The sequence below is a fragment of the Cryptotermes secundus genome, unplaced genomic scaffold, assembly GCF_002891405.2.
Source record: "Cryptotermes secundus unplaced genomic scaffold, Csec_1.0 scaffold633, whole genome shotgun sequence".
Taxonomy (NCBI): Eukaryota; Metazoa; Arthropoda; class Insecta; order Blattodea; family Kalotermitidae; genus Cryptotermes; species Cryptotermes secundus.
This window is the reverse complement of record NW_019739220.1, coordinates 907,171-979,259: the sequence shown is the minus strand read 5'-3', so window position 1 is coordinate 979,259 and position 72,089 is coordinate 907,171.

Below are 72,089 nucleotides of genomic sequence, written 5' to 3'. Positions count from 1 at the left end.
ATGGATTTCACCATACATTTCGTTTAAACACATTTAATCAGCCTGACTAGTTTCATGGGTTCCCAAATCTCTATCAGAATATTGTACAAACTCCCCTTGTAACTTCTCCAGTATGTGACGAATGTCAAAGGTCTGATCAGTAGTTGATCTGTTACGTCGAAACCCACACTGATGAGCCCCAATAATTTCATTTATATGCGTTCTCTAATAGATAACGTATTTTTTGGCTTGCTTGGCCAGTTTTGGCTTCTCAAAACGGCTGTGTTTCATGGACTTATGTCAGGGGTACTGTAAAAGATCTTTTGAATCATTGGTCATGTCAGTAGGTCAGAGAGATCAGTTTGTATGACCAGGTTTAATTCATTCAGCAGAAAAATGCAAATGACGTTAAGTCCAGAAACTTCATATCTGGAGTTAACTGCACAAAGAACAGGGTCCACAAAGGTTTTTGAGCAACATCGTGTTTGTTTGGAGTAGCAAAGGCGGAGTGCTCTATACGCGTGAACCAATCAAGCTTAAGACCGGTGAGGGCGCCTCGCATAACTGTCTCGTGCAGCCTATTAAACCTCTTGAAACGAAGTCTGTATGATTGCACGGCAGGAGCCGGTGAGCCCTGGAATCGCCAGGCATGAAGAACTCTCTGTATGTACCGACACGAACTGCAAGCACGGTTATGTATAAACTCTGACATGCCCTTAATTTCTGTGATCTACCCCATACTACTCGTACTTTATATTATAGAACAAGATTCGCGTATTTTCTTTAGAGCGTCCCTATGCTTATTACTGTTCGTCCATGACAGATTTCATAATGCACTTCTCCCAGCAGTAACATGTGAATAGCTCAGTCAGTAAAAGGTGGAAATGTGCAGGAGTACCAAGGTTTGATTCAGGACATGTTCAGGGCTTTATCTCTCTGCCATCGCGTCCAGACAGACCCAGCCCCCTATCCAATGGCAAACGAGGGCTTTTTCACCAAGCATAAAGAGGCCGAACGGTGCAGCTGACCACTCTCTCACCCAGTGACGTAGTTAGGAATGGGTCGAGATACGCTTCTGCTCACCCAAGTGTTGTAATGAGTTAAGGACAGCCGATTGTACCTTTTGCCTTTACCTCCGGGACCCGGTATAGCTCAGTCGGTATAGCGAGTGGCTGCGGGCTGGACGACGGAAGGGTCGGAGTTCGAGTCCCGGTAGGTTCTAGAATTCTCTCTTCTCCAAATCGTCCAGACCGGCTCTCGGGTCCACCCAACCTCCTATCCAATGGCTACCAGGAGCTCTTTCCCGGGGATAAAGCGGCCGGGGCGTGAAGTTCACCACTCACCTCCAACTACTGCCGAGATCAAGAAAATATGGATCTATACATCCACTCCAACATACGCCTTTATGCCGTAATGCCTAATTCGTTGAGCACAGGGGCAACTTTACTTTTACCTTTTATTTACCATCTCCCCCCCAAAACTGTCATTTCACTTTGGGGTCCACATAATTTTTATGCATTTCTTTCTTATCCATCCTCTTCTGCGTATCTCGTTTTTCAGTTCAGGTTGGTTTATTTTTTCTAACAATGTTTTGCAGTTCCTTAATATATACAACTTTTCTCCTGTTTGGAAGCCACTTAAGTTAGGTCAGGTATTCTTCATCACTTTGTTCTTAGATAGCTATATCGCATTTATGTAGGCTTACTTCATCAAAATCTTAATTACAATGTTCAGTTTGCCTTAGTATCCCACAGGTACTCATGGTTCCAGTATACTGCATAATTTTAGGAATTGTATCATAATAACATGCATTTTCATAGCTCCAAGTTAATGGAAGTTCCGCTAATTGCAGAAATTCAGAGAATTTATTGCAAAATAACAGTAACAACAGCCATCAGCCATCAGGTTATGCAATGTTGTCTCTTCCGGAATCGTTTCACAAGGCCGTCACGAATGCGTGCTGCAAGGTTAAACCAAACAATACAACGAAAACAAATTTCGCTGGTTACTTGACGCGTGATCTGATACAACTCTTTTATGCCTGCAGTTCACGGTTCCGAAAAATAATGCTTTACTTTAAGCATTATTATAATTTATTTGTATTTTGTGCCTATATTTAAGATTCTTAGTCCGAAATGTGCATTCTGATAACGTACGCTGCAGGGCATGAGAGTTAAAACGTGTTCAGCGCGGTTTCTTTGTTCTTGTAAGTTTGTAGGCCATGCACCAACCCCTGAACAATAACCAGTAGTAAGGACCAACATTGTTATTTAATTTACCAAATCCTTAGCCGATAAATTCATTATAGTTGGGAATCTACCTGTTAATTAGTGAAACAGTTATTACTTATGACAATGACTTAATGTTTTAATTTAGTTTAGCTAGTGAATTTATCAATTAGTTAATGCAGTTAGTTAATTAGTTTTAGGAGAGTTCACTAAAATTGACGTAGATGGTAAAGCTATCCCTGTAGCAGGCCGTGGAGATCCATAGGGTTGTGAGAAGTCGAGGCTACCACATTTTTCTCTAGACAATCGGCTCACAGATGGCGGCGAGATTGGCAGCCTTACATTCCGTCCACCCTATTCCCCCACGAATATTCGTGGCACTCATTTACATCAGAGGATGAGTCGACACCAGGGCCATAATTAGGCTAGAAGGATTAGGTCAATTGAAAAATCCAGTGGCTTAGATGTTAGTTTAGAATTAAAATGAATCTTGGGCATTTGTTAATTGAGGGTGTGGACTAGATTAATTTGGCTTAAGTTAGTGTCCGGTGACAGCATTTTGACTAGACAGCAATGAAATTTCGTGTTCCAAAAAAAAAAGTCCCGGAATTTGTTGGCGAGCTTTGGAAGGAGATAGATGGTTCTGTCCACTCTGCATACTTACGTTGGGCAGTTGATGAGGGATGTAGTACGTACCGCTGACATATGTTCCTATACTGTGTGCCAGTGTTGACAGAGGTGATGACATGTGTGACTGAGAAGCTGACAGATTTCCGAACTCACACTTACCAGCAGGACCGCAGAAGAACTACCAAATCATGTAACGAAGTGTCAGCAACGTAGGCCGCGCCATTAGCTTCTTATTCAAATCGACACATAACTGAGGACGCGTATGAAATTAGCGTTTAGATGGAAATCACTCGGTCTACATTATAAAAATCAATTTATCAAAAATAATTCATGACTGGATTTAATTTGCGCTTCTCACGAAATTCATAAACCGAGATCATAGTAAAATTGGGTCCTTCCGTCTGCATGTCTACATATTCATCTCTGAAATTGCCCGAAATATTTGAGTCGCGTTTGTAAGGTCAATATGAAATGATAGAGGACAAATTTAGTTTTAAGGAAACCCCTTTGATCAAGAAATACATATGGGTGCCTGTCATGAGGTATTAACGTCATTGATACCTGCATATTGCACGTGAAATATTCCTCACATCGGACGAATATTTCACAACTACTTAGAGAACTGTTTTGATCCGAATGCAGTGTTATAGGCTTATAACAATAACAATGTACCTACAATAAACGAACAGCAAGGTGAGTGATAGATGCAAAATACCAACAAAAGAAATGCACAAGTGTGCTCCATAGGGCAGTTTGACCCTCTACCCCTTTCTTCCGACTAATGCTGTGGGTAGCTTAGATTACATATTTTAGTAATTGGAAGGCATGCGGAAGGATGCGCTCATCGTTCATTTTGAGGTACTATCCCAGCATTCTCCTGGATGGATTCGGGCTAACCATGAAAACCTCAGTAAGGTTAACCGGTATGCCGGCCGATATTCGAACCGAAAACATTCCGAATGCAAGTCACGATCATTATTACTCTAGCTAGCTCCTTTACACACTGCTTGCCCTACACGTTTCTGTGTCGTGTGTGTTCTATCGTCCTGTAACAGATGTTTGTTCTGGGCTTGCAGAGCGGTGATGTTGTGTGATACACACTCTTTCTGGTCTCAGTTGAGACGCTGACTGTAGTGACTCAGGATTTATCATTTTCTCTCACTCACTCAGAGCGAAGGTTGAGGAAGATTATTGAGGAAACCTATAGCGTATCGAGTTTTATCTCCAAGTACAGTCATTTCTCTTGTTTTTCTGTCTAGTTCTGTATACACTTTTATGCTCCCTATGTTAGTGTACTTCTATGGTTCTCTGTACACACCACTTTCATAAAACTTCGTACTGTATCCGTGTTGCTTCTCCATCTTGCTTAGGCCATTTCTGATATCCTCCACGAATTAACCAAATTCCAAAAAATTTTAATTTTAATTCAGTTGCTTTAGTTGACGTCAGCTTATCATATCTAAGTTCGAAGTCAGTGCTTTAGGTCAACCGGTAACAATGTGAATTTTATTCTGGAAGTTCCTGATTCGAAGCTCCTCCATTCTACCTGCTCGTCTGAAGTGCAACATGTTTCCCTGTTCCCATCAAAAACAAGGCCAAGAACGCTTCCTTCCATATCCTTACCAACACGCTTATGATTATCTTCCACTCTGTTGAACAGAATATGAACTCTGGAACTGAAACATGTTGAGAAACGAACCCTATAAATAGACGAACAGATTCTGTTTTGCAGAACAGTAGCATTATAACTTGCCGGCCACGGTAGCTGAGCGATCTAAAGCTTGCACTGTCTTCGCTCGCACGGAAACCTGGATCGTGGGTTCGAATCCCACTCAGGGCATGGATGCTTAGTTTGTGTACAGGTAGAGGCCTCGCGACGAGTTGATCACCCGCCAAAGGAGTCCTACCGAATGTCTAAGATCTAGTAAATCGCAGTGAAACGGAGAGTTTCATGGAGGTAGGCCAAGGCCCACAGTGGGTTATAGCGCCAAAAGGAAAAATAGCATGCTAACTTGGCTTGGTACTAATTGAATGGCACAGAATCTGTGTCGAAAAGTTGATAGCCGCTCGGCTGGTGAAGACGGGTTTCCGAGTTTTGCGGAAACCACATCTCTTTACAGTCTTCACAGAAACCTACCATTGGACCTCATTCAATTCAGACACTCATGCCCTAGTTTTCTCCCATCTATATCCGGCCCTTCGAAGTGGACCTTACCATTTATGATTCCGACCAATATTTCTTGTGTTCCTCATCTCTTGTATGCACAGATCCATAACATGCCCTACCCTTTATCTTTATTTTATTATTTTATCACGGCAGTAAAATTTGGTCAAGAGTACAAATTATTAAGCTCATTTTGAAGATTCACAAATCCTTCTTCTACTTACGCTTTTTAGATTCTGACACTCCTGGCATTACTCTCTTGAACATCCTCAGGTTTATTCTTCTCACGTATTTCTGCTAAAAGTAATTTTGATGGCGATGAAAACCATTTAAGCATTAAAATCCAACGGTGGTCATTGGTGAATGTGAACTGAGTTACAGACCTCGTTATGCTGCGCCGGCCCTTCATGCTTCGCTTAACGTTGCTTCGTTTGAATCAAGTGAATGACAAAGTTGGGTGTTTGCTGGACCGGTACTGACTCTTGTGTTAAATGAGATTACCAAGTTCCTCTATTGACTGAATGGAAGGGAATCTTAGTCTTTAATGAACAACATATGAGACAGTATACAGTATTTGCCCTATTGAAAGAGCGACAGCCTGGCAAAGGCTTACACAGTGTCCTCGATTCAATGCTGAAGTTGGTTTCCATGACCAACACAGAATAAACAGTGGTCTGAGCCACAGTACCGTAGCCCCCATTCATCCGGTATGAGGCCCAGTACTTCAGTGGCTACCAGAAACGTACACACTTTGCCTTTCTGCAGAACCTCAGACCACTGTTACTCAGCCTTTCCTGCACGGCAGCACAATGAAACGCTCTTCAATATTTTACTTCACCATACCAAATTACATGCTATTGTGGGTATTGTAGATATTGTGACAGATTGGGTCGTTTCTAGGAAACGGGTAGGTAAACATCTTCCCAAGCGTTCAAGAATGGACGTCGATCTCTACACAACGGTTCTAGTTACTATGGTTCACTATTTAACACGTGAAAGCCGATAACCAAAGCCATGAATTTTAGGTTGCATAACGACATACGTAAAGTGACACCCTTCGAGGCGGTGTCTGCTATCACGGCCGCCTAGCAGTTATAAACAGAAGTCAGAGGAAGAAGACAGGAAAAAGAAGTTAGAAGAAGTCACAAGTGAAATCTTTATTTTATTTGATGTAGTTACAATAACCTTTAGAGTGTTATCATTGTCAATAGTTACGAAGTGTTATAGTTACAGTACGATTGTAAAGGTAAAGCTATCCCTGTAGCAGGCCGCGGAGGCCCATAAGGTTGTGAGACGTCGAGGCTTCCGCATTTTCTAGACAATCGGTTCATAAGTGGCGGCGAGGTTGTCAGCCTTACTCGCCGGCCGCCCTTTACCTCCCAGGAAGATTCGTGGTACTCATTTCTCTTATAAGCTGAATTAACCCCAGGGCCATAGTGCGGATGGAAGGATTAGGTCAATCGAAAAATTCAGTGATCTCGTTGGGTTTCGATCCCGCAACCTTCTGCCTTATAGCGTAGTGCCTCAATCAACTACGCTACCGCGTGCCCCCATAGTAAGATTGAAAGTGTTATAATTGATTGTAGTTCCGACCGGCGGCTATCCAATATATTGACACCCTCCAAACCCGCTTCTAAGTCACTCAGACATGTGGCAATATGTATGTTTGTGTATTGACTGCTTTTTGTGTTCTGTGACAACGCTTTTCCAGCTGTCCTATATTGTCGTCCGGTAGGATGATACGAGCACAAAGGGAAAACACATGAAAGTGTGTGTTTCATGTCTCTATAAACCCTCTCACACTACTCTCTTCCTTCTCACCTGCCCTGAAAATATATTGAGCAATTTCTCCGAAACGTCCATAATTTTTAACACTTCTTCAAGGTACGATAACAAGAACATTTTGCTATCAATCACTTCTCAGAGCTTTTTGACGTAATGTTGAACAAAAGAATTTTATCTCTTGAATACACAAGGGGATGAAGCGGGCTGAAAGGCTCTCTGTAGTTCAAATGTAAGTAAGAAGATGGGGTGAGTGAGGATAGAGGATGGAGTAATCTCCTATGACGTAACATCCTGGACAACCAGGTGGATTACGTAGGATTATACGCCGTCCATTTAGAAGCTGGAGGCAGATGGGCAAGAGGTATTTCTACTGGATAAGAATTCCTTACGCCATGTGTCTGTAGGAAGGGGCGAGTTAGGGTCAAAGATATGAAATGTAGATCAGCGAAGACCTGCTTTCCCTGGAGGACGTGTAATTCTAAGAGAAAAAGAGAACATTAGAGAAACAGACACACAAAAAAAAAAATGTGAAATCTAGAAAGGCAGTTTATGCGCATAAAATGAGGAATAAAGCAATTACTGTACAGAAGTTCATGGAAATATTATGAAACTACATGAATAAATTGGATTTTGAGCCGTCATTATAAACAGGCCGTGTTGTGAGAATGCTGAAAAGTTGAACGTTTTTATATATTGTTCCTTTCTTTTGGCCTTCTGTTTTTCGTGTTGTAAGGGTCATCAAAGGGCGTGCCATAACTTAGGAAGATAGTCACTGGCTTCACACCGCTGCATCCCGGGTTCGAGCCCAGGTCAAATCATGTGGGATTTATGGTGGATAAAGTAGCACTGGGGCAGGTTTTCTCAGAGTACTTCGGTTTCCCCTGCCAGTCCTCATTCCACCGAATGCTCCACATTAATCACCTATCATCCGTGGCTGGTACAATAGGCCGGTTAGTGGCTGACGTTCAAAGTGGACTCAGCCTCACCCCTCCCACAGAAACTAATAAACAAGAAGGGCTGATCAAATATCAGTTGATATATTTAAAATATGAAATTTAAATATATTTTGAAACCACAGACAGCATGGCATATATTGCTCGCAAATTATACAGGGTTGCTTTACTCCCATCAGATTGCCAAATTTAAAAAAAAAGAGCGCTTAAGTGGTGCTTAAGCACTCTTTAGGTGCACTACTTGTGACCATTTATTCGCATCTGTAGTCCTGTTTGTTTACTGGTTTATTTATTGATGACGTTGAATTGGGAAATACTGTTACAGAGTTCGCTTGAAGCAGAAGAGTGGAACCACGGATGCCTTAATCATGATCCTCTGTTCGAGACCAGGCAGATTCTCAGCGATGCACAGTTTATGAGCGTCAAATACTAGGATAATTTTATTGGATATGAATTGGTAAGGACTCAGAAGGAAGGGACCGTGGGTCTATTTGTCATGCGTGACAGAGAAATCTAACGAAAACCTTCAGTCACAATATCCGGGCCATATTACATCCGTTATTCTGTTACATAACGTTGTTCTTCATCTGTTTGAATAATTTTAAGATTGTGATTTGAGATAGTGGGTGTGGAGGGACGCAGTCGTGACCTCATTCATGTCATTATACCGGCATTTCCTGAGAGGCACATATGCCACATTGAGATGCCAGATTCAGAAAAGGGACGATATTCCGATCCAGAACTTCAGATCGCTAGGTAGGATGCTAGTAGTTACACCTCAGTATTCTGCACAGGTGGAAAATCCCATCGTTAGTTGTTCTCCATAACTTCCACTGTACACTTAGTAATGGACCTTATGAACAAGTATAAACAGACACCTACAAAATAAACCAGGCGGACGACGAATTAGTTTCCTTCTAATTATGTAAAAGGATTCGGGATAGCCGGGATCGTGGGTTCGAATCCCACTCAGGGCATGGATGTTTGTGTGCGTTTTTCTGTGTTTGTCTACAGGTAGAGGCCTTGCGAGGAGCTGATCACCCGCCCAAGGAGTCCTACCGTATGTGTAAGATCTAGAAAAACCGAAGTGAACGGAGAAGTTCATGGAGTAGGCCTAGGCCCACTGGGGCTGTAGTGCCAGGGGGGGGGGTATTCGGGATAGCTCAGTCGGTAAAGCGACGGCTATGATTTGAACTGCGGGGATTATGGGCAAAAATGTTTCTCTGCTCTCCCTCATTCAGACCGGCTGTAGTAACCACCCAGCGTCCTGTGGAATGGATGTCGAAGACTCTTTCCCTGGGGGTAAAGCTTCCATGGCGTGAACCTGACCACTGTCCTCCGTCCAGTGTCAGGATCAACAGTTATGGCCCTATACCTCCACTGCCCCATAGGTTTGCATGATGTGGTGCCTAATTAATTAAACACAGGAGTAAATTTACCTTACCTAGCAACAGAACACAGTGCCCGCGCGGTCTAAGGTATGAAATGTCTTCGTATGCTCGAATACTGAGATGATGGGTTCGAATCCCACTCAGGCACGAAAGTCTGTCTGCGTTTATTCTGTGTTTATGTTGTCCCGTGTAGGTAGCTGCCCTGCGACGAGCTGATCCCTCGTCCAATGAGTCGTACCCACTGTCTAAGATTAAGAAACTGACGTGAAACGAAGCTCCCACGTGGGAGCAGCAGGAATAAATAAACATGGACGGATGGATGGATGGATGGCAATTTATAAAACCACAGAAATGAAGCTTCTTATTTTCTTGCGGCGTGTTGCATGTGAACCAGAATAATTTGCTTCGTCCGTTTAAAACAGTGTTGTTAACGATAGGTTCTGTGAAGTAATTTTGTTAATGAAATATATGTAATCAACAAGCAGCCCATTGAAATTTGGACTGTAAATTGCTGAAAACAAACCAAGAGAGATGCTTTATTTCTCCTTTTCTTCAGCTGGCAACAGAGCATCATAATAGGAATTATCTAGTTCGGTAGAAATGACTGCATACTGCTTGTTGTAGAAGATGGAGCCTTATAAAATGAAAGAATAATTAAAGGTTTTATATTTCTGCTACGCTTTATGAAAGTAGCTAGCGGTCGAAAGTTGTAACTAAGTACTATAAAGGGATGAGTGTACTGTTCTCTGCGATACCACGGCGATGCTGCTCTATTTTGTGGCATTCGGACATTTATTTCATTTGTTGTAGCCCTAAGCCGATAAAAAATTCCATTTCCTTAGTTGAACCGACGTTATCTGTAGTTTTACTTGTTGTTTCTGCTTCACTAGAGGATGGGAAAGATTAAATAACTCGCCTTATTCCGATGTTCATAACAGGCTGAATGTGAAAATGTTTTCCTGAAAGGTACAAGTCGTAGTGAAAACATTTGCGGGTACGTTTATATGAACCCGGGCTTGTCAGCTAGTAAAATGAATGGCTAGAGACTGGACGACCGGATTGGTTCTGATATGAGGACTTTTCCTTCTCCTCATTAACACAAGCTCGGAGGCTCACCCAACCTCCTCTCCAAGGAGTGTTATGATGTTCTTCAGCGGGGGTAAAGCGATTGTAGTCACTCATGTTTAAGAAAGTGCAGGGATTTTGTTCTCTGTTCTTCAAAGACATTCATGTCGTCATCCTTGGACATAAGGTCACGTTTCTGAGAGGACAGCACAATGAAGAATTTCATGATTTGTGTGCCTACAGTTCACTTAATACTTTAAGGCGATCAGTTAAAGAGGTATGAGCTATGTAACATCTGATGGACACATGAAGAATGGGTACAAGATTCTGGCAGGAGACCAGTTCGGAGACCTAGAGAGGATAATATTAAAATGAATCTTAAGTAAATATAATTTGAAAATTTATCTGGTCCTTGACAAGAGTCCAGTGGCTGGTATTATGAGCATTATAATGAATCTTCTTAAAAGACGGAAATGTTTTTGACTAGTTGAGTAACCCCTGATTACTGTGGAGGTAGTAATTTATGTGTATGTGTATGTATGTAGAGGAAGGCAGAGAATGTCTGAGAAATTCAGGATAACTCAAAACACTGCCTAAGAGGACAAAATTTCATTCTGTAGAGTGCCGTCTTCTGGGATGTGGTGCCATGTGGATCTTGTGTGAACCGACGTTTCGGAGGAACGTATCTCAATCTTCCGGGTAGAAGAATCGCGAGTGAGGAACCAGTGTGAGCAGGTGGCTGCAGACCCGAGAAAGACCGCGATGGCAAGGGCCAGCAGCATATACAAAAGACAGACCCGTCCTCTCCTCAGAGAGGGCACCCCACAAAAACAACACCATAACTGTCAAACAGTAATGAATATGACACCAAGACTGACAGACTGTCGTTCATAACATAAATTTGACTTTGACTCTTGCAGTCAACAGTTGAGATCTGCGAAGATGATTGAGAAGAGGTGACAACGAGACAGTTGACAGTTGCTGCAGAGGATTGGATTGAGAGTTCCGGGATTGGCAGTTTGTAGTTGATGGAGGAATTGAGGGAGCCCATTTGAGAGCTGGAAGTTTGGCTGTGAAGAGAAGACGACTTTATGTGTGCTGTAGTACAGTGATAGTTGGAGTGTATGATTCAGTGAGACTTATAGTTTCTGTGTTCAAATCCGTCGCCAGGATCCGACTAGTGAAGACTGTACCTAACCGTCAACTGTGTGGAAATCAGCGATAGCGCTGTATTACTTTTAGTCACGAATTATATTATACGGTGGTCCATAAATACGATCATCGAATCCAAATCCAGTCCAATAGTCACGCGCCCTAACACGAGACAATATTAACTTAAATAAATGTTTAAATTAGTACAAGTAAAATTATGAAAACTGAGAGCCCTAATACTCCCCGCCAAAAATTATCAGATAATTTAAATATAAAGAAGGAACTCAGGTGTAGCATTCTGACACGCCCACCGTGAAGTGGTGCCGGCGCAATTGCGCTGTGTATGAATCTCATTGTAGACATAGAGGCGTACTCTAGTAATGTCAGTCGAGCGGTACAAGAACTAACATTTCTTGCATTAAGATCCATACAGTGAGGTTTTCATTTCGTATGTCTGTCGCGGTTAAATTGTAGCAACCTTCCATTCTGGGGGTACGAGTGAGTAAATCTTGGCCCTGACACAAAATGCCCTTTCTAAGGTTTTTTTCCTAATTTATACCCATAAATCGAATGCACGTAGCCTACTACGAATATTTATGGTTCACTTTAATCTTTCCTAGCAAATAGCTGGCTGCTGGCCTTCTATAGGCAGGCCACGATGTCCTTCTCCAGGCCTTTCCCAATTCTTGTCTACACATCAGTCTAAACTGTGTGCTCGAAACAGCGTCTTATAATGATGACGCCAATGTGCAGGGAAGGTTTCTGCTCACTTTCTCCCCATTCTGAATGATGAACTTTGACGTGTCTGAAGTTCAACTTTAAATCGTGGCCTTCCCTGCTGGTGCCTTACGAAGTGTTGAAAAGTAAACAGATTTACGTCCAAGCTGTTGACTGGCGAAGGATAAGCATTGTACCCCCAGGCCTACCGCGGGAGGGCTCCTTTCTTGGTTGCTAATTAAACGGTAGCGTTGGATAGATGAGGAGCAGTAGCAGCGAGGGGCTGGAAGAAACTCTTTCTTCTTACAAGACTAAGTACAGTTAGTGTCAAAATTATTTGCAACATTTTAGGTAAGCCTCTTTTGGAGGTTTCAACCCCACAACCTAATAAAACCGAACGGATTATTGTAGTGGGAACGACTCAGACTTGAGCTCCTCAGGTATCCAAATGAATTTTTACCTGACTACAAGTGATTGATTGTGATTTTCACCAGTATCTAAAAACATCTGCTGCAGTAAAGGTAAAGTTGTCCCTGTGCTCAACTAATTAAGCACTACGCTATGAAGGCTTATGGGGGAGTAATTCTCTTAGTGGGATGTGGAGTCCAACTGGGTTCACTCGGCACGGCGGCCACTGATTGGCCTATTGTAGCCTACCCCGGGTGATTATGATGATGGAGAATTTGGTGGAATGAAGATTGGCAGGGGAAACCGAAGTACTCGGAGAAAAAACACCCCAGCGACACTTTGTCCATCACAAATCCTACTTGACCAGACCCAGGATCGAACCCGGGCCGCCGCGGTGGGAAACCAGCAACTAACCGCTTGAGCTATGGCGCGACCTATGGGGGAGTAGCTACACGTATTTTGACCTCGGCGCTAGTTGGAGCTGAGTGGTCAGCTTCACGCCCCTGCCGCTTTACCCTCGGAGAAAGAATCCCCGGTTCCCTATGGATAGGAGGCTGGGCAGGAACCAGAAGCGGTCTGGAAGACGTGGAGTGGGCTCGAAATCCGACCCCTGGGCATTCAGGCACGTAGATGGTTAGCACATTCAAGTACGAACGATTGTCTCATTCCAAACCCTAACCACACCACGGTCATCTCACCTTTCCCGTAGTCCAAATAGCGTCATAATAACTAAAGAATCCATCAACCTATATATCATACATACAGTCCGTAAATGCATAAGAAAGTATTGCCCCAATCTGAAGAGACGGGTCTCCTTGGGAAACCTACGCATACATTGGAGTATAAGGTTAAAATGGATTCTTAAAAGAATAGCATGTGAATGTGTAGACTGGATTCAACTGAGTCGGTAATGAGCTTCGTGTTGCGTGAAATGTTAATTTCTTGGCTATATGAGTGATTATCTACTTCTTGTGAAAGTCTGTCTCATATAGTTAATTATGAATCAGTTAGTTCCGTATTACACAACCATATTTGATCCATTTTTCGGAATCTATAGTCGCTGTTAAGTTAATCAGAATTCTACAGACAAATTCAAGTTTCTCTTGGAAGACAATTTTTTCAGTGTTGTATGGTCTGCAGTGATTACGTGATGTCAAGATAAGTGAAGGTCTGGTTATTCGTAGACTATGAGTTTAGAAGGTAAGAAGGAAGCGATCATGTTCTCGTAGAATTAGATTTGAGAGACCGAGGAAGGAAGAAAGATACTTAATTCAAGTACTAGTTTCCTTTGATGTCTCGGTCGAAGTTCCAACTATAAACTTCCAGATGTTAATTAACTACTTTGCGGTGGCGCTGATATAACGTAGCATAGTTAATCTTCTGTTAATTTTGTCCGTAATCTCATTTATGTTTTTTAATTATGTTCAGATGCATGTCAGTTTTAAACTTACTTATTGGTTGATACATCCCTAGACGCTTATGCGTCAAATATTTGCACCGAAAATTTAGACGCATCGTTTTTAAAACTATACTGCCGGGAAAAGTATTGGTCCCATGTGAGGGGAAAATTAAAATTATTATGCTCTTCATTTTAACATAATTCTTCCCTCACGTCATTATCAATTCCCAAGGAGACCAATTTATTTTAATTATAGTCTTTTATAGCTCCACAATTTTGCCTTTCTTCTTTACTTGATGATCTTCTTCCTTCTTTTTTCCTCCGTTTGTTGTTTTATTCTTTATTTCTATTTCTTCCTTCCTTCTTTCCTTTCTTTCTCTCTGCTATTTTTATATTTCTTCCCGCTATTCAAATCAGTGAGATTCGAAACTGGGCTTACAATCTTCAAGCCTGAGTAGCAGTCATTGCTCATTTGGTCTGCTTGTAGAATTTGGATAAAAGTTCTTCGCTCTAAATAATTAACATATTAAAGTATTTAGTTAAGCTTGTATAGCATAGGCATACAAATGGGGTATCCGGTATACAGGGGTGAACAGTAATTGCGAGAAATTTACCGCGAACCATGTGGAAATGAACAAGTCTAGAAGCCGCGATCTAAGTGAAAGGCCAATATTGCAATAAATTAAAAAGAACGAATCTGAAAATAATTGAAATTACCAAAAATGTAGTCCAAGTATCGAGCATTCACAGTGAATCAATGTACCTTTATTTTCCGTGACAACACGGAGTTACCTTCATGCAATTACGTCGTCCTCGTGTTTTCGTCGTCATATTTTATACCGTATCATCTACAACTGGATGGCACTCTCTGGTCATATTTGGAAAGTCCCGGTTTCATTTCTCGATTAAGATTTCAGCTACTCAAGGTACGCGGGTTCAAACCCGGCGGAGGTCGTGGAATTTTTAAAGGCGGAAAAATTCATGGAACAAGTTCTCCGGGAGGGACTTTAAGCCGTGGGTCACGTGTCGTAGATTTACGGCACGTGAAAAATCCTCATGTCTCTAGGAGATCTCTGAGCAAAATTAGGTAAAGGCATCCCGCCCAAGTTGTTTCCAATGCCTCCGGTAGATGGGGAAGTATCAGGTACCACTGCCAGTAGAGGGGCCGAACTCGCTGGCTGAACGGGGCTGATAGCGAACACCAGTACCGGAAGAGTATGGAGACTGGTAGAATATCAAAGGGGGAACTACAATAGATCAACAACTGGTCGCGGTGCATGGGGAAACCCACCCCCTCTAATAATGAGTGAAGGAATGAATGATGATTGGAGTTTTTACGAACTTTCAAAGTCTCTTCAAGCACATATTGGGACAGTAACATAAAATTGCTCACTTCCCTGCATAATATTCAGTTGAAAATGCATTTTAAGGAAATTACCACATATAATGCGATACTGATGACATTTTGATAGAAAGTAATAGGCTGTATAGAACCAATATATTCCAAAGCAAGTGTAGTTTCATGGTCGTATAGCGGAGGTTGATATTCGTGCGGTTTGTATGGTGCGTACCAGCCCTCCCAGGGCTCACAATCGCACAGTTGCTAAACAGTAACTGGCATCACTCGAAATTACGTTCCAACTCGGTCAATTTCAGAGAGCGACTCACAACACCGAATAATTTCCCGTCTGTCCCATTATAACCTCAGGCATTATTTCTGGTCACACAATATTCGATACCATTTTGATTGCCAATTTAGATATTTTATTTTATTTTATTTTTAGTGCCTTCAGCGAACTTTACTATTCTAATGAAGAGTTACACAAAGAAATTGTTATTGGATTAGTTTTAGAAAATATGCAAAAATTTGGGGCGCTACTATGGCTCAGGCTGTTAGTCGTTGGCTTCCCATCCCAGCGTCCCGGTTTCAATTCCAGGCCATTGCATATGGGATTTATGACAGTGCGGTATGCTTTTCTCTGAGTGCCCTTTATTCATTAATCATTTTGTCACCGGCGATATATGATCGTTAAATAACAACTACAAACTCCGTGGACTGTAGTCCGCAAGCGAACTATACCGAACGAGCGACCCCCGCTTGTCGGCGAAGTTAATGCCAACTTTAGCTGATAGAGCGTGTCGCATGGTCAGCGCAACGAATCCCCACGGCAGTTAATTTCGGTTTTCTAGACCAAGGCCACTATTTGATTTAAATGACTCCTCATTTATCCTCATGAGGTTGAGTGGACACCGTTACAGACCCACTACTTCTCAGAAGAACTGGTAGTCCCTAGAATCGAACCCGGGACCTCTGGATCTCTAGCTAGGAACTCTGACAACTAGACCACAGAGGCAGTAGATCGTTTAAATAATAACTAAACAAAAATATATCAATGTTCCATATTTTGGCTTAGCTAAATCAATGTAAGTAGAAAATCTGGAATGCCACTTCTGTGAAAAGAGAAGCATTAAGTTTTAGAAGTAGAGGGCAAGAACATACTAACACTCTGCATTCTACCCACAGAGTGCACTCGTGTGTTCGTGTTGTTCTTACAATAAACAGCGATTGTTTACTAAACAGTATTAACCGGTTGTTTTTCGTAGCAGAGGAGTAATGTGTTTGCTGTGAGGTACGAACTGAATCGTTATATAATATTTAGAAGAAATTCAGTGTTTAACGGGTTAATTTGTTTCGTGTGGTTTACTGGCCATTCTTTGCCCTGTAAGAATCTCAAACGAAAATCTTTCAAGATAACGGATAATGATAGGCGACGGAATAATGAGCAACTGGAAAATGGAAGTTCTACTGTAACTGTTTTAAATAATCAACAGTACACAATACAACAAACGTGCCTTAACTAACTAACTAAACTTCATGGAACTGAGCCCTTCATGAGGAGCAGCCAGTTCTGTAGCTACTAAAGAACTTCCCAAAGTATTATGGAACCAGAAGGTTCATTACCGTGTTTACAAGAGACCTTCGCCTGTCCCTATCCTGAGCCACATCAATCCGGTGCATATCACTCAATCCTGTCCCTCTAAGATCCATATCATTAATATCCACCCACCTACGCCATCGTCTTCCTAATGATCTCTTTCCTTCTGACTTTCTTACGAAAATCCAATACACTTTCATCTTCTCCCAGTTGGTACTACATGGCCTGCCCATCCCATCCTCCTAGATTTTATCGTTCTAATTATACTAGGCTAAGTATAATTTGAGGTGTTCACGGCGGTGACTATAAAGAATGCCGTCTTCTTTGATGTGGTGCCGTGTAGATATTGTGTCAACGGACGTTTCGGAGGATCGTATCGCCTATATCTTCAGGGGATAAAAGAATCCGTGAGCGAGGAGCCAGCGTGAGAAGCCACCCACACAACACCAGAGTGCTATCAGAATAGAGTCAATACTAGACAGATAGATTCTGTACATGGTACCAACATAGAGAGCACTGTTTCAACTTAATCTACACTGGACGGAGGTGTAGTTTTATGACTGCTGCTGCGATAATGGCAGTCCACATGGAAGAGATATCCAACCTGAATTGACTACCAGATGCCCGACCAGAGACAGGTTGGGCGGATTCCTTGTATTTCCTGTAGGTGATATTTGGTACAATCTGCAAGACCTTCGCTTCTTTCCAACATATTTTTTGTCTTTCTTCGTAACCACGTTGGGCTAATTTTGATTTTTCAAATAGACCATGTGTCATGTTATATTTTTGCTTATTGATGCTTGCTTCTGAAGGTCTGCCTGTTTCGCCGATGTAATATCTGCCACATTCGCATGGGATATTGTACACACACTGCTTCGTCTGCCGGGCATCTGTAGCCAGTCAATGTCCCACTAAGTGTATGTTTAGTATTCAAAACGGTCTGATATCGAAACTCTTTCAAATGCGTGTCAATTTATCGGAGGTGCCCTTAACATTTGAGATATTGACTGTGCCCGTGTATATTGTATCTGAAGAAGGACACTTGAATCTCGATGGCTTTATTATGAAGTCAACGAATTGTTAAGAGTTTTCATTAAGCATCAGACCATGTCTTAATGTTTTTTATTCGTTGTTGAACTCAATCTGATTTTGACATATGACATTCGCTTGGTTAACCAAACTATGAACGACTCCCCTTCTCATGAGATGTGGGTTGTTGGGCTTACAGCACACATAACGTGTAGTATGAGTAGGTTTCCGCTACACTTTCATGGCCTGTTTAGTACTTCTCTTCATGACTGAACATCCAAGAACCGATGGACACCATTTGTTTAACTTGCATTGTGAATGTGACGGTAGACCTAACACTGTTGAGATGATAAAGAAATTCCTGGTCCATGTGACTAAACCACGAAATTTTCTTTCACGTATCTTTGCAGTTTATCTGGTTCGTGTTCTGCTGAATCCAATGCTGTTTCCTGAATGTTCTCCATAAATATGTTACTGGCCACCGGAGATAGTGAGTTTTCCATTGTCATGACCACTTTTTTCTGATAGAATTTATCCTCACTCTGGAAATACGTAGTTGTCAAACAGTTGTCCAGTCATTCCATTACTTCTGCAACTTGCAAAGGTAAGCGTCTTTGGAAAGAAAGATTCATATTTCTCATGACCTGTAAGACTTCTTCCACTGGTACGTTGCTGAATAGACTGACACTGAAATTCGCAAGGTAGTCTTCATTTCGAAAATGGATATCCTGTATTAATTTTATTAAGTATTCTGAGTCCTTCGCGAATGAGTGTGCACTGCCAACTAGAGACCTCAGGACCTTATGGAGAAACTCTGCTAGGGCATTACGGAGAGTCAGAGGAGCTAACTCTTGGTCTAAAGAGAATTCCAGGTTTGTGTTTCTCTGGAAGTCCGCAGAGGTGATGTGGATTGCTGTGATAAGGAGTCACATTATGTTTCAAGGAAGCGGGAAAGACGGTTTTGTGCTGGGTAAGAAGCTCCCATATCTTCCTCTCAATCTGAGACGTGGGATCCTTGCGTAGAATTTCATAAAACCCTGATAATAGTAGACTGAGTATCTTCTCCTTGTAAGTGGACTCGTTCAACACTACTGTGCACTTTCCTTAGTCAGCCTGTAGATTTCCTATTTCCTTATTATCTTTCAGAGATTGGAATGCCATGGATTCCATCTTAGTTATGTTACATGTCAACGGTTTAGATTTGTCCAATATACATCGAAAACTCCGAAAGAACTCCGTAACCAAGGAGGAGGGAAGTTTGGACCTTGCAGATACAGCCTCATGTGCCATGTCATAGTTGGACACACTCTATGTTACTGCAAAATAAACTCTCTCTTAAGCACCAGTTCTGATTCTACGAGAACATATCCTGATAAACTGAGGACAGATTTCTCAGACTTTATATCTTATCGTTAAATGTGGTGAAACTTATTCGGACAGAGGTGTGGAAGTGGCATTTTGACTAGTGTTTTTCCTGTCAAGTAATAAGTGGAGAAAGAACTGATCTCAAATGCATAAATTATTGCGGATGGTAAGAGAACAGTTGCTTAATAAATTGATGATAATTGCAACTTATTTATTAAGGAATGCTTTCCGTAGAAATAAGAAGAAAGAAGCTCGTGCGNACATAAATGTAGGTGGCACAATGATGGATATAATAGAATACACTTATATTTTTTATAATTCTGACAAAGTGACATGAGGGTGAAGAATATGCATAATGAGGCACTTGACATATTTCACAGAGCGCCTTTCTAATATTGGTACGACGATTATATTGAGAAAAATTAGAGAACAGGTCCTATGACGTTCATGTGGAAATAAGAAATGCATTCAAAATTTTGGTCAGAAAGCTCAAGGGAAAGAGAAGTATGTAAAGTTTCGTGTACTAATTTCAACTGTTTCAGCTTAGAGCCCGGTGACGGGTAGCTGAGGCGAGTAACTTTTGAATTGCATATAAACAAGAAGTTTAATGATCAGCTAATTAACCAATGAGTACTAAACGAATAAATAACAGAATTACTCGGCATATTGAGTTGGTTGGCTAAAATGCCACATGTTTCTGACAATATTTGAAAAAGCAGATTAATATTTTGCTTGTGCATCTACATCACCATGTACTTTGTAAAATCATGTCCTTAAAGCCTGTTATTATGAATCACAAAATGATCTTCGTTTTGCATTATGTATCCCAAATTTATTCTCATTAGGTTCACCGAGATTTATATTCTCTTCTCGTAGTAGTTGAGGCCTGGCAGTAGTTTGCTTTGATGCAGCTATCTCGCCAAACGTAGAACTAACGGTTTCTAACGGCGGTAGTGGTCCATATGAATTAATCATGTACAAGTATTACAGCCACAGCAGAGTATCTCTGAGTGTGGAAACATTGCTTTTTAAATATTCGGAATGCTTTTAAGCGATAAATATTTAACTACTCTCAACCGGGGAACGACCATAGTTAAATTAGTCGTTACTAATGTAAAGAAAATGTCATTCGAGACACGCAATAGACTGTACACTCAGAGTCAAGAGAGGATAAAGAAGAAGTGGATCTGGTTCACTTGTCTCCCTTCTTTCGTAACGTGTCTGAATCAACACTTACGTTACTCTGAATGTAAAAGTTTAATGTTCTAAAGATTATGCTTATATTTTGTAATATATATTGTCAAGAGTTTGTGGATACATGACTAATAATAACTGGTTTGGGGTTGGATGATTGGATTCATTAATGCCTTTTTTAGAATCACTCTTAATCACAATTAACGGCGGCCTAAGACTCGCTCCATTCTGGCCTGACTACGACTGCCTTCTCTTCTAGTCTTCCTTCTACTGTGACTGACTTGGTTATGATCTGCGAGTCACTCACGAGAACATATCCATGACGAAGGACGAAGGACGAAGGACGAAGGACGGATGCTCTCTTTTCTACATAGCCGCTTATATAGTCTAGCGTTAATGATGAGAAGTGCATGATTGCTTGTGCGTATCCACGGAAACCTTTGTTCAATGTTCGTTTACATGGAAACCACTGTTGTACCTGAGTTGGTCTCCAGGAATCAATCTCAATGGAAACGCGTTTTGTACTGAGTCGTTTCCCATAAACGGCCTACATGTCACGATATTAATATATTATTAAGTTTTCATGAAAGTAGTTCTTCTTGTATTTCAAACAGCAACAAGGTGGCCTCTTGAAAGGTAGGCTTTAGGTGTGATAGTAATAGCCAATGCAACTTTTAAGCTATTCATGTAATCATTTGTATGGATAGACATCATAAACGCACGCATAAACATTGCATGAAACTCTTTGTGTGCTAGTGTGTGTTACCAGATGCAAATACGGAGACAATGCGCAATTTACCCAGTACTCATGGCCCACCACGTAAATTTCAAGTCTCCCACAGCTGTAATTGCTACAAAGTCAGCTTAAAAATTAACCGCTCAAACTCGCGTGACAAGAAACAATAAACATGGTCTCTGTGCCAGATGACCGGCTGTTTGCAGCACATGATACTAATGTAGCCTATAATATACAGAGCTATAGCTTGGAGTTCGTGTTTCCTGAAGAGATAACACCTATTCACGTCATCATCGTGCGTGAAACCCAACCAAATATGAAACTACTCCCTTACTTTTATTGTACGTTTCTTGGGAAATGATAGAATAATAAATTAGTCTTTTCTCTACTAACGTTTTGGGCACAATCTTATTTCTTTGTAATTGAATTAATAAGTTAACCTATATATCAACGAAGGACAACAATGTATTCTTCACTTTGTTGCACCCTCAATTTCAACGTTTTGTGTCATGCTGTAAATAAGCAACTGCCTATGCAGTTTATGAACCATAACGTGTTTAATTGAAAGCTTCTTAAAGGACAACTACGCCAAATGTGCAGTACAGATATTCATCCACTAAGAAATTGTAACCTATTAGATGGAAAACCCGAACACAAAAAGGCCACTTCGAAGACCTAACCGAAAATGGAAAGACAATATTAAACGGATGGTGCTGAAATTAGGTGGAAGGTGAATGACTTCAACTGACTTGGGGTGAGATCCAGTGGCAGATCTTTTCATACGGTAGTTGACATCCGGTAGACTGAGGGTGTTTGAGAACAGGGTGTTGAGGAGAATATTTGGACCGAAGAGAGATGAAGTGACAGGAGGTTGGAGAAAACTGCATAATGAGGAGCTTCATAACTTGTACTCTTCTCCAACTATCTTTAGAATGATCAAGTCAAGGAGGATGAGGTAGGCAGGTCATGTGGCACGAATGGGGGAGACGAGGAATGCGTATAGGATATTGGTGAGAAAGCCAGAAGAAAAGAGACAACAGGGAAGACCAAGGCGTAGGTGGGTGGACAATATTAGAATGGATCTTAGAGAGACAGGATGTGATGGTATGGATTGGATAGATCTGGCTCAGGAGAGGGACCAACGGAGGGCACTTGTGAACACGGTAATGAACCTTCGGGTTCCATAAAATGCTGGGAATTTCTTGTGTAGCTGCAGAATTGGCGGCTTCTCCAGAAGGGCTCAGCTCCATGAGTAAGTAAGAAAGTTGATATCCGGTGTCCATCAAAAGCATTTTTGGCCACCAAGAAACGAGCATAGATCAGGCAGAAGGCTTTCTACCTGCTTCATGCTGATTTCTTGTTGGCTTATTATATGCCCCTTAAGATGGGGGTTACATGTTGCTCAGAAACCTCGGGTCAGTTTGAACACACTACAGCGCTTTATTTCCCGGAATATAAAACTCTTCACAAATGCAGACTATTTCACGTACTCTGAGGGACAGATCTAGAGCTCGTGTAGACACAAAGAAACAAAGTTCCAGTAGAGTGTAGAGTCTGGAGAGAAGAGAGCAGCTTCATTATAGTGGATAAAGTGAATCAATCACTCGCGACGACGAGCCATAACTTTCCCTGGAGCCAGAATTGTGGAATTCTACGGAACAAAAAGATACACAATCGTCGATCTCATCAAAGTACAGCGTTTATCGTCAGAAGGCTGTCAGCGTTAGCGAAAGAAAGAATAACTTCCAATGAAGCATATATTGCATAAGAAAGAAACCAGCGCCGTGTGAATTAAAGTAAAGCTTACAATAAATATGCATACCTGATACCGTCGGTTCGTAATATAGGGCGATTACAAAGCGTCTACTGATAAAATATACTGTTCGTTTTCTCTGACAAGAGAAATGATCCTCCTTTTACTAAGGATGATTTTCATATAATTAGCCAAATATTCGCATTCAGAGTCAACGTGAGATTGCAAAGCAGAAGATCACTGAAAACATGATGGCACAAAAGAACAATTTCTGGCAACAAACAGAAGAAAGTACATCATATTGCTAATAAAACATTAAATAGAAAATATTCCATATTTGACCCCTGGAGAATACCAGAAAACATGAAAGGAAGTTACGAAAGCACACCATAAAATGTACATATGATAGTCTGTTAGTTAAAAACGCGGTAACTTAGTTGGTTGAGGGTCTACGCTACAAGCCGGAAGGTCGCGGGTCCCGATGTGGTCATTGGATTTTTTCAATTGACCTAATCTTTCCAGCCGCACTATGGCGCTATGCTTCCTATGAAACGAACCACTTTCATTGCTCAGCAGGTAATTAAAATTAATAGGCCTTATTGAAGCTCTGAATGGAAACAAGGTGAAAAATCATCGCCGAGCTCGAACCAAATTGACGGAAAATGGGGTTGCAAAATTATGGAAGGCGAATAAATTTTAAATTGTAGATTTGGATTTTAACTTTGAGAAATGAAAAGGTTTTCATGTATAATGCGATCAACATATTTAAAATATGGTCTATATTTGCTAACAGAAGAAAGAGGTTTTGCCTTTCTGAAACAGAAGGCTAAGAGCTGCTTGCTTTCATCAGTTTGGAAAAATCTGCTGAGATAGATTCAGATTAAAAGCAAACATGAGATTCTAATATTTCGGAATGAACTTTCATAAGAAACTTGAGAATATAAGTAAGTCCTACAGATTTCGACATTCGCAAACTTTTCGTAGTATTTCGATGCATTTACAAGTATACAATATAGGCCTGTACTATAATGAGTAATGTGAAATTTATTATGAAAATTAAATGAATTTACTGAAGTTCTTGATAACAGCTGACAGACATTTTGTTGTTGTTGTTGATGATGATGATGATGATGATGATAATAATAATAATAATAATAATAATAATAATAATAATAATAATATCCAAGTGTAATGTCCATCTCAGCCTCAGTTGTTAGTCCAGTTAACCAGCTAACTCCATGAAGCAGCTTCATCCCTCAAAAGCTGATAGTCACTGAGCTAATCAATAACTTCCCTGTGTTTTATGGAGCTGAGAGTTGCTTTATAATGTTGACAAGAGCCCAGGTCAGATTTAGGTGCATTTGCACCCGTGCGGCGTCCCTGTTGAAGTCGCCCTTGCCATCCCTCCTTCTGTACACATGAATAACTGCAGCATTGATAAACCGAATTTGATTAGATTTGATCTTTGCAAAAAAATACTTCTGAATTATTTTAGTATTTACATCGGACACGTTGCACGAAGACCTATGTGTGTTTGTAGGGGTACGTCGAGTGTGACTCGTTACATATTTATTAGAGCTAAAACTGATCTGGACAGACTTTGTAGGGAGAAGTATAACAAATATTTCATGTTCAATACACGTTACCTTTTCGAATTCTACATACTGCAATCAACAGTGGTCTTCCGAACACAGCCGAATATTAAATACATTTCGTTTGATTCCAGCCGTGATTAGCATGTTGTGTAAAATATGCATTAAAACGTATTTGTCTGTGTTTTCTCTTTACAATATCAGCCGTGCTTTATCTGTAAAAGAGCATCGAAAATTTATATTCACGAATGTAACATCTAGCTGCAATAAGAGAACGAATGTACAGGCTTGTTATGGTGTGTATATATTTCCTAACTTGCAGAAGACAGATACTCGTGGTGGTTTTCCCACGTAATAGAGTTCTGACAGAAGAATTTCAATTCTACATTTAAGCCATTAATCTATATAAATAAAACAAGAAGTTATAGGTAGAACTAATGGCCTACTTTCCTTGATACGACACGGATCACATAAAAAACGACATGTGCAACAATTTTATTGCTGCGTATATATTCGTTATCGCAGTAACCTTATACCCACCCTTTGCCTAGCAATAATAGGAGGATTTTTACCGAGCAACAGTAGGCGATGCGCATACAGACGCAAAGACTAATGGGAGGATTTATGAACTACACCATTCAGTTGGCTGAAGTGCCATGAGATATATGCCAATTTTCATAAAGACTGGTTCGGGCATTAAATCGCTAATAGTCGGGCTACACAGACACACAGGCAGCTTGGAAATCGCATAAGCGTGCTTTAATTTTCTCAGAATAACAAAAGTAGAATACAAATCCCGGGAATTGAATGTGTAACACAGCTCGCTGAATATTTGTCATAAGCGGACGGTGTATTAAAACTCTGGATTTTAACACGCGATACACCACACCCTATGCTACTCTTTCATTTAGCTTGAAGTCAGTATTGAAGTAATCTCTAAGAAGCTTTCTTGTGTTATGCAGACACTTAAATATGCTTATAACATTTGAAGAAAAGAGTGTCCGTTACACCATGGCGGAGCGAATACTCACTCGTTCACTCATTTCTGTCTCTAATGCAACACAAAGTGCTCGTAGTCTCTCCTTTGTTTTAAATTGTCATTAAAATCAAATTCAATTGCAGCATGTTTGGGCCATACAAGGCCGTCTTCAGGCAATTGTACATCAATTGAAACTGCCGCACTGCACCAGTTCCTATGTCAAACCATCCCGTTCTATCGCATGTGGTTGTTCGCACTGAAACGTGTTTGTTTGAGACATAACGCTCTCTCTTCGCTCCGCGTTATTTTCGTTTTGCGGCGTCCATGTTGTGTTCACGTCGTGTGTAGTTCTAACCAGTCGGCCGTGTATTCCGGTATTTGAACGATAAGTGTTGCATTAGAGAGGGAAATGAGTTAACGAGTGAAGGTTTGGCCACACAGAGCGCTACGTACGCTGTGTTAGCTATACGAACAGAAAAATATCTCCCTTTATTGCCAATGTGACTGGCCACACAGACTTCCGTACGCTACGTACGCTATGTTCCCTATGTTAGCTGCGTCACCGAGTGTACACAGCGTACGTAGCGAACATAGCGTAGCGCTCTGTGTGGCCGAACCTTGATAGACACATCAATGCAACAGGATGCCGAAATATAATAATAAGAGCTAGGAATATATTTTACTGGTAAAAGCAAATTCAAATAATCAAAGAAATAAAGTTGAAATTAAAAAAAAATCAAATTTCTCTCCATCTTTCCAGCGACTGAGAACTTGCAAGAAGCGTGCAACGAAAAAAAAATTCCCTACGCAATAAGCAAGCAAACAAACAAACAAACATGCTTAGAAAGTGGGGTCCAAATGGTATTTTTGATACTGCCGAAAACAGCGATAATACAACAAACTTCCACCAGGAACTAAATATTTTGGCCGGTAGACATGTGTATGGGAGGGGGGGGGGCGCAATTGCATAGTTGGTTGAGGCACTATGCTACAAGAGGGAAGGTCGGGGGTTAGAGTCCCAATGAGGTGGATTTTATTCAATCGACCTAATCCTTCCAGCCGCACTATAGCCATTGGGTAGACTCAGCCTCAAACAGAAATGAGCACCAGGAATATTCCTGGGGCTAAAGGGCGGTCGGCGGGTAGTGTTGACAACCTTACTGCGATCTGTGAACAGATTGTCTTGATAATGTGGGAGCCTCGACGTCTCACAACCTTATGGGCCTCCATGGCCTGTTACAGGGATAGCTTTACCTTACCTATGAGTGTGCAACTACAGAACGCTATCTCAGCTAAAGCACTAATATTCTGAGAGTGCTGGGAAGTGTTAGTTAATAATTTAAACCCCAGCAACAAAGAAACTTTAATAATAGCAACATAAACAGCGCTCTGCTAATGCAAAGCCCAGCGTGGCCTCCCAGGTATCATTGTCCTAACAGAACTTTCCACCGGTACACTGCGAATGACGAAGTTCCATCTTATGTACGTAATATTTAAAATTTCTCACTTAAGCTTCTTTAGCCTGAATACGTTACTTTATTTTCAGAAACTTTTATTGTATATTTTTCCTCAACGTATGAGATAGTGTTTCTCACACAACCAAAATTTATACAGCTCAAATGTAACTGCATTATGCAGATTTTTTGCAGTCAGCGCCACCGTAAACCGAACTCGGGACGCCCCGACTTCACGAGAGGAACACATCAGACTCTTTTGAATTTTCCGGTATTCGCGTAAAAAAGGTATGACTTTACAACTTTCCAAATTATTGACTAACTACTTAACTTTATGGAATTGAGTCCTTCTTGAGAAGTCACCAATTGTGCAGCTACTCAAGAACTTCCCACAATTTTATTTCATCCGAAGGTTCATTACCGTGTTGACAAAAGCCCTCCACTGGTCTCTTGTGGACCATACGCGTAGAAGATGAATGTAGTATTCGCAAGTTCCTCCTGCTGGACTCTGTTCTGTTCTAGGCGAATCAAATGCTTAACATCCCAAACTATTCCTTTGAGTTCCGCAATGATTTTATCCTATCCATCTGCGTCCTAGATCCTTCAAGTGGTGTCTGTTTTAAACGTGAATCAGTCTAAGCCAAAATCCAAATGACGCAATAAAACTTAGTGTATTTCTTCAATACCGATTTTCACTGAAATCACTCGCGTATTCTGCCGGGTCTTACGTTATTGAGGAGAGACGGACATGAAATTAATATTGTTGTTTCAAATTCAAATAATAAAGTATTCCTGTTTATATGTATAGAACCTCCTTTTCTATCTCGCGGTTCATGCGAATCACTGGAACTGTGTGAACATACCATGGAGGACTGATTGATTTTGTTGCCTGGATGTTTGCTATGGTTTGTGTGAGCATTGGCTCTCCCTCTATCTCTATCTCTCTCTCTGGCCGTCGGCATTTCAATTTTGATTGAAAAAGGTTGATTTGACGAAACTTTCGTAATAATATTTCTCATGGGAGTGAGAGATACGATATGAGTAAAGCTAGCAAATTGTTTAAAATTCGAATTATTATTTCCCTGAATAAACAGCTTGAAGTGAGTGTGGTTAATTCCTCTTAATCTAGATGTACACATAGAAAATTTCGTAGAATAGAAATTCGCTTCATTTCTTATTCAGATGTTAATATGAAACCCGTTCTTATTTGGAACAGAGAGTTCAGTTTATGTTTCACCAGTAACACAGATTTGTAGCTGAAAGTCCTATACAAAACAAACCATGCCGAATTTCCCAGTCGATAGAGCATTTGTGTTGTATTATGACATTTTGAAACTTACCTGCGCTTTATCGGATTTATTCTTGTTTGAAATTCTTACTAACAATTGAGAAACACGTAATTTTATTACTGAGTTTAGGACATGTGTCTTAATATTTGAACAAAGGAAATATGTTACAAAAACAAGAGCTGAGGTTTGAGATTTTCCGTAGCCAGCAACCTGCGACTTTTACAGATATTGCCAGCAGATTTTCTTCCAATGACCATAGCCACGCTCGTCAGCTGCAGCTCGGGAATTGTCGCCGTGCGTGAAATGACTGAAGGTCTTGTTGTTATGTGGCTGGCTTATGTAGATCACATGATGATTTTTTCTCCTTTAAGCTAGCCAGTACGGAGGTGTCGAAGAATTTAAGGGTTCCGGAGATGAGTTTTTCTTGAAACAATGTGACTCAACTCTGTCGAATCGAGAAGTAATTTTGTTGCGTTCAGCAAAAAGTATAAATGAGCAGCCAGATTGATCCTCTCAGTAACATAAGTAGAAATGTCTTCGACGAGTTCAGAATGTTAGCAAATTATTACTAAAGCGTTAACACATACGCGTACATGTTTTGAATATGTACATTGTCGTAATATATATGAAGCCATCTTGCTTTGTACTGATACGGGTCATACGGTAGAGTAGTTGGTTGAGGCACTGTACTACAAGCCGAGAGTTCGCGGGTTCAATTCCCGATCAGGTCATTAGATTTTTCATTGACCTAACCCTTCCATCCGCACTATTGTCCTGGGGTCGACTCAGCCTCTTAATTTAAATGAGTACCAGAAATTTTCTTTGGGGGTTAAGGGCGGTCAGCGCATAAGGCTGACAACCTTACCGCCATCTGTGAGCCGTTTTTCCAGAAAATGTGGGAGCCTCGACGTCTAACAAATCTATGGGACTTCACGGCCTGTTACAGGGATTGGTTTACCTTTTTCACCGTTCATACATACGTACTGTGTAATTTGTGGACATTTCGCTACAACCGAAATGTGTGTGTGTATATGTTGCATGAAGAGGAGTGTCATTAACTTTTCTACCGCGAATTAAATTTATTGGAGTGCAACTGATTTATCCGTTTCACGATTCGAATCTTACTGCAGTTAGATATGTTACGCCCTTTCAGCAGATCTTGAAGTCAAACTTGCCATCACCTAATTATGGAACGCAAATATTAATGATCGGCTGTGATATCTACCGGGAATGTAAGTGTAGTCCATTTCACACTGCAAGACGACTTATGTCAATTTTCCAAATCAATACGGTATTTAGGTTACAGCGCATTAGTTACAGACAAGAGCAGCTGAGATTATGATGCACAGGAATCCGTGACATGTCTCATTTTCGAAACAATATTCAGGTAATGTCTCACTACTTTAAGATAACTGGAGCTGAATGTATCATTCAGTACAACCCGTGTCAAGTTTTCCAATCGATAGAACAGGGAGGTTATGTTCCGCCAGTAACAATATTATACTTGGACTTCTACTTAACAAACCATGCGAACTTTCCCAGTTCATAGCCCTCTGAGACTATACCCCTTTGGCAGCTCACAGGAGTAGCTGAATTCAGCATTCAGCAAAAGCCGTTCCAAGTTTCTAAATACACGTAGATATAAATTTATTTAACGAACATTTCGACTACGTATGTTATATACTGCCATATATATGTGACTGAGGAATAGGGATGAATTGAATATGAAGTGGGCATTATCTACCTAATGCTCTTCAGTAATGTAATGGGGGGGGGTGGAATTTGGGAGAAAACGAACAGTATTGACACATACTACAAGAGGTTGTTGTGTGTGACTTACAAGATGAGTTTTGGATTGGATGATTGGATTTATTGCATCTTACACATTCACAACTCGGGACTACAGGTAATACAGCGCTAACAGGGATGTTCACCCTTCACAGCTCGCCGTTGCATACGCACTAGGGTTCTCATTCTTCACTAGACGTATCCTGGCAACGGATTTCATAACAGTCTCACGGTTACTTCAAATCACACCTTAAGTTTTTTTACAGCCTAATTCTTTCTTGGCATTATTCTGCAGGTGCCAATTCCAAAAACTCAACTAAATTCAGTTCTTCTGCTCCCAAGCTCATATCCCTGCAGGGTAGTGTCCCGACACTCGACTCTTCACTTCAAGTCAAAGTCAAAGCCACATTGCGACTGACGGTCAGTCATTCTGTCTGTCTTGGTGTCAAGTCCCAACTGGGGCTCATGACCAGATTTTTTTTTTCTTTATATGAAAGTTACTGTCCTGTTCATCTGGGGCGCTCTCTCTGATGAGAGGTCGGGTCTGTCATTTGTCAGTCATAGTCTGTGTTAGTAAGTCCATTGTCAGTATTTACATATATTCACAATTTAATCTTAATTCCTATTTCTATGTACAATATGTACAAGGCCTCTGTCAATCCAGGCTCGGCACAGCAGATTATGCCCTATATCTAGTAGTATTCGCTACCACAGCAGTCTAGTCACTTGAACGGTCGTATGCCTGACGGCCGCCAAGTTTATCTTCACTTCAGTATATGCTGCCAATTAAATTCTGCTTTACAACTTTGCACGGACTCCACGAAAAATACCGTACTCTATTGTCCCATATTGTTTTAGGCGTATTTACCGCACCGTTGCATAGCAACAGTCGAGGAGCGGACCATATAGATACAACATCCCTGTTGTTGAGGCATGTTTACCGAGGGCACATTTTAACCGAGTCGTTGCCTAGGAATGGGTATATACAGCACAGTGTCTATCTGAGAGCACTGTTCTAGCATTTGTTCGGAAATGTACCAAATGCCGAGCCGACTGAAATTGCGGTAACGCTCTGTACTTTTTAATCTGGAGGTAATGTGATCGAATCTCAGCCGGACATCGGCTATTATGACAGGTTCTTCGTGATTTTCCTGATGCAGATGTCGGAGTCGTATATCAGTGAGGCCAAAACTGTTACCTCTGCAAAATGCTTTGCAGTTATTCATCAACCATCGACTCTTTACACTGCAGATACTAACAGCGCAGTAGAATAAACCACATCATCGAGGGAAACTTGAAACATTTCAGCCATTCTAGCTGGTTTCTTGACTGATGTTCCAAAGCGGAACTTTTCAAGAGCGATTCCATGAAAACCAAAAAGAAAATAAGTTTATGGGCTGGAGCCTTCTTGATAAGTCACAGTCACTCCGTATGCAACCCCAAATTTCATTTGCGTGCTCACAGCAGCTCTCCATTGGGTCACTGAACCACTTGTGTCCTGGCACCCTCTTTCCTTAACATTCGCTTCAACACCTTCTGATCTAGGCGCCGCGAGTGCTTTGTTCACTTCAAATTTAACTTGCCAAATTTCTTTGATACGAAATTTTAGTCTTTTGAAGCGGACTGTACAATATTCAAAGCACGTCTTTTGTGTTAACTGCAGACTTCACTGTCTTATCTTGTGTACGTGACACGAACAGTTTTCTAGAAAGTTAGAAGATTGGTAACATTCGAAATTCTAATAGTGTGCGACTTGGCACTGAAATAGGCCGAGGCTGATTTGTAAATATAATGGTATTGATCAAGGATGGACTAAACAGCCCAGAAGTAACAGAGTGTGGGTGTTGTGGACGAGATTGCGAAATTCCAATATCTGTATTTTCCACTCTGGCCTTTTAAGTTCCCTATCCCACGCAATTCAAATAGGCGTGTTATGAAGGAAAGGGCGTTCAAAGGCTTTTTCAAATGCTCTGTTACTAGATACAGTTTATACTGAAACGTATCACATGAAAATTGTACGCGCCCTCGAAACAGTAGAATGTTTTTATTTAATTTAACGACACAAACACAGAATTAAAGCATGCACATAACCGTGCCATAGCTCAAGCGGATAGTCGCTGAGTTCCTACAGCGGCGGCCTGGGTTAGATCCCGGGTGTGGTCAAGTGGGATTTGTGGTGGATAAAGTGGCGCTGGGACAGGTTTTCTCCGAGTACTTGGGTTTCCCCTGCCAATCTTCATTCTACCAATTGCCCCACAATCACCCTCACCTATCATCTGGAGCTGGTACAATAGGCCAGAAGTGGCCGCAGTACAAGGGACTTAGTCCCACCCCACTAGCAATAAAAGAAAACGCATACAATCACCAAACATCTATGCCTTGAGTGGGATTCGAACTCACAGCGTCCAAGCGAGCGAAGACATTTCATGATACCATACCTACACGGAAATTCAATTTTCCTTGCTATATTACAGCATATTTGCCTAAACAAAATAATGCATTTTTTCTATAAATCCAATCATTTCGTTAATCGAAAACACGCGTATCATAATAATAAAACGAAACGAATTACTATAATTAATGATATCACTCAAACCCTGTCAAGTTCAATCAATAAAAGAAGATTAATTTGGACTATAATTCTGCACAGTTACACCATGTTTCAGTTGACATTGCAATCTTCAGGTCTACAAATCTCCACTGGTGATAGCATATATATTGAAGGAGGTCGTGGTTAGATGTATAAACGTGAATCAATGGTTTTGCTATACGCGGATGATATAGCTGAAGATGCAAATTGTTTATTTTGATGTTTCACACCCATAATTTCGCCGTTTCGAAACAATGTGCGACTGCGTTTAAAGCAGATAAAAATCAGAAAATGCGGATGTGAAATTAATATAATAATTGTCACGTATCGGGTATGTAACGCAACAAATAACTTCACGCCGTCTTGAATATAGCGAATCCAAATCAATCAACGCCGACTCTTTCGGTTTGTCAGTTTGTAGCCGAAAGAAGCGTATCTCTGTTGAAGAACACGATAAGTTGAGCGTTTTTAACTAGATCTTTCTATTTAGAAAATAGTATTTTTCGAGAAAATTTCCCCTAGATAGGAGCAACTATATTACATATTGTGCGTGGTCAGCTCCTAGACCGGAGCCGCTACTTTTCCATTCAGGTAGCTCCTCTGTTTTCCTCACGAGGCTGAGTGGACCCCGTTCCAGACCCACTACTTCTCAGAAAATCTAGTAACACCAGGAATTGAACCCGGACCTCAGGATCTGTAGCCAGGAACTCTGACCACTAGACCACAGAGGCGGTCCAAGCTACAAGGAGATTGCTTTGAGAAACTGAATTCTCTTGGAAGATCCTTCTGGTTGGAGCTAGACTTGACTTTACTTTACTGTAGTGATGCCCATACTGCATGAATGGTTCCGGCATGTAGTTAATAGAACATGTACCTTATTTCCAATGTTAAAAATGAAGTTTCCATGACAACAAGACTCACATTTTTGAGGCTGTCACTTTCAGCTCACAAACACAGAAAAGGAAAGTTTGTGGTTCGATGTATACAGCTCCCATCAGTTCAAACTTTATCGTTCCGTTCGTAGGTCATGTTACTTCACACTAACCCGTTTAGATGTCTCCACTGGGTATAAATTTGACCTATGAATTTATGAATCTCTATCGAGGATTCAGAACAGCATTCAGAGTCTACAAGAGTTAGTCACGTGTTGGATTTCTACCTGGATAAACCTGATTTATAAACTCACGGTGTAACTATTAAGAGAAGTTAAGAGATCTAAAATTTAAGCATGTGTAACAATATCTAGATCCAAGAAAGCGGAAGAAAACTGCTAAATGAAAATTTTCCTCTGTGAGATTTGAGGATTTCACGGCGGTAACACTGAAGAATGCCGTCTTATGGGATGTGGCGCCGTGTAGATATTGTATAAACCGACGTTTCGGATTAACGTATCGTCTTCGTCTTCAGGATATAAGAATCCTCGAGGGAGGAAGCAGAGTGAGCAGGTGGCTGTAGTCTGAATATTAGAATCAAATGTCTTCGGTTGCAGTTTTCTCCTTAGAATGACGTTAACAGCATTTTAAAAATAACGAAAATCATTATCCACATTTAATCTACGCAGAGGAATAAGTCGTTACAGAACCACTGGGTACAGGGACTACTAACAATATTAAATGAAAAATGAACAATACGAAGCCTAGATTTTCCAATTTTCTCCAGTCTTGCTGATAAACCTGCATGCATAAAAGCCGCGACAAGTTTATGCCTTACTTATCTGCGTATTTCACATTTAAGTGTTAACTAATTTATTGAATAAGTGAAATATGGCTCCAGTTTGTGATGCTCCCTTAACAAAAGATGGAATCTGAGATTACAAGGCTTCAATCCCAATTCCTTTACAGCATAACAGACATTACTTGGCACGGTAATCATTGTTTAATTAGTTGCCCTCACTTTTGTCAGAAGTCAGGTTAGACTAGTAGCTGTCTGGATGTAATATCCATCGTGTAGTGTAATCATTAAACCACATTCCTCATTCCACCCCTCTACCTCCTCTGCAGCATCCCTTCTGCCGCAAGCATTAGAGGCGATAGGGCATGATGAAATATGTTTGATATCTGAACAAATATGCAGGAAGGGAATTAAAATGACGATAAATTTATATTAAAATTATATTTATTTACAATTTTGCGCCCAGAGACTGGCCATATCGGAAATATAAATTTATATTACTTTTTTTTTCAGAGAACTGTTGGGAATGAGCTCTATTTTGTAATTAGGTGCATGAGTAACTGCGGTGTAATTCAAATATTAATATGATTTATAAGATACAGTGGATGTCTCCCCTACTTCATATTCGCAAAGCTATGATTCCAGTCTCGACCAGTTCAGTGTGATAACTCTTGGGCCTTTCCGATTCAGAATTCTTTTAGGTTGGTCATTTAACGACGCTGTGAGTATCAAGACTACATAGCGTCGATGACAGGACGATTAATGAATGTGAAAGCTTCGGAATTAATGATGAAATAAGAAGTTCTGTAGGATTGCTTCGACGAGAAACTGGATTATCTCAAGTTATCAGTCTACACAGGACGACAAATCAGAGAAAACTACGAACTTGAATTCATGCTTAGAAAGGCAATTTGATATCCTGAAGGACAAAGTTTCTTCTTTTAGTTTCTGGGAACGAATGCCGGAAATAGTCCACAATTTTGTTCCATAAAATCCTTCCAAATTGTCCGTTACTAAAATACCCGAGCTTATTCAATTCAATAATTTCTGTAGCTGATAATTGTTTATTAAGAAACGTGATATTTAAAAACGACGTTTGTCGTATTTGAATAATGGGATTTGCAATGATTATTCGCTGTTGAATTTGATTTATATTAGACTGTATATAAAATCAATGGCTGATGCCGTGGCATTGTATAATATTGTAACTTGTATAGCTAGGCAACGGCTCGATAAACACATTTTCGCGTAAGCACCCGCAGCAATAAGACGAATGTTTATAGCTCGTTACTAGGCAACAATCAGTGAAAAAATGGACTCGCGAGATAGCTATCACTTTACTCGTTTTCAAAGTGATGCGCGCCAAGCCCAGTGCTAGGCAACAAAACTGTAAAAGAATCCGATTATATGCTCTACCTATACCAGAAGAACAAGCGGCACTGCCTGGGAACCTTCAAATCGGAGATATAGTTTCTTACCCTCCCACCAATGTAGTGTCTCTCACTACCATCCCCACTTCTTCTTATTCTTCTTCTATCCACACAGAGTAAATATGTCTACAATAGTAGATATTTTCTGTGGGGACGGTGTCGAAAGTTTATAGGGTACAACGAAAGTCGTTTGCAGTTAGTAACCCGTGTGAAGGCGTAGTCGAATACCTGTACCTTGACCCTGCGAGTGGTAGAAGGCGACGAAAAGAGAAATCTCAAATCTGAGAGAGTAAACTATGGTCGTGAGTCCCAAGGGACTCGGACCCGAGAAAGACTGCACTGGCAAGGGCCAGCAGCATTTACAAAAGACAGGCCCGTCCTCTCGTCATAGAGGGCGCCTCATAGAAACAAGACCGTAACTGTCGAACTAATAAATATCTTGTCATGAGCCCTAAATGGGGCTTGACACCAAGACTTACTGACTGACCCTCAGCCGCAATGTGACTTTGAATTTAACTTTTGCAGTTAGTCATAGCTGAGAAGTCGTGAGTCAAGAACACGAAGTCGTCACGGATTCAGCTGTGAACCATTAACAGACCTTGAAGACTTTATGTGCTATAGTTACAGTAATCTTGAGAGTGTAGAAACTAATTGTGGTTACGACTAATGAAGATCCAATAAATCGATTTACCAATCCAAACCCCCCCCCCGCGTCTTAGTCACGGATACACATGACAATATAAATCAAGAAATTCTCCAGGTAAAAATCCAGATATTAACTTCAATTACGCAAGACTGATACCTTCCATAGCCGCTGTTTATAATTACCAAGCCTATGTATTTTATTCTGTTGTACATAAGCATTTCAGGTAATACAGTGCTGTTAAACAAACCCTATAAAAAATCAAATTCCGTGGTTTCAGTCCGCAAGCGAACTATACTGACCGAGCGACCGTCGCTTGTCGGCGAAGTTAGTGCCAACTTTTTATCATTTACTTGAAAAATGTATTTCTCCCATTCATCTTCATATTTCATTCCACTCTTCACAATATTCAGGATAAAACAGCGTTATTAAATACAAGACGGAAACGAGTCTTCTAGCTACACGGTAAGATGGTACCGGCCGTCACCTCCTCTTCAGAACGCTGTCGTATTTCGGGATTACTGGAATTTTGGACTGAGTCCATCTTCCGGTATTCTGAAGAATATAACGTTTCGGAAATTGGATCTGTTTTCGAAACGTTTTATTTTTTAGAATACCGGACAACGGACAAAGCTCAAAAACCGGGTAATTCCGGTACTATCGCCAGAACCTTTGAGAACCTACCGTCTTGTTTCTTGTGACGTTGTGTAAAACCTTCAGTTGATGCAGCTTCCTTAAATAACCGTTATATCTTCAGTTTGCATTATTTGACAGTTATGTAAAGCCCTGAGACTAATACAAAATTTAGACCTGTGCACTGCTTACACATACTGGAGTGTTATTTCTGCTGGTCAATTGTTTTGTACCGGTGAGGACTGGCTTCGCACAGTGAGTAGTCTCCAGGGATCAGATCACGTTCTGTACAGGTTTTATGGGGTCCTCGTTCCCCTGGTACTTGTTACTATAAGCCCGTCATCCTGCCTCATTCCGTGCATCAACAGAATATGTCCTGCGTATCATAGCGCAACAAGTAGGAAAGGAAAAGTCGTATTTCCCAAACTGGCGTCTTCCTTTTACAAACTCCGTGACTCATGCCGGCCGAGCGGCCGCCGCTTAGCGGCCAAGTTTAGTGCCAACGTTTGCGAATATAAGGTGTCGCGTGGTCAGCGCAATTGCGGTTTTCTTGACCGGAGCCGCTATTTCCTTGAAATAGTTCCTCAGTTATCATCACGAGGCTGAGTGTATCCCGTTTCAGACCCACTACTTCTCAGAAAAAAAATCTAGTAGCGCCGGGAATCGAACCCGGACCTCGGGATCTGTAGACAGGAACGCTGACCACCAGACCACATAGGCGTGTTTCTTTCACACGTCTTATAATTATGAGAAGTAGATGGGTTGGTGCTGATCACGGTGGTTGCACGGTCTAAGGCATGAACTCTCTTCGCTCGTTAAAACGCTGGGATCGTGGGTTCGAATCCCACTTAAGGCATGGATGTTTGTGTATGCGTTTATTCTTTGTTTGTGTTGTCTTATGTGTAGTAGCGGCCTTGCGACGGACTGATCACTCGTCCAACGAGTCCTACCGTGTGTGTAAAGAAAGATTACGAAACTGAAGACAAGGCCATAGCCCAACAAATGGCCGTACAGCCAGTGAATATAAATGAGATGGTAATATTAATTAGTTAGTTTGTCATTAGGTGATACTCTTACAACTATTACAAATATTATTAATTTTAACTGAAATGGGATGGGGAAGACATATAGTACGCATGAGAAAGATGAGAAACGCTTACAAAATAGATATCCTGGAGGGAGGACGGTAATTGGGAGAAGTAGACGTAAATGTGAGAACAATATTAAAATTGTTCTTCAAGATACAGTTTGTGGGCTGGATTGAAGTGGAACAGGATAGCTCCCAGTGGCGGATTCCCTGAATGCAGCAAAGAAATTTATATTATCATAAAAATATGGATTTTTTCCCACAAATCAAACGTCTGCAAACTCTTTAAGGAACCCTCATTCTGATGAATTTTTAAATTATTCTGTTTACTATAAACATTTTTATTTCCATTAGCTACGCTGAAATTTTACGTAAAGGACAATTTGTTTGTACAGTCTGATGGAATCTTATACCGTCTGGCTTGATCAGATAGATTCCATTGTGCTCATTTATAATTAAACAGTGAATCAATAAAAGGAAAATCAACGTTAATTAAAGTCAAAATCACTGACTATCCCATGATGGTTCTTGTGCGCCCTCTAAGCTATTTTATGAATATAAAAAGTTCAAAACGATTTCATTTGCTTGATATGAAATTCCATTTCCATAACGTTATTAGTCCACGCAATTTCCACTGCATGGCTTTATCCCAGCGAATGAGAAGATGATTTCAAATAATGTATTAAAAAAAAAGCGATAGAGCGTACTGTACGATACTGCTCCAGCATGATCTTCATGACTGAGAAATCTTTGAAACCCACGCAGAAATGTTCGGCCTATGGACTGAAAATCGAAACACAAGCTTCCTGAACACGGAGCAGAAATGAAATGAATACACAGCAGCATATAAGAATCTTAAATACGGGAAAATTATTGCAGTGAAAATCTGTAGTTTCCTTCCACGTTTTCTTTGAAAATAAATTCTTTAAAACATAAGCCTTCTTCCCAATGACATAACTGATGTGTTTATTTCTTTTTTTAAGAAGCCAGGGGCAGCTCCAACTGACGCACACACATGAATGTTGTAGGAGATTTTGCGTGTAGCGATAAAGCTGTAGGCAACAGCAAGTGGAGGCTTATAATGAAACTGACACATCTATAGCTTTATAGATACCATTTGGATAAGAGGTTCCGTGGACCCATAAGCCAGTCTCAGATTGATGTCGCAGGAGAAAGCTTCAGGTCCTTCCAAGAATTGAGTCCTGCATGTCCTGCATATCCAGCTGAGAGTCACTCTTTCTTTTTTTGAGCTCCTGCCATTATGTATACCTTATAAACAAGTTTACATTCAAACATATGTGGTAACTGCTTTTATTCGTTATTCTCATTGAAATGAACACGTAATAGAAAGGTCGTATCATTTTCCTTCCCGTATCTCCGAAATTACCGAATGTGTTTCTGTTAAATGTGATATTAGAGACCTTCATTTAAAGCCATCTAGTGGATCTGATTCTTCACTCCAGTATCATATCGCCCCATCTAACTTGAAACTAAAGCTGAACTTCACTGAGTCTTTGATAAGGGAAAAGGTACGACTGACCGTAGGAAAAGTTTGTTCATTACGTCACCCTCACCCTCGTAAGAGAGAAATCTCATTTAGATCTTCACTTTTATTTGAAATGTTTCTCGAAAAGGGTGAATATTTAACTTTTTTTATTTGCCAGTGGGGTGGGACTAAGTCCCTTTTACTGCGGCAACTTCTGGCCTATTGTACCAGCCTCAGATGATAGGTGAGGATGATTGGTGGAATGAAGATTGGCAGGGGAAACCGAAGTACTCGGAGAAAACCTGCCCCAGCGCCACTTTATCCACCACAAATCCCACTTGACCAGACCTGGGATCGAACCCGGGCCGCGGCCATGGGAAGCCGGCGACTAACCGCTTGAGCTATGGCGCGGCCAAATATTTAACTAAATACTTTCAATACTGAAGAGCTCTTGAACTGCAACGTCGTGTAGTTCCGTAAAATTCCACCGGTATTTCGGAGGATTGTATGTCTTCCATCTTCAGAGCCGATGCCAAGCAAGAAACCAACAGTAACAAGTGACTCACATAGTCACTTTAAACCATTCACGGAGCAGTCATCTGCGGCCCTTCGAAGTGTGACATATTGTAGTGCTGTTAACTTTGACAACAGATATGTGTCTGCAGTTAATGATCACCGGGAACAATTAAATATGCACAGTCGAACAGAATATATTTGGAAAGTAAATGTATTCTATCGAATTCCTTCTTGTATGCTATACTTGCTGTTACTGCTCCTCGTCACACAAGTATGTTGGCTAAAAACAAGTCTCATGCTGTTCAGCAAACATAATAAGCTGCTCCCAAACCGACAAAGTACAGTAGAGTGAACTGCAGAAATGTCAGAGGAACTTAATTAATTACAAGATTTCATCTTCTGCTACCGCAGTGTCTTTATTTTACAAGAATTTTCTAATTTCCATCCCATTGTCAGTTTACTTACTCCCCTTAATTATTCTTTGTTTCTATAGTTGCTACATTCCATTTTGTGAATTTTAGAATCGCTTCCTGATTTGGTGAAAGCGGGTTGAGTATATACAGCTTCTTGGGTTTCACAGCTGTCGAGGAATATTTGTACCGCCAGAGGATAGAACTCCTTGAAAGATCAGACATCACAATTCGAAGGCTGAATGTCCTGAAGAAGAATTTCCATCTCCTATCACGCTGGCTTCTTATTCGACCTTGAATATGGAAACGATACGTTCTGCTGAAATGTCGGTTGACTTTCATCGGACTACACAGCGTTATATCTCTTCATAATCACATGTAGGGATGATTATGGACAGGGTTTAAATTGGATATTGGATTTATTGACCATTTACAGGTCATGACTACAAATAACTATAACACTATCACAGATTTCCACACTTTAAAAATTACTACAGGCTAAGAATTTTTCAGCCTGTCATGTCTTCACTAGACGTTTCCAGGTAACGGATTTTAACAGTTGAGATTCTTCAGCTTCACGCGCTCAAATCCTCTCTTCACGGACTCCCACGCAGAACTGACTGGATCACCCCAATTGTCTTGTGTGTAACTCCTCCACGCAGACCACGTAAACAACACTACTCTTCTATTGTTATAGAAGTCTGTTTACCGCGCCGTTGCTTAGGAACAATCGCGGCGCGGACCACAGAAAGCACCGCTTCCAACAATTCCTCTATTGTTGCGTGGTGATTCGTTGCCGTGAGAACTTATTTGTTTGCAATCGTTACCTAGTAACACGTCTACACACTACAATATTTTACGTACATAAAAAGAAATATAGCTGATTTATTTTGTAAGAGAAATCTGATAAGATTTTTTTAGTAAGTAATTATATTTTTGTCCACCGTCTAGGCCTGTAATGAAATATACTGAAACTTACAGTAGACTCCTTGCATTTCGCATTCGAAGTACGTTTCTCTTTAGCGATTTCACCTTCCTGATTGGCGTCTAACTTACTGCGTACATAAGTTTATTGTAGCAAAAGCAACCGCAATACAAACCACAATGAATACAATTAAACTTGCTTTCTAATGTGTTGCATCAATGTTAACCATACCAGAAATGTTTCAAATTATATACAATTCTTAATTAGAATTTTGTGGAAATTTTCTTGAATAGGAACGTTATATTTTTAATTCGCTTAATGGGGGTGGAGTCCAACTGGGTCCACTCAACACGGCGGCCACTGATTGGCCTATTGTAGCCTGCCCCGGGTGATTATGATGATGGAGAATTTGGTGGAATGAAAATTGGCAGGAGACACAGAAGTACTCGGAGAAAACCCACCCGAACGCCACTTTGTCCACCACAAATCTCACTTGACCAGACCCGGAATCGAACCCGGGCCGCAGCGGTGGGGCGCCAGCGACTAACCGCTTGAGCTATGGCGCGGATCCATGATCTGGAACTTACAGAACTTATATCGTTCACCAAATATGTGCTGGATAAGAAAGTGATACATAAGGCAGCTGACAAATACACCGGAAGCCGCAGCCCGGAAAGAAGAAGGAAAGGGACCACAAGAGGCTGTGTAGGAGTATAATAATACAACTTATCTTAAAAATTTGGTGAAATAGTGTGCACAGGATTCATGTGACTCGGAATTTGGTCCCATTGGTGGGCTGTTATGAACGTGGTACCTATTCATCTGTTTCTCTAAAACGCAAGAAATTCCTTGACTAACTGACTGGCTGTTAGTTTCTCGAAAAGTATTCTGATCCAGGAAATGAGTGAGTTAGATCATCATGAGGTTAATCTTTAGAGTCAGATTTTTGACGGTAGGTCATATGATGGCTTTACTACATCTCTCTGCTGCTGCCCAGAGTAATCGTTTAACTGGTCACATTTGCAGGAGTTCTTGATGGCATCTGGTGACACTACTTTATCTGGCTTAGATCTCTGTTTATCCTAGATAACTCCCTGTCCAGAAATGAGTAGCTACATTCTATTGTAGCCTATTTAGTTGAACCTGCAGTATAATAAACGCCTGTTCCCATCAGCAATGTAGGATGACATAGTTCACTAAGACTTCCAGATCTGCTCTGCTACTTACGGACATAAATTTATAAGAAATATATATATATATATATATACGAGTATGTACATATTACTCAAAATCTGTAATTTACGTAACTACATCATCATCATCATCATCGTCACTGGGAGCTGTATTAGTGCAGTGGTATAGCCACTGGATATGGGCTGAACGACCGAGGGGTCGGAGTTCGTTTCCCGATGGGGGCAAGAATTTTCTCTCCTACAAGTCGCCCAGGCCGGCTCTGGGATCCACCCAACCTCCTATCCGATTGAAATCCGAGGGCTCTTTCCCCGGGGGTAAAGCAGCAGAAGCGTGAAGCTAACCACTCACTTCCAACTAGTGCAGAAGTCAAGAAAATATGGATCTATACATCCACTCTCCATACGCCTTCATGGCGTAATGCTTAATTAGTTAAGCACAGGGACAACATTAACTTGTACATCATCATCACTGGAAAAACAGCCTTATTTGAGCCATAGTCTTCCTTAGAAGATTCTGCCAGATTGTATCAGCTTTCACTTCTTCGGATTTCTGACAGTGATTTATTTGCAGAGCAAGGTCTTCAGCCTTGCGTTCAGCCTCCAACCTGGAGGACATGGTCCTTGTATTTATGTTCCCCAGTGACAGAGTGCCCCAGTTATAGCCCCAGGGACCGGCTTCCCTTTTCCTCGCCTTCGGCTACTCGCAGAGCTACGGTGAAGTTATTCCAACCCGCCTCCACACGAGGACATAACTCACGGTTCGAGTGTACTCCTGCCTTAAGCTCCCAGTATATAGGTACGAACTTTATCTCCGGCCACGTCTTTCAGTCTGTGATTATTTCATGAACCCGCTCGTTCAGATACACCTAAAGTAAATGCCTATTTCTAACGTGGGATTTAAACCGAAGCCATAAGCAACAGGTGCCTAGTAACTACTGGTACTTACCGCTTTTGGGAATATAGTGTATTTCACTCGCAACCATTCCCTCTGAAACGTCCGCGATTTCGCAGTTGTCCCGAAACGATGTACGGCGTAGATCGTAAGCAGTATATTTGTTCTATATTGTAGCGAATTTTGTTGCCTCTTGCTCGTGGATGCTGCTGTGAGAATGTCGTGCTCTCAGCGTTGTCTTAACTAACCACCGTGCAAGGCTGCCCACGTTACTGAGTTCGTGCAAATTATAGAAAAGTATCGAAGTTTCAACGACCATTCCCTTCCGCGTTACTCAAAAGGGGGGGTTCTGAAAATCTTGGAACAAAAATGTTGATTTTATTTATTAGTTTAAAACGAGAACGACCAAGGTTTTTTTATCTCTATTTTTGCGATTTCGTATATCCCTCAGAGTCCCACATGAAGTGCCTACATCTGTCAACATCATATCCACAGTCTGTTAAATGTTCTGGTTTCCTTGGTGTGAATGTATGGGCCATGCAGTATCGCATATTGTGGGCTACTTATCGTCTGTTTCTTAGTCGTTGTTTTGTCATGATTCATTCCTAACAGTGCAGCAATATGCAGATGAAACCTTAATATACTCGATAGTGCTTTTCCTACTCAGTTAACTTGTTGTAACCCCTCCCTCAGTGTGGGGGGTACGGGGTGGCGTAGTTGGTTAAACATTACGCTACAAGCCGGAAGGTCGTGGGTTCAAGTCCCGATAAGGTGCATTTTTCAATTGACCTAATCTTTCCAGCCGTACTATGGCCCTGTGGTCGACTCAGCCTTTAACAGAAATCAGTATGTGGAATCTTCCTGGGGAGGGGGGGGGAAAGGGCGGCCGGCGCGTAAGGCTGACAACTGTACCGCCATCTGTGAACCGATTCTCTAGAAAATATGGGACCCTCAACGTCTCACAAACTTATGGGCCTCCATGACCTGTTGTAGGGATAGTTTTACCTTCCTCAGTGTAAAAGCATCAGTTTTAATGCTCAGGTCCAGCACTGTAAATATATACTTAATGCACTGAAAGCAATATGCCTGTTCCATAACCATTCAGCCCACGGTCTAACAAGTGTTTTACAACTCAGCACACGGAGGTACGAAAGCCTGATGAAAGAGTTCACACGCACACTTGTTGCGGTGTTCTCCCTTCTCCTGTGCTTGTAACCGGTGCTCGAACCCCGGCTGACATGGATAAAATTACAAGTCTCTTTTCTTGTCTAAAAAAACCTCAAGTTTCCAGCTTAATCCGCGTGTCATAGTCTGACCGTACTTATAAGCCTACCAAGAATTTCTTTACTCCCCGGAACAGTTATGTGCTGTAAGACTTGTACGCCGGCCACGGTAGCCGAGCGGTCTAAGGCATGCACTGTCTTCGCTCGCTCGGAAGCCGGGATCGTGGGTTCGAATCCCACTCAGGTCATGGATGTTTGTGTGCGTTTTTCTGTGTTTGTCTACAGGTAGAGGCCTTGCGACGAGCTGATCACTCTCCCAAGGAGTCCTACCGTATGTGTAAGAACTAGTAAACCGAAGGGAAACGGAGAGTTTCATGGAGGTAGACCTAGGCCCAAATGAGGGCTGTAGCGCCAATGAAAAAAAAAGACTTGTACAGTCCCAGTGGTCTGGACTGAACATTTACAGAATGTTCCGTGTGATGTAAGAATTACACACTCCCTGACACCTGGACTGGACGTTCAAATAATATTTAAACAATGTTTCGGTGGTGTAAATGTTACACAATTCCCGTGACCTTAATTGAATATTTATATATTGTTTCAAGAATATTCGGGCTTCTGTAAGAATTACTCATGTCTGTTATCTGGACGAAATGTGTGAAGTGTGATATTCCGAGAAATATAGAACCTACACAATGTCTATTACCTGGGTTAAATGTTTAAATATTTTTCTGGGCGGTGTAAAAATTACATAGTACCTCTCATATGAATTGAATATTTATGCAAAAAAATTTAAAAATTCCGGTAGAAAAAGAATAACATAGCGCCTGTTACCTTGATCTCAAAAACAAAAACTCCATGGCCTGTAGTCCGCAAGCGAACTGTACCTACCGAGCGATCGCAGCTTGTCGGAGAAGTTAGTGCCAACTTCAACGGATAGAGGGTGTCGCGAGGTGAGCGCATCGAATGCCCACGGCCGTTAATTTCGGTTTCCTAGACCGGATGTTACCTGGATCTCATGTTCCAAAAATAGAAAAATATTCAGTACATAATACTTGGGCTGGGTGTCTGAATATTGTTTTATATATATTCCACGTGGATTAGGAATTGTACAGTACTTGTTACCTGGAACGATGGTTTTAACAGTTTTAACGGAATGTTGCAATAATCTACATGTACATAATCACTAAGATGGAGCTATGGAGAACAGTATATGACAAGCAGTGTTCGATGTTTGAGGCAGATCTGTAATAAGGGTCTGTAGTGTGCCGTTGGGAAACACGTTTAGATTTATTCGTCAACTTTAAATATAAAATTCCACTCAGCTTATGGACATCTCTTCACTGGAGCAAGTATGAGTTCTGAGGGTTTCATGGTGGCTACTATGAAAAGTATTATCGTATGGTATGTGACTCCATGTAGCCTGGTAGAAATTGTCGCAGGAAGCTAATGCCTGAATTTTCAAAGTAATTGTATAAGACCAGCAATCATTTATCAAACTACCTCCCAGATATGTGTTAGATTTACACACTACATATAAGGAACCAGTGAGAAGCAATGTGGATGTGTAGGAGCATAATGCTTGACACATCTGGTCACTGATATGTTTGTCCATCAATTTTCGCATATAAAGATTAATGCAACTATTTTTGTAAATTTATTTTAATAAATTCATTTATATCGAAATAGTTTTGGAGTTGAATTTGAGCGGAATTTCGATTTCTTCCCATGATAAAAATGATATATCCATATGCATGAAAATAAAATGTGTTTGACCACTTTTAATACAAATATATTCTACGAAATACATTAAAATTGCACCTTTGTGGATCGTTTCATGTGTATAGAAAGGCACATGACAATTCTGAAGGAATATAATGATCAACATATTGTAAATAGACATAAAAAAAAACATTTTTCGCATCTCTCACTTGACATTCGTCAAACGTTACAGATAAGTTAACCTACAATGTACTTTAAATCTCAGTGTTGGGCTAAAAGACGATATTGCAACATTGTGTTTAAAATATTTCAACGAATATCTCTGTTTATGCGTTGATAATACTGGTCCTGTGCAGACAAAGACAAAGGCTCGGTAAACAGACGTCCGCGTAGGCGGTGACGTCACACAATAATGCAGCAGCAGCGTTTTATCTATGTTCATGCAACTTACGCATACTAAATGGCGTCATACCCCAACAGTGTTTAGCTGTCACGGAACTTGTGTTTTCTGTGTGGTCTCAGTAGAACTGTGCTTTCTGCGTTGTCCGTTCCGAAGGTTTATAGATAACAACAAAGGTCGTTTGCGAGTAGTCGCAGCTGAGAAGCCGTGAGTCAAGGACACGAGAACGCCATGGAAAAGAGCTGAGAGTGCTGTGTAGTTAAGAGTTAGTTACAAGAGTGCGGCTTTGTAGAGGAGAATTAATCTGTAATAATTGGAGTATGTAATTCAGTAAGACTGTTATAGTTCCTGTGTTTTAATTGCATTGCCAGGAGACTACTAGTGTGTGTGTGTGTGTGTGTGTGTGTGTGTGTGTGTGTAACAGTGAATTATAAAGTGTAGAAATAGCGATACAGTTATAATTACGTGTAATTACTTGTGGTGTGTATAAGGAGTAAATATACCTGTTCATCCAATCCAGAACCCGCGTTATTAGTCACTAATACACGTGAGAGTATATATTTCATTTCCGTAGATCATTTCAAAACTTCGTTTCAGTTTTCACAGGTTGATTACATGAAATCACCCAAAACCTCAGACAAGAGTACGTTTGTGGCCTCCAGCTGTTAACATCATGTTAAGACGAGACATTATCGTCATGCGGAATTTTCCAAAGAATCGCTGAAGGTAGCTGTGGTATAGTTACAACTCCTTGGTGTGAACGTTATTGAATTTCTTCCCAACTTTATACTTCATAAATTCATACGGCTAGTAACAGCAACGTGGCAAACGAACCAACGTGTGAGGTCGGGGAGATCCAAATGGCCCTTCATTCATGATCCTGAAATAAAGTACGGTAATATACTTTTGAGTAGAGGCCTTTCGACGAGCTGATCACCCTCCCAAGGAGTCCTACCGGATGTGTAAGATCTAGAGAAACCGAAGTGAACGGAGAAGTTCATGGAGGTAGGCCTAGGCCCACTGGGGCTGTAGTGCCAAGGAAAAAAAGAATACCTTTGAAAACAATGACATTTCTCTTAATGATTATTTTCTTTGTAGAATGTGGAGAGACATAATGGAGGCTCCATTAATTCTGTATTTCCCTTTGGTTTAATGTTGATAACTAATGAATCGTTGGAGTGAGTTGTATAAAATTTTGGTGTGGAAATAGAGCGTCATTATACCTATTCATTTTCAATGGAATAATATTTATGAGTCACTAATTACAGACACAGCAACTATACGAATCTTTGTGCCTATTTTCAACGATTTTAACAGAGACGAAGTCTGTATTGCTTCTGTCACTTCTGCTGCTACTGTCCTGCTTTACTACTACTGTTTACGTACTGAGCTCAACAGCGGATCAGTACGAATACAAACAACAGCAACATGGGAACACGGGACAAAACAAAGAAAAAGCCACAAAAACAAAGGAAAATGGATCAGTTTAGGCTTTTACACTCAAACATGAGGTAATAAAAAATCTGTATATATACAAGCTGTGTTTGTTGTTGAAACGGTCTATTTATAATAACAATAATCTTAATAATATTAATCACTTTCTATTTCAGTTGAAAACAGCAAAATAATTTTGACTGGCCGACAATCTGATCGTTTAACTTTCAGTTCACACATCGAGCCCGATATTCCTTGCAAATGTGTGCATTTTGTTCTCGGATTATAAATTTATGTAAATTAATCAGCAACATTCAAACTGCATGCTACACGAAAGCAGGGTATTTCATATTCTACCTTGAAATATAATTTTCAGTTTTTTTCATCTGTATTCTTCTTTCCTTTTCTTGCTTTATTGCCGTATTTTTATGCCCATCGTCTTGTCTATGGATCTTTTCGTTGCTTTAAGCATCCTTTAACAGTACTTTTTGTTCTTTGCAAGGAAAGGAAAATGAAAAAATATTAATGGGAGTAATGTGAAAAGTAAGGACCCGAAAAAGAGTATGGAGAAAGACTGAAGGAAGGGAAAAAGGAATTGATTGTAGAAAGGAAAAGGCTAGAGTGAAGGAGAATAGAGTTAGGAGAATATTTAGGACTTAAGAAGAAAGAAAGAGCGGACGTGAAGAAAGTATGCGAGCGTATTTGCTTGACTTATAAGCAGCATAATTTTGGGCCGATTTTGAGCTTATGTCCTTTTACAAAGGATTTCAGGTATTCTTCATCCATAAAGGAAATATGATGAGTGTTACTGTGGAACGGAGGGCTCTTGAGCTCTTTGGAGAAACCATCCCACATTTTCGTGGAGTTACAGAGGAACACGAAATCTCCGTTTCCAGGCTTTCAGTTCATACTCCCATTACGCGTCCCTCTGCTAATTATACAGACACTTGGACGATGAGATGGATGTAATAAATTCTGAATATTTTCTTCTACATGTATAATTTTATCAGACACACACTTGTTCCAACTCTCTTCAGTCCAAATTTTCTTCTGAGCACTATTTCCTTAAACTTGTTCCATCTTTCCACTTCCTCTGAGCCATATATCAAACATATGAATCCTTTTTGCTCACGTATTTTATTTTTCATTGTAATTTTGTCGAATACTTCATTTCAACTCTTACATGTCCAGATATTTTTCTTAGCTCATTGTTCTAAAATATACTCGTCTCTTTATTTTCCTCAGAGTCATGAACCATGAAGTTTATCTTGTCATGCTCGAATTAGTTACCCTGAAGCATATATTACAGTTTGGTGACTGCAAGAACACTTAGCCTACTAGAGATGTATGTTCGTAGATAGGTTTGCAGTTGCTGATATCTCAGTATGGAAACACAGACGTTCTTGTGATCTGAATAAATTCCAGAAGCATACTTCTCTGACTTTTATTGTTTTTCTACGTCTTTGTACTTCTTCCTTCCTTATTTTCCTGAAAGCGTTTCCTCTCGGGTTTGTCGCATGCCACTGAGAGCCATATTGATACAGTCTGAGGCAGTAGTAAATTCACGCATAGATAAATATTTAGCAGACTAAGAAAATTCGTTACATTGTGCAATTTAATGGCACATGATGGTTGTACGTAAAATGCCGATCGAATACAGACTAGCTTTGTCTGTTACTTAGAGTGTCCTCTATTACCCAGAATTCCGGACGATGGAAAAAGTTCAAAAGCCCAGCAATTCTGTGTGTCGTCCGCCATCGTGAGGACTCTTTAGAACAAGCTAGTTTTATCCTCGTAACGTGGTGTTTACATGCTTCGTTGTGCTCTGCAGTCACTGTGGAGTGTTCTTGGTGTAATGTCTTGTCGACTTATACAAATTACGGATGTTTCGAAGGACATTAGTGTCTCTTTCTTCAGGACAGGAAAATACTATCGAAAGTTTATGACATTGGTCGAGAATACATGATAGTGACGGAATTTGAATGGCCAGAGCGGTGTTGTGGAGCGTGGTGAATTTTGAGTGGTCACCCATTCAAATGAAGACCATAAATTGTTACTGCTTTACGGATGTTGTATTTTGAAATGATCCATTCCGTGATTCTTTGCTACACATTTATAACCAGAGTGAATGTTGTTCTGATATACAGTGTGTTCCTTTCAAACCTCCCACATTTTAATTAATCACTGCGAACAAATTGTGATAAATTATGGATTATAATTAACACTACATGGAAGAGAAACTCGAAGAAATTTATTTCCGTTTTACATCGGTGAAGCTACAGTATCTGGCCGCGTATACCTTGACATGTTAGAACAGTTCATGTATCCCCAGGTAGCCGATCTACAGCCTAACATAATCTTCCAACAAGATTTAACCCAACCACATTGGGGGTCTTGATGTTCGGAGGTCCCTCAATGCCACCTTCCAAGATCGCTGGATTGGACGTGGCGGACCAATTCGGTGGCCACCACGTTCACCAGACCTCACTCCGCTCGATTTCTTTCTCTGGAGTTACGTGAAGGACCGTGTGTTCGTGCCTCCAGTGAATGACCTCCCAGATGTACGAGCCCGCATCCGTGAAACGATTGCTAAAGTACAAATTGATACATTGGAAAGAACGTGGCATGAAATTGAATACAGATTGGATATTGTTCGTGCTACCAATGATGCACATGTAGAGGTTTATTAGTTTGTCACATATATTTTTTAAGTTCTTGTATTTCCTACAGCTTCATTTTCCTTCCATCCATACTTTCTGTTATAAGAGCTGATAAAAAGTGGGAGGTTTGATTGGAACACACTGTATATCACTGGCAGACATTCACTGGAGCCCATACACTATTGTTACATTGCGTAACGAAATTCATTTATGTATTTGACAAAATTATATAGGAGTATTTACGTTTTACACAGGGCAGGCTACTTTAAGTGACTGAGTGACTGACCCGGGGGTCGTTATGTGATCCTTTTATCAACTACGCGGTTTATATGACGTCAGTTATGGGGTTTGGTATGAAAGATGAATTGTAAAGACTGTGGAATAAAGAAATATGGGCCTACTATACTAGCATTTGTCTGGAGTGACCGAGAAGAAGCACGAAAAAACAATCTATATAGCCGAGCTCCAAGTCGGATTAGTAATTGTTCTGAACTCTCACACCGCACAAGCAGTGCATGTAGGACATCATCTGACCTGTATTCAATAAATAATTGGGTTGACACTAATGCAGGTGTATTGTGATTTAACTTAATCACTTCAGTTTTTTATTACATATTCAGAAGGTTTCATAATGCTTATAATATAGACAGAGTAATATTTTACTATTGTTCAATTTAGAATGGACAAAACCGTTTGAATTATTGTAACTTAAAAGAGATGTATGATCAATTGGGTTAGTAGGCCTATTTTTTAAGAACTGCTCTGTGTGTCCACATTTCCTTTCATACACAAAATACGACGGAGTGTTCGTAAATGACGCCACATCCTGTTCTTTCGCCTGTCTGCAAAGCATGCGGACCCGTCACACAGAAGAGTAGGAAGGGTTGACTATCTTGCCCGGAGTTTCCTTTCCTAGCATCAAGTGAAGACCGTATCTTGCTCACTTCAATCTTCCGTACCCCTTCTGATAGCACCATGTTAATTTTATATGGGGGCAAGTAATGAAATTATTCTCACAAGATACATGAAACGTCTTGTAACGTTGAACTTTATACAGAGATAAAATATCTTGAGCTTGATTGGCCAGTTTCTTCTTACAATACAAATTACGTAAAATATCACTTTATATACACAGAAATATATTCAGAACAACATGATCGTCTATACCGTCTCCATCCTTTCTGTGCCTGTGTGTCTGTGTATCCCGCCCCTAACAACAACTTTGAGTGCCTGAGCCTGTATTTATGAAACTTGGTATGTATATCAAGGCAACTGAGCCCATCACAACGGCGTACTTCATAAACACCTACCATCAGTCTGTGTGTATATAGTTTGCCTATCATTGCTAGGCAATGGCTCGATAAAATTTATCGCTCTTTCTTTTTTTTTAGGCAACGGTTCGGTAAAAATTTTACTGCGGCAATGAATACAATACGCACACAGCTATAGAAGAATTGCTGGACGCGTCACTTTCTATGTGGTCCATGTTGTATCCAAGGAGGGATTAATTATTCCCAGAACTTCTTACTGTAGAGTAAAATATTTAGTGCTTGTAGTCGTTTTTTTTTTTATTGTTAGTGGAGTGGGACTAAGTCCCTTTTACTTCAGCCACTTCTGGCCTATTGTAGCAGCCCCAGATGATAGGTGAGGGTGATTGTAGAACAATTGGTGGAATGAAGAGTGGCAGGGGAAACCGAAATACTCGGAGAAAACCTGCCCCAGTGCCACTTTGTCCACCACAAATCCCACTTTACCAGACCCCGGGATCGAACCAGGGCCGCCGCGGTGGAAATCCAGCAACTAACCGCTTGAGCTATGGCGCGGCCTAACTGTAGTCGTCTCCCGAAATAATATACTGGTTCGATTGCTTGTACCGAACTCAGTGGCTGCAGGTTCCCCTGAAGTGTCGGTAACTACGTCCTCAAACTTCATAGTGTTTTCGAGCCTGAATTATCGTCGTGCATGATTTTAAATAAAAAATATTACGTTCAGGCTCCTTTCATCACAGTCGGTATCGAAGTCGGGCTTTTAGACATCATCACCATGCACTATGCAGGCTTGGGCGTCATTATTTCTCCCTAATCCTCTGTCACTGGCTCCCAGACGGCATATTCTGAGGCTCCTTTGATGTGAATACAAATATTTGAGACCTTCAGCCTTTAAGACGACTTAAAATATAATTTACCAGTATCAAGAAATAACAGTGCACATATTTTCTCATATAAGATTTACTTTGACTACGTTACAAAAGAGTGTTATTCGGTAGATTAAATTCCTGCTGGTCCTCGCCAGCACAGTAATTCTTGGTTCCAAGTCCCGCGGAACACATGACAGAAAGTCTAACAACTCTGGAAGTAATGAAACTATGACTGCTGGACGGTAGAAAATGATTGGTTACTAAATACTGCACAATAATGAAATCCGTCCGACCGGTAAAGCCGGTTTCGCAGAAACTTTCATTTTCCTCTTGAGCCTCAAATATGTACACCGTTGTTTTTCTGAAAATGCCAGGTATACAGTTTTACTAAGGAAGGTAGTCCCCATAGTCACTGAAGGCGAGTCGAAATCATTACAGCCCTTTTCGAGGAAATCGCCATCTTATTCTTTGAGGCCGATTTGAAAGGCCCCTTTTTGTTTAGAGCTAGATGTTCATATAGACCAGGCACCGAACTGTGGTGAATAAACTCATGCATACTGAATGTGAACAAAATCCGCCCAACTTTCACGCTTTAGCGAAGCTTACATACTTACGGACAGACTGACAGACACACACGACATTGGAAAATCGTCTTTTCATATTCAGAAAGGGCTGAAAGCATGTGAATCCATGAAAATTTCGAAACCGACTTTCTTCCACGATAACAGTGCTTTGTTATACACACTTATATGAGAAATTTAACTTAATTATTAATGATCGGTAATTAAATTTTTTGAAGGAATTTTATGTCGTGTTGAATGCTTCTAATTTGGTGGGGATTTTTACCGTTTTATGACCATGATAGTTAGGACGCTGACATTTTCAGTGGCCTCCAGAAGGAAGCTTTATTACTGTTTGGGGAAGGGACGTCGCAGCACAAGGAATATTTCGCCTCTGCACCTCGTTTTTAAGTGTCAAATGCAGCGCACTGGTAGGGAAATTGTTGATTTAAATTATTCCAATATTTCGAAAAGGAAGCATTTCCTTATGTACGTTTCTGGAGAGAGATTAGTAATCACACTCTTCGTATTGGTACATTAACTACACAATCATGAACTGTTCCGTTTAATTTCAGCAGGTGTGTATTACTATGCCGCAGAATGTTGAAACAGAGATTGTAGTTTTTATTGTATTTATATTTGATGTTGCGTAAGAAATTGCGAGAAAATGAAGAAGAAATTTTAAATTTTTATGAATCTCAGCAATTCCTTAATAAATACTCGGTTGATCCTTATCAAAATTAAGTCTTCCCTTCAGAAACTACGAAAATCTTTATGTAGATATGGAGTCCAAGACATTGCCTTTCCAATGTACATCCCACGCAGAGAGCCTGAGATTTGGGACCACTTTGAGTCAATCCGAGTCTATCCACTTTCTGTTCTCAGTCCATTCACATTTTTTTTTTCTCAAGTTACTTGATTTGACTTTAAATTCCCACGATGCACCAAGACGGATGACCGCTAAGGCCCAGGCACGAGTTATGGTATAGGGAACGGCTGAGTAAAAACAAAACGTAACTGTAGTTGCCAAGGGTGCAGCTGATCTCTGAGGATATAACGATTGCTGTTCATGGCAGTAGAAACCAACTTCTGGAAGCAACCGCAGATACAGTAATATCTGCGGGCACAATTCAGACCCCATGGCTCTAGGTGCCTGTTCTAAGTGTTCGGGATATTTACGCATCTTTCTAAATGAGCCACCAATCACCACGTCTGTCTCTCCTCTTGCTCCCATTTTGGAACATTAGGCTGATTTATCATTTTCATGATAATATTTACAGACGGTAGTACTTCTTGGACAGGTGATCAGCTCGTCGCAAGGCCTCCACCTAAACACAGGACAACACAAACACAGATTAAACGCATACACACGCCAAACACCCATGCCTTGTGTGGGATTCGAACCCACGATTCCGACTTCCAAGTGAGTGAAGACAGTAGATGTCTTAGACTGATCGGGTACCGTGATTGGCAATCACCATATAGTACTTGATTAATTGACGCATTGTTAGATTTTAGTAACACTTATATAATTCGATAGGAAATCCCATGGTATCTAAAAGGCCTTGCCAGCCTGAAAAGGTTTCATATCTAATTAGTAAGATGATAATTAGGCGTTCTTTGACTAAGCGCTTTGTAATTCGGTAGCTGGTCTGTTAAATTGTTGGTAGTAGCAAACCTGTCACTCAAAGAGGAAGTTATGTTAAGCGAAGTGAGAATAAACCGCGTTACATTTAACAATAGAACGGCCATTGTGCTGTCATACAGAGCCTGCAAGTCATTGTCATATTTTGATATAAGATTCTAGTCCCTTGCTATAAAGCTAAATCGTGAAATGTGAATTCTATAAAACCAACTACAAGCAACGTGACTATAAATAATATACCTGTACACTATTTTAGAATGTGTGAAATGCAAGTGGAACTAATGAACAAGTAGGCCTGTTGTTCTGTGTGGAACCATCCAAGTGCTAGAGTCCTGATTTGAAGAACAACTGGCTGATCCATGTGCATTACATCTTGTTGCGTCACATCTGAACCTTGTACTTCATTTTTCATCCACATCACAACTTCTCCCTTCCCTAAGTCCACTCGTAGACCCCTGGGAATACACCTCATCTCGCTGAGCTGAGCTAGGCTAAACAAATAATCAGGACACCCCAGTTTGCCCGTAAACCCCACCCCGCGGAAACTGCTACTGAGAAGGCAACTGCAGGGAGAGGGAAGGAAGCTTCAGCAACGGGAATGGGTCCAGAGGACGAACGGCCATACCGAGTTCGGTTATATCGCCGTTCTGCTGCAGTGTGTTGAAGCCCAACGTGATGCAAATTGCCGTGACCGATTGTCATCTGTTTGGCGTCAGCACCGTCAGGCGTATAGTTCCTGTTAGTCCCGGACGACTGGAACGCCTCTCCTTCTAGCATCTCTAACTAAATTACAACGTGTGGTATGTCAGTCTCCAATCACGGCTCGGATGTCGCGTTGAGCTGCAAGTTCCCTCTGTAAGCTGTAGGCATAACATTGTGAGGGTACAACAGAATTTGCGCCCAATGGCTGTGCCTACTTCCACATTACGTCATGCGTTTAGAGGCCAAGATAGACATAAACAAGCCTGAAGGTACAATCTACAAACAAGAACAAATTTTATGCGAATTAATTATTATATAACTAGAAATTATCATAATGTGACGCATATACCCATTGGTAGGCAGTGACTCAATATACACGTTCCAGCCCGACATAGAAAGCAAAAGAGGCTTAAACTAGGAGATTAGATAATTAGAATTTGGAGAATGAGTGTCAGAATGAGAGTGGAGCGTGTGCTGGTGATTTGTGAAGTGGGTAGATTAGGGATAGCACTATAATTGACTGTGATTACTAGATATTGTAAATAAAGTGTCAATAAATCCAATCATCAAATCCAGAACCCTTTATTTTTAGTCACGGAACCCCGAACACCGGACAATATATTCATTCATTCATCAGTAATCTGTCAGACGATAGGTCTACAGTCTCTTCCAAAACAGTTCCTCTACTTACTGCGATCTAAAGTTTTCTTCTTGAAATGAGAATATTCTCTTCTCTCCCCAAGGTCATCCTGCATCTTCTTACGTCTTCTCCCTCGTCTTCTGGTCACTTCTTACTGCGTAAGATATGGCCAGTCCAATTAGCCTTCCGTTTTCTTATTTCATGTAGGATATTCCTCTGCTCACTGACTCTAATTAACACTTCTTCATTTCTCACATAATCGGTCCAACTGATCNCTAAGTGTCCATGTTTCAGCCCCATACAGAGCTATGCTCCAAATGTAGCATTTCACTAGTTTCTTCCTCAAATTTAAGTCCAATTTGCTGGTAAAAAGATTCTTCTTCTTGCTAAATGCAGCTTTTGCCATGGCAATCCTAGATTTAATTTCACAAGTACACCTTCCATCATCTGTTAACAAGCTACCCAAATATTTAAAACATTTCACATTCTCCAGTTGTTTTTGGTCAATCGTTAAATTTCTTCCATGCGGTCTCTTATTCATGTAACATTTCAGCACCACCGGGAGTTCTATTCATGCTATTTAAACATAAGTTATGCACTTAAACATATTTTACTGATTATTACTTTATTCCTTTGCGTAATTCCACTCGTATGAAACCCGTTAAATTTTCCACAAGGAAACGTCTAGTGAAGAAAAAGTTTCTGTGATGTCCAACACTTCTTGCCTACATTTAATTTCTCTTCAGTTACATAAACTTTCTTTCAGTATCTAGACTGTGTAACGTCGGACGGTAAGATGACAGATGAATGATGAGTGAGAATTGTTTTGAAAGATACCGGTAATTGTCTAATCAATGTGATATTCCGCTATTTTCCTGGAGCGTTCTTGAATTTTAATGCTGCAGTAATTACAAATATTTACGAGGGCGATCGCGATGCACTTATGTAGCTGTTTTCCACCCTTGTACGTTATCATAAAACCCTTGAGAGAAGCTCTGAATCACGATATAACGAATATGCACGAGAAGAATTTGAGAGACAGCTACATTTTTACTAAGACACAGTATAACATTTGAAACAATGAACAGTCTGCACTAAACGGTGCTACTTTCCCCTCTTGGAAGAAGTTCTCTATGGAATTTTGTCTGTAGTAATGGACTTACCTTACCAAATCAAGCAAACTGCTGTATATTTCTTCCATCTTCTTCAGTTTCTAACTACTATGAAATCTGATTATTGCTAAAATTCTTAACTTACACATCTAACGAACGAATTGCAAGCTTTTGTACATGAAGACAGTTCTAGCCCGTTTCCTTATCTCTTCTTTGTTTCCTTTATTCTCTCTCTTGGGCACATCCTCCGGTTTGTTACCTGTAGTAATATTACAATTTTCCCTTTTCCATTCTTAATACACCTTTTTATTGACATAATTTTTCGCTGTAATATAAGATTTAGTATTCTTTAGCCCTAGACCTGATTACGTACCCCTCATTGTTTTGATCTATATTCTGCACATGGTCCACTCCACCTCATGTTTACATTCTTTGTATGCACTGAATTTTTCTATCCGTGCTTGTATTTCCTGTTACTGTTAACATTAATTGTCTGAAACACCTGTCATTCATATTTGTTTCCTATTAAATTCAATTTACGAAGTTATTTTCTACAGTTTAGTATTGTCACGATTTAGAGGTGACTGTACAAGGGGTATTGATTAGTGAATGGGTTTATTGACCACAATACACGCCAATCGAAACTATAAGTAATTACAGCGCTATCACTAATCTTAACCCTTCACAAATCACCACAGCGCCCACTAAGCCTTTTTCAGCATTCTGTGTCTTCGCCAGCCGTTCCTTGGCAATGGCTTCTATAAGTGGAGATTCTTCAGCTTCACGCACTCAGATCCACTTGTCTGAGCCGCCCATGCAGAAATTTTGTCAACTGTTAACATAAATATAGCGCCGTCTCTTCACAGGCTCCCTTGCAGAGCTCAATTGACTCGTTGCTCCAGTTCTCTTCTTTTAACAACTCCTCGTCGCGGACCGCGTAGGCAACACGTCGTTTCCCCCCGTTGCATGCGTAACCGTTGCCGCTGGAACGTGTTTACGGAGCAGTAACTCTGTTGTTGTATAGACGTGTCAATCGTGCCGTTGCACAGCAACGGTCGCCGTCCCGTTATTTGCTTCAAGTCCCTGCCCAGCATCGGATCTATACGCCACAATATATTACGTAATAATTATATATTATGCAGTGGCATAGAGTAAACATATACAATAGGGGACTACAAGTCTGTATAAGTGCGCGCGCGAGCGCGAGTAACGTTGTGTACCGTTATTAACAAATTCGTTTGATACATAAAGTTTTTATCAGTAATGAACCCCTAACAACGTATACAAGACTCGCAATTACTTTGGAGCAGATGTTACAAAGAGATGCCGTACCACAGTTTGATAACTTTCTGAATTAGACAGATGAAGGCGCATCGACCACAACTTCGCCGCTCTACCAGTAGCTGGCGGTAGTAATGAAGATTGTGCCACCCATTCATTGAGTCTGGGCTTGCTTGAGAAAGTCACGAGTGTCCCCCATCTTAGACTTCATTCCAAGGCGTTAGGTACAGAAAAACTTTCTTCACGAGCGGCTGCGTCCCAATGTCTTGCCTCACCTCTCTACCCTGAACAGTCAATAATCTGACAGAACACAAATCCTTGAAACTAATTATTCGTTGTTGAAGCTGAGCGTTGCAGTCAAACGGTTGAAATTCCTGCTTGTAGTCTCGACCGGAAACAGATTGAGATTGGCTGATCGTACTTTAGTCCCTGTAGGTAAATTCTGAAATAGTACATTCAAGTAGATTCTAAAGGGTTCTGACGATGATGTATAACATTCAGAATTACTGTTTTTTTTTCCCATCGTCCTCTATTCTAGAGACCAGAAGACACGATGTTTCGAAAAGTGAATCTGCTTCCGTCCTGAGATAAAGGGGGAAGACACCTACTTATTTGGTCACTTAGAAAGAGCTAAACTCAGTCACTGGACCATTGGAGTTTTGTTGTTTCTAAGGGACCCAACTGAGTAGGTGTTTTCCCCCCTCATCTGAGGACGGAAGTAGATCCAGTTTCCGAAACGTTGTGTTTTCTAGTCTCTAGAATACCGGACGATGGAAAATGTCCAAAACCTCAGTAATTCTGAGTATTCTAAAGTAGCTTACTACCGCTATTCCCCGCATGTTTAATGCTTTTACATATGCATCGCACTTTGCCTCTCTTTCTGAATGGTCATCATTCAGTAAACGAAAAGTCAATTGGTCTTTCACACTTACAGTGTTTAAGGTGTGGGAACATCCCACATACTAACACACGGTTTAGATTTTCTAAAAAGTAATTATTACTGAAATATTTCAATTTTTTGTTGCTGATATGGCGACATATTTAAATAAGACCTAAAATTTTGTGACAGTGGTACATTAGGTAAAAGTAAAGTTGTTCCTGTGTTTAACTAATTAAACATTATGCCATGAAGGTGTATGGGGAGTGAATATATAGATCCAAATTTTCTTGACCTCGATACTAGCTGGAGGTGAATGGACAGCTTCACGCCCCGACTGCTTTACCCCCAGGAAAATACTCCCCCCCCCCGGTACCCATTTGATAGGAGGTTGGGTGGACGACGTGGAGGAGGGAACTTAAGAATAGTTGTGTGTAGCATATTCTGAGTGCGCATCTAAACTGAGTATCGTAAATTTCTGTAATATAAACCGACTAATCTTAAATCTGGAAGCGAAATGACTTAGTGGCCGTAAGAAATTATGGTATTCATTATGATAATTTAATTTCAAGATTTTGGAATATTTAAATTTGCGTTTATGTTTGATAGAGTCATAATAAATTTTTATTTTCTTACAGGTAAGTGTGTATATTCTGGTCGTACTCCACGAGTGCAGTCGTGGCATAGGGGCTTGCCTGTAGCTGTACCGCCAATCAGACAGGGGACAGTCATGGATTCGAGAAATACTGATACGCCTGAGGTGATATGAAAATACTTTATCTGAAAAAAAAGGTAACCAGAACAAATCATTTTTTTAATGGTTTATATATTCTGCAGGCAGAGAATAGGATTCTCTATCTGTTCTTGACTTTGATTTTTCTCTTAGTGTTTATCAATTCTTGACACTGGTTTCCAAGTTTATGATTTTTTTGCCTACTTCCCTTATTTATAAATAATAAAGGTAGGCTTATGAGATCGCCTTGCTGTGTGTATGTGTGTGTGTGTGTGTGTGTCTGCATGTGTTTCACTCACATCAACTTTCGAAAACATTAAGCAATCTTTGCGAAAATTGGTATGTGTATAAAGGCACTTGAGCCCATCTGAACGGTATGCTTCATAAATCCTTCCCATCAGTCTGTTTGTCTATAGGTATATCTCCCGATTGTTCCTAGGCAACGGCCCAGCAAACACGTTCCCGCACAACGAAGAATTGTTTGATGCGTTATTTCCTGTGCGGTTCGTGGCTTCTCAGTGGAAAGAAGGCGACTACTTGTTCCCAGAACATTCTTGTTTACACTCTTTACTTCGGCGTTATGGTATGGTTCCCGGGATTTGGAATTTCGGAAGCTTTCGGAATTTAGAGATCCTGATTTTTAAGCTTGTGTAAGTTCCTAAACTCACTTAGTCTGGTGTCTTTCCAGCTTCATGATTCATGAGGTTTATTGCTTCTGAGCTCCACGACTTCAGAATTTCAAGGTTTTCTAGCTTCATGACTCAAGATTCTGTGTTTCTGCTCTGCGGGGCTTTCCGGAATCGCAACTTTTACTGTCAGCGTTTTCTAATGAATGTACAAGGGGTGGGCTCTATCAGCGTTTTCTAAATCGGGGATATCTAAGTTCTAGATTTCTCCAGATCCTGTTTTCTAAATTCAGGATTTTGAAATTCGGCGTTTCTGCCCTTCAGGACTGTATGAGTGGAAGGGGTGTAAGTTTCACGGGTCTACACTCGGCATTTGAAGATTTGAAGATTGTTGAAATTAGGCATTCTATTTCTTCAGAATTCCCATGTTTCAGAAGTCAGTGTTCGGAAATTTGTAGGACTCGCTGGTCTTGAGACGGGACGTACTACTTTTGAAGACTCTCGCCCAGCCCTTCCTGATGGAAAGGCACGAATCGCTTAAGGCAACTGGGACACTGATCACGGTTTCCTTTCTGCTTCCGGTTTTGTGACTGGCGGAAAGGCGAAGAAGTGTGCAAGTTGGGACAAGTCCGCGGGACGAGTCCTTTCCATCTGGATCCCTTGTAATACAACCAGCAGCAGACGCACTGCAATTCAGGGTGACAACCCAGAGTTATCTCCGTCAATTAAAACTAGTGACGCGTGAAACAACTCACTCCTGTTTATATTGCAGCATTAACAATTCTGTCAGCGTCAGTAAGTCTTCAGGAAACAAGCAGTAAATCCACTTGCTTCTTCAGTATTGTCGTCTTCTGAAATTTCATCCATTAAAATTTATGGTTTTATTGAGGTTCTTTGCTGTTTTCCTCAGGACTTCCAGGCGACTGTTTTAATATTACCTTGAAGTATAACATGACACCTACCTTATAATTCCTTTACAACTTTTCTATTTGACCAAACATAAAGAGTACAAGTGAAAACATTATATCAATTTCAGAGATTATTCACTTTCGAATGCGATGAATGAATGCGTTATTAATTCTAAAGAATGGGTGAAATTAAGCGGTCGTATGCTACGTCAAAGTCTTTGTCTACTCTTCTATTCAGAAATGATAAACATTTCAGAAAAATGGAGATATCGACAAAAATTCGAACCAAGAAAACCTGCTTCTAAAATATGACTTAAAGCACACTTGGTCACTGGGTAATCTTTAAATGTCAGAATTTTTAGGAAAATATACTGACAGTTATATCTCACATTTTCCATACTCCACGGCAGCCTGTCCACCATTACAGAATAATTTTCCACCGAATTTGGTGCTGTATAACATCTACAGCCAAAACTGCGACTGTTAAGTAACCTAAAAGCCAGTATGTTAATCATAATAAAGTTTAGAATTAATGACCATGGATAGAACCAAACCCACGCATTTTAAACTGAAAAATTAAATTAAGATATATATATGGAACAGTTCTCAAGGGACCGCGCTAACCACAGCCATCACCAGTGGAATTGATCCTGTATCGTAGGGTCAAAAGACACAATACCGTAAGTAGCCCAAACCAGAAAATAAATGGTTATTGTGACAAAGCTGCGCACAGTGCAAGCGATGATTTTGTGCAAGTCAAGAAAATTCAGAGAAGACAAAAATACCTCTTTCGGAGCTTTACAGAATTCCAAGGTGCACAGCGTGACCACAGAAAACAAATCTTCTCTTACTTTTCCTTAGTGTTCGTGTGGGTGTGTTTACGTCTATTTGCTGAAGTCGAAATCCAATAACTTACCTAACTCCCTCTCTGCGATAACAAGCCATCATTGCGAAAGCACACCCACGTGCCCGAACCACACAAACTCTGTAGTCCCTCGCCTCCGACTTCAAGCCCACTGCTGAGATCAGGCATTGAAGTTTATGCAGTCTCTGACCTTGCAGGTACAAGACATTCGGAGCCCAGTCACTCGTAGTTGGCGTACTGCAACCACTTATCTCCCCTCGCTTCCTACCTTCTTCGCTTTTAAAGACAAATCCTGTCTCTTTTCTTCATTTTCAAAGGAAATCAGAAACCTGATCTGCTTAGGAACCGAACATCGTCAACACAGAACACTTATTGGTTTTTGGTGTTCTGTGTGGGGACAAATGCACGTTATCTACAAAGCTGACTACATCAAGGTTCTTCAGGAAAAGAGGCTTATATTCAACATGCGGTTGAATGAAATTGAACGTTCTGCACAGCAAGGGTGGGGATTCAATTAATATCTGATCCATATACTTATCAAGGAATCGTGGAAATTGCAAACAACTTCCAGAAACTGAATCAAATTTCTATTACATCTACGAGTATATTGACACAAGTTGTTAGCGGAGGTTACGTTCTGGATACCAAGTGACATACATGCTCATTTTTTTTTTTTTGTTCAGGTGAGAGTGTTCTGGAACAAGAGGGTATGTAGTCTGTAGAATGGTACTAGCGTTTCGGAGGAAACTGTGGCCATTATGAGTGTATAAGTGGCACTCCTACAAAGCTGCACGCCTCCATACGCCAGAAGACCGTAATCGTAAATCTGATAGTCGCTAAGTAAATCTAGAAATTCAAGGTATTTATGAAACCAGAAGGTTCATTGCCATGTCTACAAGATCCCGTAGCTGGTTTTTATATATTTAAGCGTATAAAAATAAAACTACTTTTGAATTCTGCGGGAGATAAAGTGGACTCCAAAAGAATTTTTCTCTGTTTATTTGGAATTTCATTATTATTAACTAAATAATTTCATTATGTAAGCACCGTTCTATTAAGGAGTATAGCGTAGTGATTAGAAAATTCATTCTCCGGGAATGTTACCTTCACGCTGCAGTCGCTGTAACCCCAAGTATTTTAAAAGTGTAATTTCTGTAGTCGCTTCTTTCTGGTTGTGTTGAAGAAAAGTAAGTCCCTAGCCCGTATTGGAAACCAGTTGCCATTCGTCCAGCTCATAGCTGGTCACTTTACATACTGAGCTGTGCTTTCTTTTCAAATTAGGCCTGTAATTTTTGGACATTTATTCACATATAAGAATTATTTCGCTCACATTTAACCCTTTTTCAGACTATGTGGAACGTGTCATAGAACTTGACCCTTAGCCTGTCGAAAAGGTTCGTGGAGAAACTGTATCAAGGTTCACGGGGTTGGGAGGGGAAGATTCGGAAATTTTTTGAACACCAGTCTTGCCCCCCCCTCCCCAATGAAGTTTCTTAGATGTTCTTACTGTGTAATAGATTTTTGTAGAGTGCCTATAGAATGATATTTTTCTTACTCTTACTATTGCTTATATTATTTTAATCGTTATTATTAATCATATTATTATCTAGAGTATTATTTTTTCTTATTGCTAGTGGGATGGGACTAAGTCCCTTGTACTGCGGCCATTTCTGGCCTATTTTACCAGCCCCAGATGATAGGTGAAGCTGATTGTGGAGCAATTGGTGGAATGAAGATTGGCAAGGGAAACCGAAGTATTCGGAGAACACCTGAAACAGCGCCACTTTGTCCACCACAAATCCCACTTGGCCAGACTTGGGATCGAACCCGGGCCTCCGCGGTGGGAAGCCAGCGACTAGCCGCTTAAGCTATGGCGCGCCCCATTATCTAGAGTAAGACTGGGTTTTCCTTATTCTAACATTCTCTTGTAATGTTGGTGTTCATATTTAATATTTGTTGTTTGTTCTGGGTAGGAATCCTATTCAAAACAACACGGACAGACCTCACATAGCAACAAGAAGAGTGTAAATCAAACACGATTTCAAATATTGAGGACCCCAGCACAGCAAACTCCCCGTCACTAGCAGTTGGACCATCTCTATCACAAGAAAACGAAGCAAACTAACAATTAGCCGCCGCATAACCTGTTTTAATATTTTTAACACTTTTAATACTTTTAATCTTTACAATCTTTCTAATATCAACTTCTAATTTTAATTGTAAGTCAGATTTCAGTAATTTAATCTCTACTAAAATATGGATCCATATTAAATGCTTTGACACAATTCATGGACTTAGGCTATTGGATGTGTATTGCCTGAAGATGGCTTAAAAAGGAAGGTAGAAATTCGTCTCAATAAGAACTGCACAAATAAACGTTGATACGATAGTATCTGTTTTGTCTTATTGACTGGTATTATTTTTGTAATGACTGCCCCGTTTGAAAGTATTCTTACTTCCTAAATTCGATAGTTATTAATTAGCACTGTGGTGACAGAACTTCTTTACCGAGTAGTTGCCTACCAGTTAACGTCTACTCTAGCTATGCTCTTCCGGCTTTCAGGCGTCACGTCGCAATATATTTTTCTACGCGATCAGTCCACTCCCACAAGCAGCAGCCATACAGACCAACGGCTCTTCGATAATTAAAATAACTGCCTGTTACACATGCAAGGACTACCTTTTTAGACAGTCCGTCTTGAGCCGTATGTCCCTTGACCATGCGGGTCGGGAACCCAGTTCCCCTACCCAGTTAACCCATGGACTCGTGTTCACTGTGGGCAAGGGACAGGCTCATAAGACGACTTGCTTGCACGTGGTGCACTATGCCTCCCCAAGGTCGAGCAGGGGATCTCGGGAGAGGAAAACCACAGTCGGCACAATGGGCCAAGCTGGACGGATCTGCTAGCCTGAACTAGCAGGGAAACCACACAACCCAAGTATACACAAATACTGCAGGCGTTTCTAACATATAAATAAATGTGTATATTGATAACAAGGGATACAGGTGACTCTGCCTGAGGGGCAGTAGCTGGTCAAAACACACTCACAATTAATACAGAATTACTCTGTGGCTAAGCGCACAGACACAAATATAAGCACGCCTCATGGCAACCATTTGACTTTACTGGGAATACAACTATATATTCATACTCACGCGCCTGAAAGGCGACCGGCTATTCAAGCCAACAAACAAAACCATTCAATGTACCAAGCTTAACCTCGCGACTCGATACAACCTTCATCAGGTCGCGAGGGCACTCTTCCCCCTTCAGAATGCGCCCGGGGCCGAAACGGAATTTCACAACTCAATCAACCTAAACAGCAAATTTAGAGCTGGCGACGTTACCTGTCTGAAGGTATCGGGGAAAAGAGATCGAGGCATTCCTCATCACCACACAAGAAACCTCGGATCAGTCCAGGAAGGGAGGGGGAGTAGGTCAGCTGACCTGACGTCAGCTAAGACTATGAATGGAAAGAGGGAAAACGGCTCGCATCCCGGCGTTTGGGGAGGGGGGACTCCAAAGAACCTCGCAGAGAAGAACCGTTGCACGGTTCAGTCTCTGTAGATGTGTTCACTTCACTTATGTTTTGTAATTCAACAAAAACAGTAGTTGGTAAAGCTTAATTAAATACAGAACTGTTAGGCTTATTTTGGACTCTACCCATCGTCTGATATATAGAAGACAAAAATCACAACGTTTCGGAGACTGGATCTGTTAGAAAGAACTAGTCTCAGTCACTGGATTCAATCCAGTGATTGAGACTAGCTCTTTCTAACGGGCCCAACTGAGTAGATCTATCCTGCCCAATCCACCTGAGGACGGAGACAGATCCAGTCTCCGAAACGTGGTCTTTTTGTCTTCTATATACCAGACGATGGACAGAGTCCAAAATAAGCCTAATAGTTCTATACAGCATACACCATCGTCAGAATCCTTTCAAGTCTACTTAATTAAATAACTGACAAGCTACAAACTCATACATAAATTCAAATCTAGAATTAATGAACTAACAGAAATTTTGGAGAATACTTAATGAAACGAGTCATCACTTAATATAGTCAGGTTATTTAAACTACAAATGATGTTATCAGTGGGACTGGGACGACATGACAAATGTTTGCAATATTTTAGTCTGAAATGGGAGGACCGCTTGGCAGGTAACAAATAAGATAACAGGTGAAGAGAATACAGTCTTCTTTGAGTATATGCACTTCATTCATCTGATTACAATGGCTCCTGATGTTATGCAACCAGTAGATTAATCATTTCATCATGAAATATGTCCATTCTACCCTAGATTATTTCAGGTCACAATTTTTTAGCGCGTTTCTTAGGGATTCACTTCATTTTATCTTCACAGCTGAGTTTATATATTCTCATTATCCTCTTCTTAAGGGCATTTCCTATTGACATCTTGTGCGAAGTCTCAGTTTCATGTTTTTAACAGCAATTATGAGAACCTATAGAAAGGTAAAGTTATCCCTGTAACAGGCCGTGGAGGCCCATAGGGTTCTGACACGTCGACACTATCACATTTTCTAGACAATCGGCTCACAGATGGCGGTGAAGTGTGTCAGCCTCAAACGCTGGCCTTCCTTTATCCCCAGTAAGGCTTATGATACTCATTTCTGTTTGAAGCTGAGTCGACCCAGGGCCATAATAGAGCTGAAAGGATTAGTTCAATCGAAAAAATCAAATGCCCTCATCAGGAAGCGGACCGCGGCCTCCCGGTTTCTAGCATAGTGATTCGACCTACTACACTACCGCGTGCCCCTAATAGGAGAACCTACATTGTAAATAAATACTAAAGGCAAGACTAACAAGAAAATGTCTTAAATATGTGAGAAACTTGCTTAAGAGTATAATTGAAGAAACAGTAGAACCCAAGGATTCTCTATTACGGAAGCCCGCCATCAGATACGATTCTACTACATGTCCATGCACCCCCCACCTTCACAACGTATTTCCTAGCGATCCATATAAATAATGACCTTCTCGAATTTCCAAGTGACCGTCTTGCAAGAGGTTTTCCAGCCAGAATATAATATGGAAACCTCATATACTTGCTTACTTATGGAGCTGAACCCTTCATGAAGTGAAGCCAAATCTACAGCTACTCAAGGATTTCCCAGCATTTTATGGAAGCCGAAGGTTCATTACCGTGTTCAAAAGAGCCCTCCACTGGTCCCTATTCTTTGCTATAAGGAATCCGTTCAGGTCCGAGGCTTCTTGAGAATTTTCGTAACAAGTTTATTTCTTACGGTGTGGAGTTCTTAACCCCACGCCCAACCCCCAATTTGGAGGACCATCCCTTGTCGGCTGTCCGCGACTGCTTATTCAATATATTCGCAGCTTCCCTCCATACGTGGAGGGAGTCTCCTCCAACCGCAACCTGACGACGGGCCATGCCGTGGTGACAAGGGTCTCACCTAACGTGATATATATATATACACACACACACACACACACTACCACAGTCAATAAGTTCGTGGAATGGCCGCAAAGGGTCGTAAGGGAATTTCCTGCCAATATGTTTCAGCAATGTTTTCCGCAGCTATATCAACGTTGGCAGACTTGCATAGCAGCCAAGGGAAACTATTTTAAGGGCAGATGTGGATCTGCGTAAGTGTATGTGAATACCTTGTAATATGATGAGACAAAACCACAGTCCACGAACTTAATGACTGTAGCACGTGTGTGTGTGTGTGTGTGTGTGTGTGTGTATAAGAGAACTTATTAAAATCAGTTACATTACAAGCGATAATTATGCTTACCATTTATTTACTATTTTTAAACAAAATTAGAAGAAACTTGCAGCAAATTAATGTTACACCTTTGACAAGAGATATACGATAAGTAATTTAAACATTTTCTTTGTAAATGTGAAATGAAGAAATTAATTAAACAGCAGACAAAGTTCGGAAAACATAATTAGAATGATCATGTTAAGGAAGGCGAGACTGGATGGGAATGTAGCATGCATGGGGTCGAGGAGCGATGAATTCAGGTTTCTGATGGGAAAGACAGAAGGAAAGAGATCGCCCAGAAAACTAGACGTAGCTGGGAGGGTAGTGGTGTACGAGTATGCGCACTCACACTCACACACACATACACACAGAATTCTATTTCAATACATATTACGTAAATGTTGTAACCGATCATATACAGTGTTCTGGGTTGTGACATCGTTTAGCCTGGAATAAAACTACCGACCTTTGAGTGAAATGTCGGTAAACTTCTACAAGACGCTTATGTTTTCACATCCCAGAAAATGGCGGTCTTCGTAGTCGCCACCGTCAGCACCTCAAATCTCTCATAAAAAGAATCAAGTTTCGATGTAACTGCAATCAATACTTTGCTATAAACAGGGTCCTTCCTATTTTGTAACTGTCCCACAGGTCTGGGCTGTGAGAACTGGTTTGGTCGCATTATGCAAATGAAATTGCAAGTATTGAAAGTGTGTCACTCTTGCATTCAAATGTTCCCATTCGCATTTCTTCCTCTGCTCTCTACATGGACTCATAACTCACTTTTTATGTCATCGTACAGTCTGTGCTAAATTAAAATATGGAGATGCTGTACAAGTTGAATAATATTCAAAGGAAGAAAATATACATCTCGTCCCATTCAACTCTCATAGGATGAGATAAAAATATTTGAATGACGCCACGTCGCACGGTGGTTAATAGAGATATTAGCATTTTCATACTCTGAAAATAAATAAGGATCTGATGTTTTAAAGGAGAGCTCTTATTAAAATACGTCTTAAAAGTCTTAAAAGTTAATTTTCGTAAGTGCTCCTGCAAGCGACCTTCTTGTACTTAGGGAACCAGAGGTAGACATGATCCTTGTGGCTTAGTGTGTGCGGTAAATTGCGACATTCTGCACGCACTGCTAAATTATATTTGTATTTACATCTAAAATGCGTATTAAGTGGATTGGTCGATAGAATATTCAAGAAGAATAGTGGGCTATAAATATTGTACAAATTCATTTTTTCCCCTGCGAATCATATCACCGAGTGCTCAAAATGAGAATTATTATAAGCATATAGGCAGCCTAGAAAAATTACGAAAATAAGGCCAATATTTGTACCTCATCTCAGCTCCCTTGAACACATGGTCTTAGGCCAAGCTTATACATATACTAGGTTCGAATCTCGACTAGGGCACGAATGTGCACTTATCATCCTGCCCAGTCACTCAAACATCTGTGTCCTTCCATGAACAAGACTAGTTCAGTCTTACTTATTAACTTGCTTATGGAGCTGAGCCCTTCTTGAGGAGTAGTCAGATCTGTAGCTACTGAAGAATTTCCCAGCATTTTATGGAACCCGATGGTTCATTACCGGGTTCTCAAGAGCCCTCCATTGGTCCCTATCCTGAGCCAGATCAATCCAATCCATGCTATACCATCCTATCTCTCTACGATCCATTTTAATATTGTCCACCCACCTACACCTTGGTCTTCCCAGTGGTCTCTTTCCTTCTGGATTTCCCACCAATATCCTATATGCGTTCCTTTTCCCCCATTCGTCCTACATTCCCTGCCCACCTCTTCCTCCTTGATTTGATCATTCTAATTATACTTGGAGAAGAGTACAAGTTATAAAGCTCCTCATTATGCAGTATTCTCCAGCCTACCATGACTTCATCCTTCTTCGGTCCAAATATTCTCAACACCCTCTTTTCAAACACCCTCAGTTCTATGATCCTCCCTTAGTGTCAGAGACCAAGTTTCACACTCACACAGAACCACAGGCAAAATACCAGTTTTGTATGTTCTAATTTTTATGTGTTTGGACAGCAGAAGCGAAGACAGAAGGTTCTGGACTGAATGGTAGCAAGCACTACCCGAGTTCAATCGCATCCTAATTTCCTCCTGAATCAGGTTTTGATTTGTTATCGTCGTTCTCAAATATCTGAACTGTGCCATATTTTCAAAACATGTGTTTTTTGTCGTTATATCATGAGCTTGTCCTACATTTTGGTGATAAGACAGCAACATATACTCGTACTTAGTTTCCTCTATATTTACTTCTAAACCAACCTTCTTACTTGCTCAATTAAATTGGTTATTTTTCTTTATGGTATATATATTTTCAGCCAGTAGATTCACATCATTAATTGTTATAATTAATTGCAGTCGAGACTTGTAGGTTGTTAAATAAACCAATTAACAATCCGAACGGCGTCTTCAGTAGCAAAACACGTAACGAATTCTGTACTCTTAAGTGCTGATACGATTCTCTTATGTACAAAAAACCTGTACCCGATTCACGATTTGCATTCCCATTTCCACAGAAAAATGTATATTGGCCTACTTATTCAGTGCCACTTCCCCCCCCCATCTGACCTCCTGTACTCCGATTAAATCTAACCTATATTTTAAGATTTTTTCCGCCACTGCCCTGAGCGAACCTGCCCTGCCCTATACATACTCCTAACTTTCCACGTGAAGACTCTCATATCCATTTTCTTTCACTTAGGTCGTTTATCCAAGGAATCCGTCCAGGTCCGAGGCTTCTTGAGAATTTTCGTAACAAGTTTATTTCTTACGGTGAGGAGTTGAAAGCCCCACGCCCAACCCTCACACTTGAAGACAACCCCTTGTCGGCTGTCCACGACTGCTTATTCAATATATTCGCAGCTTCCCTCCATGACTAGTTCAGTATACATTTTTAAAAATGTACTTGTAAGTTCGTTTCGTCTTAAAATGTGAAGCCATATTCTTGGCTTCCTTCATCGCGTCTTCCTATTGGCTGATAACACAGAAGTTGCATGGGAGTTCTTTCTGGTGGCATCCTCTGCAGATGTGCCAACAAAATTTTCTTCATGTACGGTAGAAATCCGATTATCCTCACTGCCAATTAACCGAGTCACAGCAACCAAGGGATGCGTCTGTTAAACGAACATCATCGCTGGAGTTTAAATGTTTACAAATGTTAATTTATATTTACATTGATTTATTTTTCATGTTTCTCCCGTTTTAAATTTTTTATTTCTTATTATTATAACAGTAGAACAGATCGCCTCTGTGGCTTAGTGGTCAGAGTTCCTGGCTACAGATCCAGAGGTATCGGGTTCGATTCCCGGCT